General features: G+C 49.6%; 1 protein-coding gene across 1 annotated transcript; it reads right to left on the reverse strand.

Moving 5' to 3' along the window:
* Positions 1-17,442: 17,442 nt before the first annotated feature.
* Positions 17,443-59,272, reverse strand: EPHA2 (EPH receptor A2). Its single transcript, XM_036744881.1, has 17 exons — positions 59,111-59,272; positions 50,875-50,942; positions 47,769-48,438; positions 36,275-36,430; positions 35,466-35,798; positions 35,027-35,142; positions 34,146-34,299; positions 33,622-33,721; positions 32,681-32,736; positions 32,276-32,401; positions 30,830-31,015; positions 29,602-29,663; positions 29,259-29,468; positions 28,365-28,514; positions 26,791-26,984; positions 25,708-25,863; positions 17,443-18,727 (listed from the first exon to the last, which is right to left on the reverse strand). The coding sequence occupies exons 1-17, from the start codon at positions 59,193-59,195 to the stop codon at positions 18,622-18,624; spliced, it is 2,928 nt and encodes a 975-aa protein (XP_036600776.1). The 5' UTR covers positions 59,196-59,272; the 3' UTR covers positions 17,443-18,621.
* Positions 59,273-70,898: the final 11,626 nt, after the last annotated feature.

Genomic DNA, 70,898 nt, shown 5'->3' on the forward strand with positions numbered 1-70,898 from the left:
CCTGAGGTGGCTGTCCAGGGAGCTTTGGCCGGCAGCCCATGGCCACAAAGGGCAGGGCGAACCCCAGAGGTCAAGACCAGGTCAGTCAGGCTGGGCCTGCAGCCTGCAGCCTGAGCCTAAAGCCCTGGAGGTCTCTTGTTCTTGCTACCACCCCAGCCCTGGGGAGTCCCAGGTCAGAGCTCCCTTTCATACAATGAAGAATCATTGGACCACATATCTAGAGCTGCAAGGAATCTAAGAGGTCATCTGTTTCAACCTGAGCATTGGGTATAGAGTCAGAAGACCCAGGTTCAAATCCCGGCTGTGCCATATAACACTTGGGGAAATTCCTCTCCCTCCCTGGGTCTTGGTTTCTTCATCTGTAAAACTAACATCTAAAGTCCCTCCCAGGCCTAAAATCTTATACCCTCATGAAGCCCCACCTGAGCCAGGAATGTCTTCTATAATCTAGCCCTCAATTAAAAACCTTCGGTGCCGAGAACTCCCTGGCTGCTCTCGCAGACCAAACCGCACTTAGCGAGGCTTGATTAGAGCATCCTGACAAGGCCCCTCCAGCCCTCTTTGCCAAAGCAGCTGAATCACACAGCCAGGTTCTAGGCTTTCCAGCCATCCCTTACCCCGAATAAACACACTCCTGTGCACAGAGAGCTCAGAGACTCCAGACCCATCCGAGTATCCCCTCTCTCACTCCTCCTACCCCAAGTTAAAGATTGTAGGCCATTCCAAGGATGCCTCCTCATCAGGATCTTGGTTCTATTTCATTATCTCCTCCCCAGAGATGGAAGTTTCCATCATTCCATCATTGAACCCATCCCCACTGCTCCTGAGATGGAAGATTCCAAGGCCATCACCCCTACTACACCATACCTCCTTGCAGAGATGGGCGATTCCAGTCCTTCCTCTCAGTTCCCCCCCCCCACCATGGGAGATTCTAGACTTCGATTAAATGCCTGTTTTCCAAGGGGCCTTCACCCCATATAGTTAATTTAATTCTTGGGTTTCCTAACCATGGTTCCTCTCTCTAGCTGACCTCCACCTCTCTCCTCCCAACATTAGTGTATTCTAAACCATGTCACCCATACCTTTCTGTCCCTACTGGGGTCCCCAGCATTAGGAGAAGCTAACAGAAGATAAGGGCATTTACCAAATTCAGGGCCTGGCCTGGGGGGTGCAGGCTCCATTGTTTGGGGTATGTCTTCACCTGGGATGTCTTGCCATTTTCCTCCTTGACAGGCCTGGAATGGAGGCATGCCTCTTAGGGCATATTTGGCAAGATTGGGAGTCACAGCATGAAGGTTTCTAAATCTCATGGTAGAAGGGATCTTGGGGAGCATCTAGTCCAGCCTTTCCATTTTATAGATGGGAATATCCCATGACCAAGAGTGACCGGAGAAGGCAAGGGGTGCTGGGAGCTGGCCAGGCCCTTTTCTCCCCCTCCCTAGCATCCTCTCCTGGCTCCCCACACCTGGGATTGGGGTGAGGGACATCAAGAGGGAGATTGGAGCCAGAGGAAGCGGGGATCAATCTAGCTCCTGATCCCCTCCTTTTCCCCATCTCTGCCTGCCAAGTGCCACTGGCCTTCCTCCCCCCAAAAGGCAGGGCTTTGGTATGAATTTCACTTTCCCTGGCAGGGTGCCTGGCCCCATTGGGGGAGTCTGGGCAGGAGAGGCAGGGGGCTGCTCAATTACAGATATAACAAAGCTTCTTTTCTCCCACACCCTGGAATGCAGGGCACCCTCCTCCTGCCCACTCCTCAACCTACCCCCAACCAATCTGATCCTATCTGCTCCCCTGGGGGCACAGGGACCTATTATTAACCCACTGTGGCCCAGGCTAGGTTCAGTCTGGTGCCGTAAAGGTCTGGTACCCCAGTAATACTAATTTTTAAAGAGTTAACTGTGCCCTCCCTGCCCCCAGCCTTACAACCTTATACCTGCTTCTTGGCAGCTCTTGGCCCCCCACTAATTACTTATCCACCCCCCCACACACGCATAAACACACACCCCTCAAAACCCCTTATTATAGTCACCACCAGCCAGCTCAGCATCCTCCCTGCTGGGGGAGAATTTTGAAGTTCAAGAAAGCTGAGACATCCTTCATTTTACCAGTCAGAAAACTTGGTCCTAGAGAGGGAGTTACTTCCCCAAGTAGCACAGCATATTAGCAGGTTCATAGGCTCTGGAAAGGCCTTCAAAGGCCATCTAGTACAACCCCCTCATTTTATAGATGAGGAAACTGAGACCTGGAGGGGAGGAAGGGACTTGCCCAAGGTCACACAGGTAGTGAGCATCAAAGGCAGGATTTGAATCTGCTTCCTCTGACTTTATAATTTATCACACGGCCAGCCATTCATGGAGCCCTGAGTAGAACCTCTGTCTCTGAGGGCAGCTAGGTGGTTCAGTGAACAGAGAACCAGGCCTGGACCTGAGTTCAAATATGACCTCTGACACTTACTAGCTGTATGACCCTGTACAAGTCACTTAACCCTGATTGCCCAAAAGAAATAAAAGTCTCTTTTCTGATGGAGGTCTTAACTCTTATATACCATGGCAAAGACCAGGGAAGTGAAGGCTAGGGCAGAAATCAGAACAAGTCATAATCATAGGTGGGAATAGGGGAGCTGGGATTGCGTTTGACCCACCATAGGGCAGAGAAACATTTCAAGCAAGAGTTTTGTCCCCAAGAAAGAGAGGGAGAGGATTTAGATTGTTGTGTCAGAGGGGTGACAATGAGTCTATTCAATCTGATGTTTATCTCCCACAAAACACCAAGAATTCCCCCCAAATGCCACCATCCCATACCCAGGTATCTGAACCCAGGATCTCAGATCCCAACCCTGTCCCAACGATCAGTCAGCACACATTTACCAAATGCCCGCTATGTGCTAAGGGAACAAACCAAGAAACATTCCTGGTGGCGTGGAAGGAGCCGTTTCTTGGAAACCAAGCCTCCTGCCTCATTTCTACCATTAACCGGCCATTAAAGCAGCTCCCTCCCCTTCTCTGTCTCCCCTCCTGTAGAAGTAGGGGGTTGAACCGACGCTTTACATTCTAAGGTCCCTTTCAGCTCTAACCTGATTTCCTGCCTCCTCAGGTGACACCCCCTTCCATCCCCCACCCCTCTATCTTGGCTCTTTAAAGCCAAGCACTTCCTCCACCCTAATTCAGGCCTTGAGGGTCTCAGGCTTCTGCACTAGAGTCCCTGGCCAGTAATAGGCCCTATTCCCAAGGCCCCAGCCACAGATCTTCCTTGCCTGTGTCTTGGCTCCAAACCCGGAGGAGGAGGGAGGAAGGGAAGGAACGGGGGAAAGAGAGCGTGTCAAGGGAACATCCTGTGCCTCTGGTGTTTAGATAGGGAGCTGAGTATTTGGGCTGGGAGATGCTCCTTGTTGTCATAACTCCCCAGGGAGCGGACAGGAATCTGAGAGCCCCAGGAGATGGGCGAAGGAGACACTGGGGAAGGTTGTTATCTTCTCATCAAGAGGGGGAAGGGCCAGAGAATTCCAGAAGGGACACAGTGGTCAGCCAGCAATGTGGACAGAGGCACGGGATGGAAGGAGAAGGGGCAGCCCATATGTCCCCAGAGGACCAAGTCCAGTGGGGGAAGACTGGGCAGAGTACCTCAGGGGAGCCGCTACTAGGCAGCTCCCATTCCATCTGTGGAAGAAGACTCAGTGAATGGTTAGAACTCCCAGTGTGATGAAGAAGATACAAACCCAGCTCTTGGAGCACCTGGCCTGAGAGTGATCTAGGAGACACAGACCCTGCCCTCAGAAAAGCTCCGAGTCCTAAGCCTGGAGGAGCATAGGGCATAGAAATATCCACAGTATTTTAGAGATGATTTATCCTAAAGCCCTCATTGGGAGTTTATAAGAGGTGAGGCCCAAGGAAGTGGATGAGACAGTGTCTATTCTCTGGAGATAATCTGACAACCTCTGCCACCTTAGACCATAACAGTTAGTCTGTTCTAAGCCAGTCCACGGGGTAGCAAAGAGCAGTGGGGGGAGATAAGGACAGAGAAAAGGCACTTATCAAGCCTCTCCTATGGGCCAAATAGACAAATATGCTTTTATTTGATTCTTACAACAACTCTAGGAGTGGGTGCTGCTATCAGTTTGATTTTACATTTGGGGAAACTAAGGCAGGCCCAGGGTAAGTGACTTGCCCAGATCACAGCTAGGAAGTGCCTGAGGCTGAATTTGAACTCAGATCTTTCTGACTCCAAGCCCAGTACTCCTCGATGCCTAAGGCTAATGGAATCATTTTAAACGGCCTTGCTGAATCCACAATGCATTAAAAGGGGGATGCTTCTAGTCATGAATCCTGGGTTCTAATTCTAGTTCTACTGGTAACCTTGAGTAAGTCAGGCCATCTCTCCAGGCCTCAGTTTCCCCATCTACAAAATGGAGGGAATTGGATTAGATCTCAAAGGCCCCTCCCATCTCTGACATTTTGGGTTCTAAGATCCTCCCAGCTCTGACATTCTAGGTTCTAAGATCCTCTCAGCCCTGACATTCTGAGTTCTAAGATCCTCCCAGTCCTGACATTCTGGGTTCGAAGGCTTTCCCAGTTCTGACATTCTCTTTTCTAAAGGCCCTCCCAGCTCTGATATCCTGTATTCTAAGGTTCCTTCCAGTTTTGACTTCTCTATTCTAAGGGTCCTGCCAACTCTGACATTCTATGAGTCCATGAGGTTTCCCTTTCTCTGGAACCCAGATATTATCTAGCCCACCATTCCTGCCCAGGAAATGCAAGGGGGAAAAATGAACAGGACTTGAAGTTCTTCAGAAATAATGTAGCTGTACAGTCCAAAAAGAGAGAGAGACAGAGACAGAGACAGAGACCAAGAGACAGAGAGACAGAGACCGAGCCTGTTGGCTCCAAAGAAATCTCCAGGTCTTCTGTTGCCCCTAGTTCACCTCATCCTCTGCTAGAAAGGTCTGAGCCCCAGAAATGCCCCAACTCTGTGTCCCCTCCCCAACCTCCTACCCCTGCCCCTTCCAATTACAATAGCCCAGTCTGGCACCCTCCCTCAGGGGGCTTTTGCTCAGGCCCACCTTGCTTGGATAGCAGCCCTGTTTCTTGGGAAAAAAGGCAGGTGTCCTGGGGACCCAGTCAGGCTGCTGGGTCTGCTTATCCCAGAAGACACTGCAGCCAGCTCTGGGGCAGCGGAGACCAGGGGGAGGGCAGGGGCCCCTCATTGTGCCTTTCTCCAGCCTGACTTGGCTGTTTATGACATCACAGCAGGGGGCATTGTGACGTCATGGGGGTTGCCCATTGTGGCTGCCCAGGGGGAGGCAGGAGGCCCAGCTGCCCCTCAGCCCCCAGCCAGAGGCCTTCTACCCCACCCCCACCCCAATCCTATTAACAGCCCGCCTCAGGGACAAAGGGACCCAAGGGCTGAGGACAAAGGGGAAGGAGGTTTATGTTTTAACAGTGTCTGCCCTGACTCACTGGCTGCTTAGAGTAGCAGAGAGGAGGGGCCGTGGGCCATAGGGGAGAGGCCGAGGGACAGCTCCGAGGTCCTGCATTCCTGAGCCCCAGTCACTCGGCAGAGCCTTTTTATGAGCAAGCCATCAGGGGCTCAGCAACATGGCTAAGCCAGGAGGAATGGGGGTGGGGAGCAGGGAAGGAGCTTGGGACAGGAAAGCTGAGCTCCCATCCCTGCTTCCCACCTACAGGCCCCCATAAGTGAGAGTTTACATTGGATTACCTAGAGCAGACTCACTGTTATTAGCAGCTCACAGAATCATAGAATGTCAGAACTTGGGAATCATTAGAACATAAACTGTCAGAGCTAGGAGGGCCTTAGAACACAGGATGTCAGAGCTAGGAGGGCCCGTAGAATACAGGATGCCAGAGTTAGGAGAGCCTTTAGAACACAGAAGGTCAGAGCTGAAAGGGGCCTTAGAATACAGAATGTCAGAGCTGGGAGGGCCCCTAGAACACAGGATGTCAGAGCTGGGAGGACCCATAAAACACACGATGTCAGAGCCAGGAGGATCCTTAGAACACAAAATCTCAGAGCTAGGAGATCCCTTAGAATACAGGATGTCAGAGCTGGGAGGGACCGTTAGAACACAGGATGTCAGGTTGGAGAGGACCTTAGAAACCAACCAACACTTTCATTTCACAGATGAGCAAAGTGAAGTCCAGAGAGGGGCAGAGATGTGTCACAAACCAAAGCAGAGAAGGAACTAAAAGCCTTGGGTTCTGACTTCCCACCAATTAAGAACATTCTTTCCACTGCATGGATCTGTGCTAGGAGCCCTCTGCTTGGACATCCCACCTCCCTTTGCAGCCCCACCCTCTTCCACCCAGTCACTTGATCTCCTGAATCCCCAAAGAGCCTGCTCCCATAAATATAAACAAGTGAGCCCTGACCCATCAACCTTGGGAGCCCTCACCCTCGACCTCCAAGCCTACTGATTCTTTCTGACAGCTTGCCCCCACCGCTCCTCCCCCAGGACCCCTCCCCACTTGCAATCAGCCATTCCAAGGAGCCAGATCAATTTCCTTGTCTGCCTGCATTCAAGGCCCCCCCCCCCCCAACTCCCCTCTCCCACATCCCTGACCCACTCCCAGGGCTGGAGATAAGGGCTGGATTTTTGGTGCAGCATCAGACGAGCCCAGGCCTCCCTGAAAAGTGATGAGGGTGGGGAAACCTGAGAGCAGAATAACAACTCCTCTCAGGCAGGTCGAGCCCCGACGGGTTCCCAGAAAATTCACGCTGACTTCTGCTGACAGTGATTAGCTCAGATGGTTTGGCTGCAGAAAGCTAGAGAAGGGAGGAGAGGCAGGCTGCTAAAGTTTTGGTAGGATGTCTCCACTACAGAGCCAGGGAGAGGCTGCCCAACTTTGGCCCTGTAGGACTTAAGGTGGAATGGATTCCCACCTGCAACTTAAGGTGGAATTCACCGACTCATGCATAGAATGCTGGAGCTAGAAGGCACCTCACAACTTAGAACATTAGAACTGGAAGGGATTGCAGAGCTTAGGCTATCAGAGCTGGGAGGACCCTTAGAATAAAGTGTTAGAAGTAGAAGGGACCTTAGAACACAGAACGGTAAAGTTGGAAGGGATACTACAGTGTGGAATACCAGTATTAGAAATAACTTTAGAACATATGATAGCAGAGCTGGGTGGAAGGTTTGAAGGAACTGTTTGGTCTCAGGACTTCTTTACACTCTTAAAAATTGTTGAGGGCCATCCCAAGGACTTTTGTTTGTGTGATACCTAGTGATATTTACCATATTGTAAATTAAAATTGTAGTAGTAATCATAGAGGTGGTGGTGGTGGTGGTTGGTGGTAGTAGTGGTGGTGATAGTAGTAGTGGTAGTGGTGGTGGTGGTGGTGGTAGTGGTAGTAGTGGTGGTGATAGTAGTAGTGGTAGTGGTGGTGGTGGTGGTGGTGGTGGTGGTTGGTAGTAATGGTGGTGATAGTAGTAGTGGTAGTGGTGGTGCTGGTGGTGCTGGTGGTGGTGGTGGTGGTTGGTGGTAGTAGTGATGGTGATAGTAGCATGGTAGTGGTGGTGGTGGGTGGTGGTAGTAGTAGTGGTGATTGTAGTAGTGGTAGTAGTGGTGGTGGTGGTGGTGGTGGTGGTTGGTGGTAGTAGTGGTGGTGATAGTAATAGTGGTAGTAGTAGTGGTGGTAGTGGTGGTGGTGGTGGTGGTGGTGATTGTTGTTCTTCATACTCAAAGAGAACCAATCACAACACAATGTTGGAGTCAAGGCACAGTGTGTTCAATGTGGCTGATCAGTCCAGCTCAGAAGGCTCTACCATGGGCTGTACAGAAATAGTCTATTTGAACACCTGGGGCAGAGATATCTCTAAATTTGAGCATCTCACATTTCCTTTGTGCTAGTAGTAGTAATATTCTGAGAGCTAAATAAGATGGTATTTGTAAAGCACTTAGCTCAATGCTTGGAACATAGTAGGGCACTTAATACATGTTCCTTTCCTTCCTTCCTCCTGTTCTTCCTTCCTTCCTTCTTCCCTCCTTCTCTCCCTCATCCCTTCCTCCACTCCCCTCCCTCCCTTCCTTCCTTTCTTCTTTCCTTCTTTCCTTCCTTCCTTCCTCCCTTCCTTCTTTCCTTTCTGTGAAAAAAATTTTGACCTTATAGACCCACTTAAAGGCTTTTAGGAACCACCAGTAAGTCAGTCAGTTAATAAACATTTATTAAGGACCTACTATGTGCCAGGCCCTATACTAAGTGCAAGGGATAAATACAAAGAGAGGAAAAAGATGGAGTTTACAGTCTGTCTAATGGGAGGAGACAACATATAAACAAGCTATTTTCCAGGATAAATTGGAGGTATCTGTAGAAGAAAGGTAACAGTATTAAGAGGAATCAGGAAAGGCTTCCTATACAAGATGGGATTTTAGCTGGGATGTGAAGGAAGCCAGGAATTCCAGGAGGTGGGGGTGGAGGAAATTCTAAGCAGGGACCTTAGGTATCACTTAAGCAGGACAACCAGTGAAAATGCCCAGAGAAGTAAGAAGACTGCAAAGGTTGATGGGAGACAGGTTATGAGGGACTCTGAATGTCAGCCAGAAGATTTTGTATTTGATCTTGGAGGTGAAGGGATGCCATTGGAGTTCATTGAGTAGGGGATGGGAGTAGGTGACACGGTCAGACTTGTGCTTTGGGAAGCTCAATTTGATCAGCTGGATAGGGAAGCAGACTTCAGGCAGCAAGACCAAGACTGACCAGAAGGCACAGGGTGATGAGGGCCTGCAACCAGGGTGGTGGCAGAGTGAGAAGAGAGAAGAGATGTTGCAAAGGTAAAATTGACAGGCCTTGGCAACAGCTTGGGTAGGAGGGGTAAGAGAGAAGGAGGAGTCCAGGGTGACTCTAGGTTTTGAGCCTGAGGGACTGGGAGGGTGGCAGTACCCTCCATGGTAATAGGGAAATTAGGTAGAGAAGAGGGCTTGGGAGAAAAGATAATGAATTCAGTTGTTGGATTTAAGTTGTCCAGTTGAAATGTCCAATAGGCAGTTGGAGATGAGAGAGATTAGGGCTGGATGAGTCGATCTGAGAATCCTCAGCATAGAAAATAATTGAACCTATGGGAGCCAATGAGATCACCAAGTGAAACAGCATAGATGAGAAAAGAAGGGAGGAAAAGAGTGGAGAAGAGAAATGGAGAGGAGAGAAGAGAAGAGAAGAGAAGAGAAGAGAAGAGAAGAGAAGAGAAGAGAAGAGAAGAGAAGAGAAGAGAAGAAAGGAGAAGAGAAGAGAGGAGAGGAGAAGAGATGAGAAGAGGAGGGGAGGGGAGGGGAGGGGAGGGGAAGGGTGAGGAAAGAGGAGGAGAGGGCCCAGCCCCTTGAGATACCCACAGTTAGTGAGCATGACCTGGAAAAAAAATCCAGCAAAGGAAGGATTTGTCTGAGAAGCAGGAGAAGAACCAGGAGAGAGCAGTGTCATGAAAACCTAGAGAAAAGAGAGTATTAAGGAGGAGAAGGTGATTGGCAGTGTCAAAGGCTGCAGAGAGGTCAAGAAAGATGTAGACTGAGAAAAGGCCATTGGAATTGGCAACTAAGAGATCGATGGTAACTTTGGGGAGATCAGGTTGGGTTGAGCCATGAGATTGGAGGCCAAGCTGCAGAGAGTTAAGAAGAGAGTGAAAGGGAAGAAGGAGGAAGCGCCCATTGTGACAGCCTTCTCAAGGAGTTAAGCCACAAAAGGGTGGAAATCTTTGGGAAGATCGCTAATGAGGATGAATGGATGGAGTGTGTTTTTGGAGGATGGAGAGCCATGGCTGAGCATGTTGGCGATAGGGAAGCAGCCAGTAGATGGGGAGAGACTGAAGTCAAGTGATAGAGGGGCAATGTCAGAGGGGCAGTCTGCTGGAGGAAATGGGATGGAATGTGATCATTTGTTCACATAGAAGGGTTCACCTTGTGATGTAGAATGCCAGAGCTGGAAGGGAATGAGCACATAAAATGTGACTAGAGGAAGTCTTAGAGTATCAAATATCAAAACTTCCTATGAGCTTAGAGCAGGAAAAAACCTGGGACATCATCCCATTTGACAGATGAGGAAGCTGAGGCACAGAGCTTTTACAAGGTTACATAGTCAATTAGTGGCAAAAACCCAGATCCCTGCACTCTTTTCAGTGTACCACACTGTACAAAGGCAACCCTTTTGCTCATGTCAAGGCCTAGACTTCTGGGTTGGAGAATCCAGGGCCCACACTCCTATGAGCCCTCGGCCCAGAGATACCTTTGGGCGCCCTGGTCCCAATTCCAGACTAATGCAGGGTGTGGATCCTATATTCACTTAAGGTATCACTTAACTTCTCTCCAGCCCCCACTCCCTCCATTGATTCAGATTCACCAATTAATTAAAAAAAGAATAATAACACAGTGCCTAATGGAATTGTATTTTAATTGCCAGATCAGGTCCAGAACCGCTGGAGGAGGGAGGGAAAAAGGGAGGGAGGCTGGTAGGAGAACCAAGTTAATTAGCACCTTGGTCTATAGCAGAAACTTTCATCTGAGGCCATCAAAGACCCATTGTAGCCCTGAAGCAGAGAGAGGTAGGCAAAGGGTGGGAAGGGGGAGGGAAGGCTACACCCCATTTCTCAGATGAAGAAACCAAGTTTAATATGAAGAATTTCGCACAGCCTGGGCCCCCACACCTGTATCTCTCACAGGAGCCTTCCTTCCCTGTTTCATTTCCATAGCATGGGTTCTCATCCTGCCTAGGGGGAGGAGAGGTGGGCGGGGAGACCTCCTGCTCTGCCCCCAGACCCGTTCCAGTTGTCTTTGATCCAATGTACATGAATCTCTCTGTTGCCCTCTGTTCTTGGGGAGCTCAGCACTCCCGTGTCCATGATCCAGTGGGACAAGCTCTAGATTTGGAGGCAAAGGCCTGGGTTTGAATGCCAACTCTGTGACCTTGGGCAGGCCTCCCTAACTTTCCTTCTCTGTAAAAGGAAGTAGTTGGAGTAAGTGGTCTTAAGGTCCTTTCCCTGTTAAATCTGTTCCTCTTGGAGTCCAATTCTGAAATCATAGATTTAGAGCTAAAAGGGACCAGTCACCGAGCATTTATTAATCCCTTTTTATATACCAGGCACTGTGCTAACTGTTGGGGATGTAAAGAAAAAGCAAAAACAGATCCCACCCTCAAGGAGCATACACTCTAGTGGAAAGATGTAACATGTACATTAATAAATAGTATGTCTACAAGATACATCCTGAGTAGAGGGGAAACTACTAGAAGCTAGTCATATATCCAGACCAGCTCCCTCAACTTACAACTGATGAGACTAAGGTAGAGTGACTTACCCAACGTCACACAGGCAATAGCTAACCTAGCAGAGCTGGGTTCAAACTCAAGTCCAGGGAGTTGGGACACTTGGGTTTGGATTAGAACTCTGCTCCCTCATTACTTTATAGGACATTGGGTAAGTCTTTTTCTCTTTTGGGGCTCAGTCCCCCCCACCCTGAAAAAGAAGGTGTCCAGCCAGATGGTCACTAAGATCCCTCTGTGCTTTGAAGACTGTGACCTGAAGAGTGTGGGGCCGCATCACTGAGTGGCTCCTCCAGTTCTCCACATAAAACCTTGACCCCAGGGCCCCTGGTTGCAGTTTGTCTCTGGGGCCAGTCATGTCATCAGCAGCCACTACAGGGACAGGATCTGGTCCTGGCCTCCTGGTGCCCTCTTGGCCCAGATTCCTGTGGGAAGCCGGGCTGGTTGTACGAGTGGTCTGGGTTAATCCCTAGGCCCGGGTGGACCAGCCGCTGATAGGAGGCACATGCTGTCAACCCGGAAAGCCTCCCAGAGCCCAGCTTAGCAAACAGGGCATGCCCTCCCACTAACGGGAGACGGATGACTCCCAGGGCCAGCAGAGCAGGTTTGGAAGCCGTGCCCAGGCTCCCAGCTCCACCCAACCTTACCTCGAGTACACTTAGTTTGACGCCTAATTGGGCTGCTGGCCAAAGCCTGGTTCTTCCAGGCCTGCATGGTCACACCCTACCTCTCCAGTCCTGCTACAGTGACAGGCAAGCTGAGGAAAGAGCCCAGGTCTGGGAATCAGACTGTCTCTAGCAGGCCACTCCAGTTACTTGGCTATGTGGCAATAATCAAGTTACTCTGTGCCTCAGTTTACCCAAGTAAAATGAAGAGTTTTGGCAAAGGTGCACTATATACCTTAAAGCACAATGGACATTTGAGCCGTCATTACCTTTTACAACCTAAACCTTGATGCTATGAAAATGGAGGAGGGCAGGGGGGTTGGCGCAGAGAATAGCTCAGGTTCCTTCCAACTCCTGGCATCCTGAGACTCATAAGACCATAGATATAGAGCTGGAAAATGCCCTCCAGTGGGATTCTGACTCCAATCTCCTCATCAGACAAATGGGGAAACTGAGGCAATTTAACTTTTTTGGTTTTGTTAATGGCCAAGAAACCTTGTCCTAAGTAAGACCCCTTCTCCCTCCCTTCCACTCAGAAAGTGCAGCTTGCCATGTGTTACTCATTCCCTATCACCTCCCCACCACCATCACACCTCCTGGCCTTGGGATCAGAGGCCAACATGGGAAAAGAGATCATTCCAACTTCCTTGGATAATAGAATTAATGTCTCCAAACTGGGCCATGCTGGGTCTTGGAAACCCAGACCCCAGGACAGTTGAGTATTCAGGGTCTCGGACTGCTGCTGTTCCTTCACCCCTAGAAAGAGGCCAACAAGGCACATTGGGACAGTATGTGATGCAGAAAGGAAGAACATTGCCCTGGCAGGAACCCTACGTCCTAGTCCTGGTCCCTTTTCTGGACCTCAGTTTCCTCATCTGTCGGATGAAGGGACAGCCTCTAAGTCCCCTTCCACCTCTGACAATACCTGTTCACAGGGTAACCCTGCTTTTGAACAGGCCTAACATGGAAACCACTGTGTCTCCTACCTTGCAGTAGCAGCGGGCTCCATTTTAGCTAAACTAGCCCTGCTCAAAAGCCAGGTTCCAACAGTTTCTCAGCACCTTGGTCTAGCAGGACAGAAGGCTGGATGTGGGGTTAGAGCGCCTGGGTTCAAATCCTTACTTACTATCTGTGTTCAGTCATTTTTCAGTTGTGTCCAACTCTTCGTGACCCCATTTGGGGTTTTCTTGGCATAGACATTCCCCTCTCCAGTTCACCTTACAGATGAGGAAACTGAGGCAAACAGGGTGAAGTGACTTGCCCAGGGTCACACAGCTTGTAGGTGTCTGAAGTTGGATTTGAACTCAGAAAGAAGAGTATTTTTGACTCCAAGCCCAATTCTCTCTTCTAGCTACCCTCACTACCTGAGTGGTCTTGGATGAATCATTCAGCTTCTCAGCTTCTAGGTGATGGAGTTGGAATCCCAAATCCCTTGATGCTCAAAGTCTTCAGTCCTATGATGAGGATGAGAAAGGATATCAGAGGCCGTCCCACCCAACTGCCTCTTTCTACAACACACCAGAAGAGTGTTTGGCCATTGAGCCTTGGTTTGTGGACCTCCAGTAAAAGGGAACCCACTATGTCCCAGAAAAGCTTTCTCCACTCCCAAGCTCTTATTGTTAGAAAGATTTTATTCTCTAAGTTGGAGCCTTTGCTGCGTCTATTCTATTTATCTTTGCTATCTGTCTATCTATCTATCTATCTATCTATCTATCTATCTATCTGTCTGTCTGTCTATCCCATTTATCTATCTATCTATCTATCTATCTATCTATCTATGCTCTCTATTCTATCTATCTTTGCTATCTGTTCTATCTATGCTCTCTATTCTTTCTATCTCTATCTTTGCTATCTATTCTATCTTTGCTATCTAGTCTATCTATCTTTGCTATCTATTCTATCTATCTATCTTTGCTCTCTATTCTATCTACCTATCTCTCATCTATCTATCTCTCATCTATCTATCTCTCATCTATCTATCTATCTATCTATCTATCTATCTATCTATCTATCTATCTATCTGTCTGTCTGTCTGTCTATCTATGTTCTATTCTATCTTTGCTGCTCCTGGTTCTGTCCTGGTTCTGGATCAGGCAGAGCAGATGTAATCCCTCCCCACAGAACAGCCCTTCAGATACTCGATCCTCCCCCCACCCCAGCCCCCTTAGTCTTCTCAACATCCTTGGCTGCTTGAAGGAATCCTTCTGTGGCACCATAGGGGCGCCTGCTTCCTGCTCTGACTTACGATGGTATCATCCTCCATTCTCCACCCAGTCCCTAGAATCAGGAACCAGGAACTGCAGTTATAGGGTGGAGGCATTGGATTGCATTGGGATTCTTGTCTCTGTGTCCACAATACAGCGCAGTGACTTTCAAATGATATTGGTCAGCCAGTCAATAAACATTTATAAAATACCTACTATGTGCCAGGCACCGTACTAAGCACAGGGGATACAAAGAATGGTAAAAGGTTTGGGGCAGCTAGGTGGCACGGTGAATAGAGCACTGGCCTTGGAATCAGAAGGGCCCAAGTTCAAATCTAGCCTCAGACACTTGACATACTAGCTGTGTGACCTTGGGCAAGTCACTTAACCCCAATTGCCCTGCCTTCCCTCTCCAAAAAAAAAGAAAAGAAAGAAAGGTAAAAGGTTCCCTGATTCTCAAGGTGCTCCCAGGAGAATAGGGAGACAACCTGCAAAGAATTATGTTTAAGAAAAGGTCTAGACAGGATAAGTTGGAAATAGTCCACAGAAAGAAGCACTAGGGTTAATGAGGAGGGGGAAGACTTTGTGGAAAAGGTGGGATTTTAGCTGGAAGTTGAAGGAAGCACAGATGAGAAAATGCAAATAAAAGCTTTTGTAAGAAGAAATCCTACAGACAGGCCTACCAGAGCTGGAGGCCCAACTCTACGTGGTTGTGTCAAGTCAACATTTATGAAGAGTCTACACTGGGCTAGGCAAGGGGAAGGGAGCCCAGTTGCATCCCTGAGTAGCCCACCCCACCCCCAAATACCCAGCTATCAGAGACCATGGAACAAGGCCAAAAACAAGAGGCTGGCCTGGCCGGCCCTCAGCTGCCCACTCCCACCGCTGCCCTACAACCAGGTCACGGTCAAGCCTGGGAGCTGGACAAGATCATCCCTTTAGGATAAAGTGCAAACAATTCTGGCATGGAAAGACCTTCACCACCTGATGCTCCTTAAACTCTCTATGTTCTGTTCAAATCAGTTCCCTATGCAAGAACGCCATCTCCCCTCTCCTTACTTTTGCCCAGGCTATGTACCCTATTCTTAGAATGCCCTCCATCCTCACCTCCAGGACTCCTTGAGCCCTCAAAGCCTCCTCGTACAGGAGAATAGTGGTTAGGACCCCGTTCCTGGACCTTCCTCCCCTTCCCTCCCCAACACACACACCAAAAATGACTTTATTTTGTGTTTACTTGTGGGCGTGTTGTCTCTTCCCATAGAATGTAAGCCCCTTGAGGACAGGGTCTAGTTTTTGGTTTTGCTATAAAACACTTTCCTTACAACACCCTAATGAGGAAGGTAGTACTAAGCATTCATTTTTTCCCTCTATTTTCTTTTTTTTAATTTTGTTTTTTTCCAATTACACGTAAAGACAATTTTTAACATTCATTTAAAAAATCTGAGTTCCAAATTTTCTCCCTCTTTCCGTTCCTTCCTTCCCCCATCCCTGAGACAGTAAGCAATTTGATATACTAAGCATTCATTTTTTACGGAGGAGAAAACCGAGTCTCAGAGAATGTCGAGGTATCGGATGCTTCATGCGGTGCCCCTGTGTGGGTGGTGATGGGAACCCAGGGAGAGGGGATCAAACACAGCCTGTAAAGAAACAACTCCAGGCAGAAAGAGAAGGATCCCTGTGTCTTGTATTAAGAAGGTTATGAAAAATCCCACACGGGATGGGTTGGGGAGTAGGCACCCTGCCTGGGGCTCTCTCCTTTACTTGTGCTGGCAGCAGTGAGATCATAGCAACACCCATTTCTAGAACCCATTCTGGTATTTACAAAACACCCTCCTCACAACCATCCAGTGGGGGGGGGGGAGCAGTGAGCAAGAGTTATTGGCTCATTTTATATTGAGGGGAAACTGAGGCCCAGAGAGGGAAGCAAAGGCAGGCAGTGCTTATTATGTGCCAGGACACCAAGCAAATAGTGCTTTGGAAAGAAAAGAAAACATGGGATTTGGAAATGAAAAAGATGGGCTCCTATGACTATAGGATCATAGAGTTAGGGGTGGCAGGGACCTTGGAAACCCTCTGGTTTGCCCCTCTCCTTTGTCTTACAGAGGAAGACACCAAGGCCCAATGGGAGGAAGTGAGTTGTCCAAAGTCCCATGAGTAGTTAAGGGCAAAGTTGGTACTTATACCTAGGACGTCTCTAACCCGATTGAATTGAATTCACTTGAACTGAGTGGATTGATTGGAGGATTTCCACACCGTCTAAATTCCTTGAGCTGAAAGGAGGAAATGGAAACTGGGAGCTTGTCCTGGTTCCTCCTGGCTCCCCAAAGGGCTGCCCGTGGCTTCCTCTCTCCTGCCCTCCCTCCACCAAAAGCACAGTTAATAAACATCAGAGGCTGAACTTGAACTCAGATACTCCTGACTTCAGCCCTGCTGCTCTATCCACTGCACCACCTAGCCATCTCTAGCACTAGCCTTAATTAGAATTCCTGCCTCCAGGCTCTCCTTCCTACCACCCACTCTCCACACAGCTGCCAAATCAATAGCCTAAAGCATTGGGCTGCTTCGGTCACTCTTGGGCTGAGGAAAACTCCAATGGGTCCCTCCCACCTGTAGGATAAAATACAAACTCCTCCACCTGGCCTTCAAAGCCTCTGACAGTCTGGCTCCCATCTACATTTCCAGGCTCGATGCACCCTACTCTCCTGTATGTACTCTATTACCTGGTAACCTGGCTTACTTGTTTCTGCACACATTTCCCACCTCCATGCCTTAGCCTAGGCTGTCTCCCACTCTTGGAATGCACTCTCTCCTCCCTGCCACCTCTTAAGAGCACGACCTTCCTTTCAAGATTAGCTCGTGTTTGCTCTTACAGGAAGCCTTTCTGTCTCCCAAATTGCTAGTATCTTCCACCAGGAAATTACTTGGTAGATATGTTTGTATTTAATTTCTCTGTCTCCCGTCCCCCTTCTCCTGTCACATACAATGTTAGCTTCTTCAGGACAGGGATCGTTCTGTTTCTGTCTTAGTATTTCTAACACCTAGCTGACCTAGGAAAAGTAGGTACTTGATAAACTCTTATCAAATGAATGAATGGATGAATTTAGCCCAACACCCTCATTTTACAGATAGGGAAACTGAGACCCAGAGGGGTACAATTTGCTCATTTAGGTAACAAAGGGCAGACCAGGGATTTGAACCCAGACCATTCGACTCTAAATCCATTGCTCCTTCCCCCAAATCCTGCTGCCTTCCTTGTCTCAGGAGACCCATTTCCAAGATATTAATTCTCAATGAACAAACACACACCACGGGCATATTTGGAAACCAATCGCAACTTTAATCTGATGTAGAAATAATTAATTTCTAACAATAAATATAAAAAATAATAAATTAATATCACAAAAAATAGCCCACAAAACACTAATCTTTGCAAGATTAACACTGACAGACTAGTGACCATTATGGAGGGGAGTGATGCAGGAGGCCAGAATAAACGGAGAGAGGAAAAAGAAGACCATCCCTGGAAGTTCAGGACATATGACTGTGCAGGCTGGCCAGCCTGTTTCCTCCCAGACTCAAGAATGTCAAATACAGGACCCCTCCCATCCCCCCACTGTCTCACCCCCAGCAGGGTCCCACACGAACACACTCTCTACAAAGTACAAAATATATAAAATAAAAATAAAACCCAGTGAAACCCTTACAGGCCACAGGGAAACAGTACTTTGGGTTGGAGGATGGGGAGAAAGTAGGAAGGGAGGGTCCAAATTACAGAAAATGGTGCAGAAAGAGGAAGTGGGCAGCCCAGGCCCTTAGGTTGGTTTGTCCATCTGTCTGTGGTCTGGTCTCCACGGTGTTGTTCAGGTTTTTAATTTTTCAGTCCAGTTGAGGCTCTTTTCTCTTATAAAGAGTGAGTAGGGATGGGATACCCTTTTCCCATGGGGATGGTCTAGGCCTGGACCACCCCTCCCCACTGCCTTGTGGGTAAAAGAAGCCCATGGAAATGCCACAAGAATGAAGGGATTTGCTTTCCCCAGAAAGTACAGTTAAGTGCTTGATGCCCAGCATGGTCACGGTCCTTTCTCAGAGAAGCAGAAGAAGGCTGAAGAGAGGCCTGTTTGAGGCTATTTCTCTTTTACCACCCCAGTAGTGATCTGGCCTGGGGTAGGGGCATCAGATACCCCCAAGCAAGGGGCCAGGAAGTCCTTGTACACAGATGCCTCCCAGGCAGCATCATCGAGGGACTTCAAACGTCCAGGGAAGAGAGCACCTGGGGGAAGGGAGGAATGACACAGGGCCAGTGGGGTGGCTATGGCCTCTCCTTGCTTAGCAGCCAATTTTCCTCCAGGAGGGAGGAGGCCATGGTTTGTTTAAATTCTGAGTTTCTTCAAGTATTTTCCATTTGTCCCATCGGCTGTGGAGGAGGACGGAAGGGTGCGGGACCGTCTTTCCTCCCTGGGCCCATCCGCCCGTCCCACCGTGGGTGGCTCTGCTCAGATGGGGATCCCCACAGCATTCACTTGCTCCTTAAGACCCAGGAGGCTGTAGGCAATTCGCTTCTGGTGGCCAGGCAGGCGGACCCCAATCCTCTTGATGTCGCTGTGCAGGAGGGAGGGAGAGAGGGAGAGTTAGGGACTGGAGGGAGGGAAGAAGGGAAGGAAGGTTTGGAAGAGAAGGAGAAGTGGGAACTGGAGGGCAAGATGAGGATTTAGGGAGCTGTGGGAGGGAGGTAGAGGTCGGGAGAAAGGACCTGTGGGAGGGAGAGAGGGAGTGTTATGGCACCACAGAGAACCATAGACCCTTAGAACCAGAAAAGACTTTAGAACCCATAATGTCCGAACTGGAAGAAATCTTAGAATAGAGAGTCAAAGTTGGAAAGAATCTTAAAATAAAGAATATTTAGAGGTGAAAGGGAACTTAGAACATAGGATGTCAGAGCCAGGAGGGACCTGAGATGATAGAATAGCAGACCATGGGGTGGGAGGAGGGCTACCTCAAAAGAGAGAGTATCAAAGCTTAGAGAAACCTTACAACTTAGAATGTTAAATATGGAAGGAACCTTAGAACATCGAAAGTCAAGTCTTGGAGAGACCTTAGAACATAGGACGTTGGAACTGGGTGGGGATTTTGAAACATGAAATATCAGAGTTTAGAGGGACCTTAGAATTTAGAATGTCACAGCTGTAAGGAACCTTAGAACACAGTAAGCCAGAGCTTGAAGAGATGTTAGAAGATTGAATGTTGGAGCTGGGTGGGACCTTAGAATATAACATGTCAGCACCTGGAGGGTCTGCACTTCTATTAGAAAATAGAACTTCAGAGCTAGAAGGGACCAGGGAACACAGAATATTAGAGATGGAAGGGGCCTTAGAATACGAAATGTCAGAACTGAAAGGAAGCTTGCAGAACATCTGTTATTCTGTGCGTTAGGGAACTGAGTCCCAGAGACGGGAGATGTCATTTGGGCTCCTTCAGGGACCATGAACACTGATTTCTGATGGTTATTTCTCTTGGATAACAAACCCAGGGAAACTTGGGGGTGGCAGGGGTGGGGGAGAGTTATCTGAATGTCTCCTTGTGTGGCTGGAATGACTGGTGGCCCAAAGTAGGGGATGCCCATGACAGGGAACTCCAAGGGAGTTGCCCAAGCCCCTCCACCTGTAGATGTCACGGCTCTGGGTGTGGTTCCCCAGAATGAGTCTTGATGTCTCCCCAACTTGCCCTCACTCTATCCACTAATCTCAGAGCACCTAACAGGAACAACCAACCTTCCCAGTTTCTCCCTGGGGCACTTCCTTCTACCCACTTTACAGGGAGATATAGAAAAAAGATTCTCTTCACTGGTCACAAAAGATATCCCGAGCTCCCAGAGATACTCAGTTCTTGGTCCGGAAAACCCTATCCATGAATGATCAGCTATAACTCTTCCTCTTTCTGAAAGGGTCTTGGCCTTCTCCCAGCGCCACCCCCCCTTCCCTATTCCTGTTTCCCCCTGGCCCCTGTGTAACAAATCTGCCCATGCGCCCCCAGAGGCCCAGAGAGAATTTTTTATTATGGTCTTTGTTACTCTCCCCTGCCGCCATCATCACCCACCAGACCCAAACAGATGAAAACACCCAAGTTTTTATGGGTCCAGTCTCTGGATCGTTAAAAGAGCTAATTATATGCTATTTGCTTCTATTTGCATCTCTTAAGACATGATTTTCCCACAGGCTTTGGGAGCCACCAGAAAGGTGTGCTGAGCAGGGAAAGGCAGCCCCAGACCTCAGGACAGAATGGTCTAAGGATCAGGCCATTCTGTCATGGGGAACTCAGTTTCTGGCACATCCCAGGACGACCATTGTCCTCCTAGAGGCCCCACAACACATGCCACTGCTTTCCTACATGCAACTATAGCCATTAGAAAGAAATCTAGACAGTGTTCTTCACAGAACCCAGATCTGGAGGGGACCCAACAGATGAAGAAGCTGAAGTGAAGGAACTTCCCCAAGGTCACACAGGTAGTAAGCATCAGAGGTGGGATTTGAACCCAGGGCCTCTGCCTCCAGAGTCAAGACATTTGGGAGGGGATCCTGCTTTACCTAGATATAATGTATCTCCCAGTACCTAGAACATGGTGGGGATTAATAAATACTTGTTTAATTGAATTGGACTTCCTGTTGATGAAATTATAGGATCATAGACCGGAAGTGACTGAAAGGTCCTCTGGTCCAACACCCATAGTGATGGCCAGGAGAAAGTCTGTGTGGCTTTGGTCACATGATTCCTCCCCACTAGGCCTCCTCTTCTGTACAGTGAAGGAGCTGGATACAATGTACTCTAGACTTTCTCCATGCTCTGACGTTCTGTGCTCTAAGGCCCTCCCAGCTCTGACATTCTGTGTTCTAAGGGCTCTCCCAGCTCTGACATTCTGTGTTCTAAGGGCCCTCCCAGCTCTGACATTCTGTGTTCTAAGGGCCCTCCCAGCTCTAACATCTCATGTTCTAAGGCCCCTCCCAGCTCCTACATCCTGTGTTCTAAGGCCCCTCCCAGCTCTAACATCTCATGTTCTAAGGCCCTCCCAGCTCTGACATTCTGTGTTCTAAGGGCCCTCCCTTCCCTGACATCCTGTGTTCTAAGGCCCCTCCCAGCTCCTACATCCTGTGTTCTAAGGCCCCTCCCAGCTCTAACATCTCATGTTCTAAGGCCCTCCCAGCTCTGACATTCTGTGTTCTAAGGGCCCTCCCAGCTCTGACATCCTGTGTTCTAAGGGCCCTCCCAGCTCTAACATCTCATGTTCTAAGGCCCCTCCCAGCTCTTACATCCTGTGTTCTAAGGCCCCTCCCAGCTCTAACATCTCATGTTCTAAGGCCCTCCCAGCTCTGACATCCTGTGTTCTAAGGGCCCTCCCTTCCCTGATATCCTGTGTTCTAAGGCCCCTCTCAGCTCTGCCATCCTGTGCTCTAAGGCCCTCCCAGCTCTGACATTCTGTGCTCTAAGGCCCTCCCTTCCCTGACATCCTGTGTTCTAAGGGCCCTCCCAGCTCTGACGTCCTGTGTTCTAAGGACGCCCCCGCCCCCAGCTCTGACATCCTGTGTTCTAAGGGCCCTCCCAGCTCTAACATCTCATGTTCTAAGGCCCCTCCCAGCTCCTACATCCTGTGTTCTAAGGCCCCTCCCAGCTCTAACATCTCATGTTCTAAGGCCCTCCCAGCTCTGACATTCTGTGTTCTAAGGGCCCTCCCTTCCCTGACATCCTGTGTTCTAAGGCCCCTCCCAGCTCCTACATCCTGTGTTCTAAGGCCCCTCCCAGCTCTAACATCTCATGTTCTAAGGCCCTCCCAGCTCTGACATTCTGTGTTCTAAGGGCCCTCCCAGCTCTGACATCCTGTGTTCTAAGGGCCCTCCCAGTTCTAACATCTCATGTTCTAAGGCCCCTCCCAGCTCTTACATCCTGTGTTCTAAGGCCCCTCCCAGCTCTAACATCTCATGTTCTAAGGCCCCTCCCAGCTCTTACATCCTGTGTTCTAAGGCCCCTCCCAGCTCTAACATCTCATGTTCTAAGGCCCTCCCAGCTCTGACATTCTGTGTTCTAAGGGCCCTCCCTTCCCTGACATCCTGTGTTCTAAGGCCCCTCCCAGCTCTGACATCCTGTGTTCTAAGGGCCCTCCCTTCCCTGATATCCTGTGTTCTAAGGCCCCTCTCAGCTCTGCCATCCTGTGTTCTAAGGCCCCTCCCAGCTCTGACATCCTGTGTTCTAAGGACCCTCCCAGCTCTAACATCTCATGTTCTAAGGGCCCTCCCAGCTCTGACATCCTGGGTTCTGAGGCCCTCCCAGCTCTGACATCCTGGGTTCTAAGGGCCCTCCCAGCTCTGACATTCTGTGTTCTAAGGGCCTTCCCAGCTCTGACATTCTGTGTTCTAAGGCCCCTCCCAGCTCTGACATTCTGTGTTCTGAGGCCCCTCCCAGCTCTGACATCCTGTGTCCTTAGGTAATTTTTTAGGGGATCGTGTGGTAGAGACTAGTAACTAGATCCAGGCCCTCCTTCCTGAGTCCTCCTGCTTCCTCACCTTCACTAACCTAAGCACCTCAATCCCATCTCGTGATATGAAAGTTACACCTGACTCTTGACATCTTCTTCCAGGGACAAAGGTGCGATCTCATGGTTAGGCCTCCAAACCAACACAGCTTCAGTTCTAGGAGTCTATCCATCCCTAGGCCCTGTCAGGTACTTCCTAGAGAATTGGTGTCCAACCTAAGTCTACTCCTGCCTCAGTTTCCCTATCTAGAATCTAGATAAGTTTCGGGGGGGGGGCCCTGCCCCCCTTGGCTTGTTAATAAAGTACCCTGGGATCTAAAGGAAGGAGTCAGAGGAGAATGAGTCTTGAAGCTCAGGGCTTACTCGGTGCCCGGCACAAACAGGAGTAGGGGGAAGAGAGTTTGGAATAATTTCTTGAATTTAATCTAATACTTTAATTTTAAATGATCCCAAACTCCTCAAACCAAGAAATGACTGCTCATGGGAAATCAATCAGCACAGGGAACCCAGAGCTATTTCGGGATTCTTCCTGGAGGGTACATTTCCTGTAAACCTTTTTCTGCTGACCTCTTTGGACAGGAATTGTCTTTTTTTTTTCCTGGGGAAGTGGGGCTTAGGGCAGTTTCTCCCCCTCTCATAAACAGGATTTGGAGCAGAGATAAAGAAGGACCCTGGTGAACATCAGGAGGAAGATGTGTAAAGAAGGTTAGATCTCAGAGAAACCTTAGAATATAAAATGTCAGAGCTGGGAGGGGTCTTAAAGTATAGAATGTTGGGGCTGGGGGTCTTAGATGTCATCTAGGCTGAACCTCTTGTTTTATAAAGACAGGAGCTGAGACGCAGAGAGAGAGGAGATGTCTTGTCCATGGACAAACAGCCCCCAGCACCTCTCTGCAGAAACAAACAAAAATAATTCCCAGCTCTACCTCTTCCAGAGTTCCCTCTTCTCCTCGCCTTAATCTAATTCATTCTCTGCAATCTCCCAAGCCTGGCTCCACCCCTCCCCCTCGATGCACACCCCCATCCCAAGCTATTTCCCACCACGGGCAATCCCTTGGGGAGGGAGAGATGAGACCCGAGTAGGATCCACTTCCTGCTGCCTGGCCAAGAAGATGTCTTAAGTGGCTTTCCTGGGTGTCCCCCAGGGAAACACTTGGACCAGCCCAGATCTAGGATCCAAGATTTTAGCTCTCCCCTCTGACCTCATCAACTGGTTCCCAAATCCCTCTTGGGGCCTGTTTTCCAGGCAAGGGGCCTATTCTCACGGAGACCTCTGACCTCTCAGAAATCGGGCTGCTTAAATAGTCATTTATTTTTAGAGGCACAAAAGGCCTCGAAGGGTGATCTTCCCCCCTTCTGGGGTGGGTTGGTAGAATTCTCCCCTTACCAGGTCCCACCCTACAAAGGAAGCTGGCCCCAGGGGGAAGGAGTCTATGCATGGCCCTGTTCCCAAGTGCCTGGCCATGCCATGCCGGGAAAGGTCCCCAATCGCAAAACCAGAGAGAAGGATGCAGCTCTTCCAAGATGTCCTGTCATGCATCCAAACCCTGAAGCTGTCAGGAACCTGGCCAGGGGTTAGGAAGCTTAGAGGGAGAGGGATCAGAGAATTTAATTTAGAAATGGGAATGGGGAGGAAGAATAAAAGAGATACACAGAAACAGAAAGAGACGGACAGAGACAGAGACTGAGAGGCAAAATGGGGGGAGGGGAGAGAGAGACAGAGACAGAGGCAGACAGAGAGACAGAGAGAGAGAGACAGAGACTGAGAGGCAAAATGGGGGGAGGGGAGAGAGAGACAGAGACAGAGGCAGACAGAGAGACAGAGAGAGAGACAGACAGAGACAGAGAGACAGAGAGAAAAGACAGACACAGAGAGAGAGAGACAGACAGACAGAGACTGAGAGGCAAAACGAGGGGAGGGGAGAGAGAGAGAGAGAAACAGAGAGACAGAGAAAGAGACAGAGAGAGAGACAGAGAGAAAAGAGAGACAGAGAGAGACAGAGACAGAAAGACAAAGAGAGAGACTCATCTTCATTTTCTAAGAACGGGCCATGGGCTGTTTTAGCTCCCAATTAGAGGAACAAAATGTAAGACTTATAGTTCAGAGATTTTAGGATTCATCTAATCCAATCTGTCCCCATTTTACAGATGAGGAAATCGAGGTCCAGATAGAGCAAGTCATTTGCCCAAGGGCACGCAGGTAATAAGTATCAGGGCTGGATTTGAATCCAGGCCTTATGACTCCACATCATCACGACGCCAGCCAGGGTGCCCAGCAAATCTGGCCTCTCTCCTCCTCCCTGGTCCCTCTGAGACAGCAGAAACCAGGGACAGAAATGGGGGAGAAGGGAGGCTTTGTTTCACTGGCTGGCTCGGAGGGGGCAGGAAGGCAGGGAGGGGCCCAGGGATGGGGAGCAGGCATTAAGCCCAGCCTCAAACAACTCAGAAACCAGATAAAGCCGGTTTCTCCAGTCACTGCCTCTGCTCATGGCCCTGCTCCAAGGCTCCTTTCCCTGAACCACTTCCCCTGTGGGCTTGGGCAGCCTGAGGTGGAGACAGAAGAAGCAGAGTAGATGGAAAGAAGCTGGACTTGGAACACGGCATCTGCGTCTCAGTTCCACGAGGGAGCCTCGTGACTTTGGGCAAATCATTTCCGTCCTCGGCCCCTCAGTTTTGTCTTCTGTAAATTACTAGGAGAGTTCTAAAATTCCTTCACAGCTAACACTGAATGTTCTAAGAGCCCTCCCAGCTCTGACATCCTGTGTTCTAAGGGCCCTACCAGCTCTGACATTCTGTGTTCTAAGGGCCCTCCCAGCTCTGACATTCTGTGTTCTAAGGGCCCTCCCAGCTCTGACATTCTGTGTTCCAAGGTTCCTTCCAACTCTGACATCCTGTGTTCTAAGGGCCTGCCCAGCTCTCACATTATATGAGCCTAGAGCCTTATCTTCTAGGGCCAAGTAATTGGGACCCAAATCACACTGCTCCCTCCCTTGACCTCCCACCCTTCAGACTCCCTGGCAGTGGGAGCCTGTGCTGAGGTCCCAGCACGCAGGACACTCACTCATTGGTCATCTGCACCACCTTCTCAATGGCATTGTAGCCTGACGACATGAAGTGCTCCGTGTACTGGTGCATCTTGATGGACTCTAGCCACTCGGACACAGTGCGGAAGGGAATGCCCTCAGAGCCGCTTGTGCTGGGCAATCGGATGGACACCCTGGAACAAAACACCCATCTGAGGCCCATGGGGGTGAGGGCTGGGCCCTGGGTTAGGGAGTGGAGGAGCCCAGTGGCTGTGGAAGGGGCACTCGGCCTAGGAAACAACCCCACTGGCCACCCCTGGGCTGATCTCTTTGTGGTCACCACCGGCCTCTGGGCAATGTCCTCCATTAGAATGTACGCTCCTAGACCACAGAACTATCTCACTTTGGGCTCTGGATCTCCAGCTTGGCACACAGTAGGTGCTTAATAGATGTTTATCAATTGATTGGCTGGGAGTCAGAAGATGTTTCTAGTTTAAGCTCCAATATTAACCTGCTGAGTGAATTTGCCTAAGTCCATTCTTCTTTCCGGGCCTAGGTTTCCTTGTATCAGAAAAGAGGAGCCTGGCCTAGCCCTAGGTGATCTGTATGGTACCTCCCAGCCTCGATGATTGCATCCCCCGCCCAGTTTCTTTCCTTTGGCTGGCACGGGCCTGCTCCAGCATGAGCTCCAGTGGGAATCCTCATACCCAGTGAAGGAAGCCTGCTTCAGCAGCCAGTGCCAAGAGGGATGCCTGCCTTGGGTCCTGCCATGCAGGCGGCTCCCTGACACTGCCCTCTCCCCTGGGGAGCTGCTACCCTCCTTGGCATAAGCTGCTCTTGGCACAGCCTCCAATAGCACTCTTACACTGCTTCTTCCTGCCTCCCTAGAAGCTAAGGAGCAGGAGGGTACCCTAGCTCCTTCCTCAGAACAGGGGACCCGTGTGCCCAGCCCCCAAGGCTGGCTCCTGCCACCTGCTGAGTATGGGCGTGAGCTGCTTCTGGCAGCTTCTGCGTCTTCTCAGGCAGTTGGCCAGTTGTGCCCAGGGGTTTTTAGGGGCCATGAGCCATGGGATTAGGGCACTGCCACTCTGTGATTCCTCAGGATCACCCCAGAGGCTTACCTGGGGTCAAAGTCTGCCAGGGTCTTGAGAGACTCAGGGGCCCGGATGAGTTTGTCCAGGATGCTGACAATGTCAGGAAACTTGGGTCTCCGTGCCCGCTCCTGCAGCCAACACTGCATCATTAGCTGGTAGATGGCCGAAGGGCAGTCCATTGGAGCTGGCAGCCGGAATCCCTCATTAATGGCTTTCATCACCTATGGGGGGTAGGGAGGGACGGAAAGAGAGGAGACAGTTTTAGAGCTTTGTGGGAAATGAGCAAGACCAAATGGGGGAATCCAATCCCAGGACCTGGGTGCAAATCCTGTCTCTGTGACTTTGGGCAAGACATTTAACCTCTCTAAGCCTCCGCTTCTTCGGCTGAAAAATGAGGGTTGGTCAGGACGACCTCTAAGATCCCTTCTAGTAGTATAAGATAGGTATTGTATGAGCTTAAAACTGCATGAAGACTTCTGGGTCACCCTGTGTATGTAAGCATTTATTAAACACCTATTTCATGGAAGTCTCTACTCAGCCTGAGGTTCCATTCCTCAGCACTGGGAATATGGGTAAAAAAGTGACCCAGTTCTTCCCCTTAAGGAGCTTACAATCTAAAAGGAAGGATAAGACCTACGTTTTCTATTTCCACAAGCATTTATTAAGTGCCTGTTGCATACAAAGCTCCATCTCTTAGCACTAGGGTTACAACAGTGATGAGCAGATATGAGAAGGTCATGTGCTATAGGCATGGAGGCCTACACAAGGTAGGAAAAGGCAGCATGAGGTAAGGAAATAGCTCAGAGTCCATTTGGACCAGAACAGAGAGAGGGTGGGCCTTTCCCACTCTGGAAGGCCCCTCCACTGCTACAGCCCAAACCTCCATTTTGAGGAAGGGCCCAGGCCAACCATCCTTTGCTCCTCTCCTGGCGCAGCTTCTGACCCTCTGGGCTCCCCCTACCCCCAGTCTGGCTCTTATCTCCTTTTGGGGAACTGTCTCTCTTTTTGCCTGTATCTGTATCCCCAGCTCTTAACACCTGCCTGAAACGTGGTAAACACTTAATAAATGTCTGTTGGTTTAATTTGCCTTGACTCGAAGGAGGGTAGAATGGGGTAGAAAGAAGGTAGAAATAAGGCTGAAAAGAAAGGTTGGAGCCCAGATTAAGGAGGGCCAAGCTGAGGAGTTTTTATTTTATCTTCTAGGCAATAAGAAGCTACTGAAGATGCTTGTCGACCTCTTACAGAGGGAGGGAAAAGGTCACTCTGGATGCAGACCCAGCCCGGCACCCCCATGAGCTCAGCGGAGATTGGGTGGCTAAGCCATCCAGGCATCTTTAAGGGGCTGAAGGGGAAGGAGGGATCGTGGTGCTATTGCCTTAGAAGACTTGGGTTTGAATCTGGTTCTGCTATTTCCCACCTGTGACACTTTGGACAAAGAAGCTTCCTTTCTCTAGGCCTGTTTCCTCACATGGAAAATGAGGAGGCTGAACCATACAGGCTGCAGTATCTCTCAGCTCTGCATAAATTCGATTAACTTCACACAGACCCTTGGTGGGTTAGACCCAGGATGCTCTTGGAGCGCCAGGTGCCCAGACACCTACCTCATGGTTGGAAAGCTCCCAGTAGGGCCGCTCTCCATAGCTCATCACCTCCCACATCACGATGCCGTAGCTCCACACGTCGCTGGCTGACGTGAACTTTCGGTAGGAGATAGCCTCAGGGGCTGTCCATCGGATGGGGATCTTCCCACCCTGCAGAAGACAGATACAAGGGCTCCGTTACAGATAGATGTGGGATGCCTCAAGCAGAGGAGGCAGGCAAGGGGGCCTAGGAGGAAGGGAGTTAAATCTCCTTTGGATTTATTTTTCAACATTCTTTGCTTGGCCTATTTCTACTTCTCTGGGCACATCCCTGAATGTGGATGAGGGAGGTTTTAACCACTCTGCTGCCAAAAGCCGTGTCTCATTAAATACCTCAATTCAACTTTCTGTTCCTCTAGGTTCCACCTATGAAATAAATGGCTTGGATTTGGTGTCTCTAAGGTTTCTGTTCCAGCTCTGCCATTCTGTGTTCTAAGGGCCCTGCCAGCTCTGACCTTCTGTGTTCTAAGGGTTCTCCCAGCTCTGACATCCCATCATACAAGTTCCATTTTATTCTTAACATCTTATGGCTGTACAGTCAGGATGCAGGAGATCTGGATCCTAATCCTTGACATTTTATATAATCTGAACATTATTTAACATGACCTCCATGCCTCAGTTTCTCCACCTGGCACACCTCCCTCCCAGGGATGGCGTAAGCATTAATAGATGTGGAAGTTCTTTGAAAACCCACGTTTTATAAAAATCAGTTGCACTGTGGTCTGGCAGGCAGACAGTTTTCTCAGCTTTCTGTAACTAGGTAGGTCCATTAGCCCACCAGGAGATCAGAACATTGACTCTGCACAGACCTGGCTCCTTCCCACACAGTGCCCGGGTACTCCCAAGCTCACTTACACTGGTCGTATAGGTGGCCTCAGGGTCATCCTCCAGGACCCGGGAGAGCCCAAAGTCGGACACCTTGCACACCAGCTGGCTGTTGACAAGGATGTTGCGAGCGGCCAGGTCCCGGTGCACATAGTTCATGCTAGCTAGGTACTTCATGCCTGATGCGATGCCCCGTAGCATGCCCACCAGCTGGATCACACAGAACTCACCATCCTTCTCCTAGAGGCAACAGAGATGGTGGGTTAGTGTGTGAGAAGGCAAACAGACCACCCCAAGCCTACCCTTGCCTCTGGACTGTGGTATGCTGGTGTCCAGTCCTCCCCTGACCATGGCATAGACCCCAAGGACTCACCCGCAGGAATTTGTCCAGGGCACCATTTTCCATGTATTCTGTTATGATCATCATGGGTTTATCTGTGGGCAAAGAAGGAGAGCTATTGTGGGAAAAACTCTCATCTAAGTAGCAAAGTGGATAGAGCTATTGGGCCTGGAGTCAGAAAGATCTGAGTTCAAATCCAGCCTCAGACACTTATTGGCTTATTAGTGTGACCCTGGGCAAGTCACTCAACCCCTACATGCCTCAGCTTCCTCGATTGTATTATAGGGATCCCCACCCTATATCCCCAACCAAACGGGCTAATTGCCATCCCTTCGATACAAGCAACCACTTCCCTTCTCTGTTCACTCTATTTCCTACACCCAGAATATACTATTCTGCTGTCTCCATTCTTAACCTGTCAAATTTCTATCTATCCTTCAAGGTCCATTTCACTCATTCATTTAGGAAGCTGAAAAATATTTGCTAAGTGCTTATTGGCTATGCAGAGCACCGTGCTAAGGGTTAGGGGGACATAAGATAAGTCCCTGCCATCATGGAGCTAATAAACGGAAGTGTCACCTTCCCGTGGAGCCTAGATGGTGCAATGGATAGAGTGCTAGCCCTGGCATCAGGAAGACCAAAGTTCTAATCCTGCCTTAGACATATACTACCTTGTGACCCTGGGTAAATCACTTCTCCTCTCTATGACTCAGTTTCTTCATCTGTAAAATGAATGGGTTTGGTCTTTTGGCCTCTTAGCTCACAACTGATGATCTCAGGAAGTTATCTTTTCTTTGGCCCTCATGCAGTATTCTCATCATTTATTCACTGTCCATCATAGAGTCTTCTGTTTTATCATAATTTTTAACTAGCACCACATTCGTGATGTGCACATGTATATATGTGTCCACCATATGCCTTCTGCTAGGTGCTATGCTCATGGGGGCTCCAGGAGTGCTACGTTTATCTTTTTTACTTTCTTGCAGAAATGTTAGTGAATGAAAAGCAGTTTGGTGTATCAGGAAAAAAAAATCCACTGCATTTAGAGTCAGAGGAGCCAGGTGTAAATTCCTTCCTGGTTAATTACTCCCTGTACAACCTCAAGCCAGCCCTTCATCCACCCCGGGCCTCCATTTTTGCCTATTTTGTACCAAGAGGTCCCTAAGGTCTCACTCTAGGTCCTCAACACTCCTGAAAGTGAGTGAATCCAGGCTCCTTCCTCAGCATCCCTGACCCCCAAACAATATAGGGGGGTACTTACATTTGGAGACCACTCCCTCCAGGTGGATAATGTTGTGATGGTTAAACTGGCCCATGATGCTGGCCTCACTCAGGAAGTCCACCCGCTGCTTCTCCGTGTAGCCCGCCTTGAGGGTCTTGATGGCCACGGGGACCTCCTTCTTCCCTGATGCCTTCAGCGACCCCTTAAAAACCTCCCCAAACTCACCTGTTGGGAGAAAAAAAGGAGGAGAGGAGGCTGAGCAACTGCAGCCTTACCCTGGGCTCTGTCCGGGACAGAGGCTGTAGGGAGGCAGCTGGGACTCTGGGACCTAGTTATCATCACCCACCGTGTTCTCTCTCTCACTATCATTGTTCGGCTAGATAGAGAAGTGGTTGGAGTGCTGGACCTGGGGTCAGGAAGAGCTGAGCTCAGATCCCGCTTCAGGCATTTACAAGTCAGTTAGAAGCTTTCTGCCCTGAGTTTCCCCATCTGTAAAACGGGGTTAATAATAGCAACCAACTCCTGGGGTTGTTGTGAGAAAGCGCTTAGCACGGTGCCTGGTACGCAGCAAGTGCTACATAAATGTAAGCCATTATTAGCTATATTACTTTACTTAGCATCTTTCTGCCTTGGTTTCCTGTACGTAAAATGGAGATAAAACACATCTATCTCACAGGGTTATAGCTATGGTTGTTGTCTTTGTTTTTATTACCCGCCCCCCTCACTGGAGGAATGGATGACAGAGCAGAAAAAACACTGACCAAGAGTCAAAAGCCCTGGGTTCGAGTGCCGTCTCTAGTTGTGTGACTTCTCTGAGGCTCAGTTTCCTTATCTATAGGATGGGAAGGAGGTGGCCTAGGCGATTTCCAAGGTCCCTTCTAACTCTAAATGCTATAGTTATGACAAAAAACATGGTACAGAGGAAAGAACATGGTGTCTGGAGTCAGAGGAGCTAGGTTCAGTCCCCAGCTTTACCATCTGTGAGTTGTGTGACCTTGAGCAAGTTACATGACCTCTGGGGTCATATGTTGAATAAAAAGGTTGATTTAGGTGACCTCCAAGGTTCTTTCCACCTCTAGATTTATGATCCTATGAATTTATGGAAATCCTTGCCCATCGCTATGTCTTCCAGGCTCTGACATTCTGTGTTCTAAGTTCCCTCCCAGCTCTAATATTCTCTATTCTAAGGTCCCTCCCAGCTCTGACATTCTGTGTTCTAAGGGCCCTCCCAGCTCTAATATTCTTTATTCTAAGGTCCCTCCCAGCTCTGACATCCTGTGTTCTAAGGGCCCTCCCAGCTCTGACATTCTCTGTTCTCAGGTCCCTCCCAGCTCTGACATCCTGTGTTCTAAGGGCCTTCCCAGCTCTAACATTCTCTGTGCTAAGGGCTCTCCCAGCTTTGACATTCTGCACTCTAGCCACAGGTTCTCTGATTCTAGGCTAGAAGAGAAGAGAGAATGTGCAATAGGGGGGAGCATCCTTCACCTGCACCAATCACTTTCTGCCGAGTGACACAGGAGGGGTGGATCTCTGTGGTGAATTTCAGCACAGCCTGGTTGGGGTCCTCATAGGTGTGGGGATCCACGTAGGTTTTCAGGGGCTTCAGTTGCTCTGGGGAGGGGAGAAGAGGTATGAGTGACATTATGCTTGGGAGCTTGAGCAAGACTGGGGGAAGAAAGAATAGACACAAGATTTCTCTGACTTGATTCAGTGTCTCTTCCACACTGAGGGTCAATCTTATTGGCTAGAATGGGGGTGGGGGCGGGATGAGGGGGATGGGGGAGGGGGAAGTTGGTCAGAGGAGACTGAGAGGCCTGACCAGAGCTGGAATCAGAGCAGGTTTTGGAAAGAAGAGTAGAGCTAGATTACTGAAAGGAAGCTCGTACTTACCTGATTTGGAGAAGTATACATCCTCGGATGACTGCCGAGCTCTCATGGTCTTCCTCCTAAAATTGCAACATTGACCAAGGTCGGGGCAGGATGTGGCCTGGCCCAGGGGCCCTGGCTCAGTGTCCCACACCCTCTCCACCCCCGTCTCTTGGGAGGAGGAGGAGGATGGGGAAATTCTCAAGAGCAAACTGCCATGTGCCCATTTGTATCCTCAGCACCTTCACTCCTTATGACCCTTTCTTCCCCACTAAGTGGTCATAATTAGACCTGGGATCGTTAGTCCTAATTAGCCTTTCCGGCCCCGGGTGAAATGTCCATACACAGACACTCCAGAAATGATGATGACAAGTTTAATTAACAAGTAGGACTAGCCCTGGTCATGGCCTCCCTCGCTCCAGGCCAGAGCCTAGGCTGGGAAGGCCCCTGTGGCCATTACTCTGGGCACCTCAGGCTTGCTGAGTCAGACGGGGGCCCTGGGCATGGGAGGAAAGGAAGCAGGCGCCCAAGATTAGCCAGAGGAGCAGAGGGAGGTGAGAAAGAAGGGGTCGTGTCCGATTTCTGCCCTCAGAGGACCAGAGAAGAGGGACCTGAGAGGTCGCTAGTACAATCTTTCATTTTACAGAGGGGGAAACAGAGGCATGGAGGGGTTAAGAGATTTCCCCAAGAGTCACATAGCCTGGAGTGGGATCTGAATCTAGGTCTTGCTGACTCTAAACTCAGTCTTCTATCCATTATACCGTATTCCCTCACTCCTGAACTGTGTGACCCTGGAAAAACCATTTTATGGCTCTAAACCTTCATTTCTTCTTCTCTCAAATAGATACGCTAACCCCTGACTACCCCCACAGAAGTGTTGGGAGGAAAGGTCTTTGTAGGCCTGAAAACACTGTAGAAATGTGAGCCAGGATTATCTATCCATTTATCATTGTTGGTATCATTACCTCCGGTGGATGAAAAGTCCGGCCAGGGCCAAGGCCAGGAGCAGGATTAAGCCACTCAATATCCCGCCAATCACTGCCATGTTGCTTGAACTTTCAGTAGCTAGAGAACAAGGAGGGAAGAAAACAATCCAGAGTGAGGAGGGAAGGAAGGGGGTTTCCAGGAATCCCAATGACCCTCCTCACTACCCTGCAGAGCCCTAAAGGCTAGCCAGGCCCCTACTCCAAGTAAGCCTCAAGCTGCAGAAAGACCTCAAAGCATTCTGGGCTCACACAAGTGGGCCCTGCTGCCCATCTGCATTCCTTGCAGGGGCTTCTAAGTTCCCAAAATCTACTGAGATCCCACGGCCAGTCAATGTTAGGTTTCCAGGGTCTCAGTTTATTCAATATAAGAGGAAGTCATCATCTCTTAAGTGCTTTGAGATCCTTCCAAGTGTCAAGGTCAGAGCTATACACTTTGAGGGGAGTCTCTATGCTGATGTCCAGAAACCTCCTCCCACAATCACTCTTCAGGGCTCCCAACTCACAGAGGGTCTGAAACTCATGTACTCTGCTGCCCGCACCCTGGCCCTCCTGCGTTAGGGCCTGGACCTGGACCAGGTAGGTGGTGTCTGGCATCAGGTCATCCAGGGTTATAGAGAAGTCCTCAGTCCGGCGAACATTGTAGCTGTTGGTGTCTTTCTACAGGGGGGAAGAGAAAGGTGGCAAGTATTTAGCTAAGCATCTGGAAGTCAGAGGGCTGAGCCCTGGTCACATCTGCTGCTAGGAGGCTGATGACTAGGACTTTGGTTCCAGTGCCTCTTGGAGTCTGATCTCCAGAAAGGCAGTGTGGGGATGAGGGAAGAAGAGTGGGTTTGGGCTCAGTCTGGGTTTAAATCCCTGTTAGACTATTTACAGTAACTTGTGGGGCCTTCTCTCTCTGGACATCACATTTGTCCTTGGAAAAGTTAGAGCTTTGGACTAGATAATAGCAAAGGCTACTCTAGCTCTGACATTTTAAATTCTACAAGACCTTCCAGCTAGGATGCTCCATGTTCTAATGCCCCTCCTAGCTCTGCTATCCTGTGTTCTAAGGGCCCTCCTAGCTATGACATTCTGTATTCTAATGCCCCTCCTAGCTCTGCTATCCTGTGTTCTAAGGGCTCTCCTGCCTCTGACATTCTGTGTTCTAAGGATCCTACTAGCTCTGCCATCCTGTGTTCTAAGGGCCCTCCCAGCTCTGACATTCTCTGTTCTAAGGGCCCTCCCAGCTCTGACATTCTGTGTTCTAAGGATCTTCTGGGACTCATAAAGGGTAGTATGTTTAGCATTATGAGTGGGCCTTAGCTCACACCAGGAGACTCAGGTGGCTCTGCTCTCCCATTCTCCTGCGGAAGCCCCAAGGCAGATGGCCCCAAGGTGCAATTACCTTCTTGTGGTAGGTGACCTCATATTTCCAGACCCGGCTTTGCTGCCTCAGGGGTATAGTCCAGGATACAGTCAGGGAGGTCGTGCTGCGGCTGTCCAGCTTCACTTTGGGGGGCTCTGTGTGATACATGAGTGATAGAGTCTGGAAACTCAGCCTTGGGTGATGAAGGTGGGGGGATGGGCAGGGCAAGCCCAAACAGTGAACCCCCATGATGATGACTCCACATTCAGGCTTCTCCATTAGAGCCCTGTCCTCCCCTCCACTTCTCTCTCCCTGCTCCATATCACAGGCTCCCCCCGGGTCCATGCCTATCTTCCATTTGGCCACCATGCTCTCCTGTCCATACTAAATCCAACAGCAATGTAAGTTCCACTCCTGGGTATAAGTTATACCCTTTGCCAATCCCTGTACAGGAGCCACACACCACCAGGGGTCTTACCAGTCTGGTTGATGCTGACGCTAGCTGTCCGGAAGCTTCGACTGGTCACAAGGCCTGAGACACCATTCCGGGCCTCCACAGCAAAGGTGTAATTAATGTGGGGCTCCAGGTCACTGACAATCAGGCTGTTGCCAGACAGCCCGTGGGGGGGCTGGGAGTAGCGCACAGTGCTCTCGCAGGGCTGGCACTCCCCAGTCTCAGGCCAGCACTGCTCACATGTGACAGTGTAGGTGATATCTTCCCGACCCCCTGTGTCCTGGGGGGGCTTCCAACGAAGTTCAACCTTGGCTCCCAAGCCAATGACAGTGAGGTGGTGGGGGGCAGATGGAGGACCTGGGCACAAATAAAGGCCAATCTTTGACTGAGTTCCAGACAAGAAGGCTGAGGACTCTGCATCCCAGAGAAACAGATGTGGAGTTTTGCTGCTGAACTGGGATGGGGCACCTTGGGTTCTAGCATTGGCACAATCTCCCTCTCTTTCACAAGACTGTACGTGCCTGGTACTCACACAGTTCACATTAGTGTCTTGGAAAGGTCGCTAGACAACTGGGTTAGAATCCTGATTCATTCTACTACTACCAGTGTGACCTTGGGCAAGTACATGGAATGTCAGAGCTAGGGGGGCCCTTAGAACTCAGAATGTCAGGGCTGGGGTGGGGCCTTAGAACACAGAATAGCAGAAATGGAAGGGCCTTAGAACAGAAAATGTTGGAGCTGGGAGGGCCCTTAGATGGCATCAGACCATCTTCCCCACCCCTATAGTTCAGACTCCCCTGCCCTTCCTCACCCCAAAGATACTGGCAACTTACGGGTACAGGGCATGGATGAAGGGTCCTCTGCAGCCCGGAAAAAGCCCTCTTCACATTCACATACTGTGGCCCCCTCGGAGGAAGGCAGGGTATGCAGGGGGCATTGGCTGCAGGCACCGTCTGAGGCATCGGACTTGAAGGAGCCGGGAGAGCAGGCTGTGGGAGAAAGCCAGAGGCCAGGTTAGAGCTCTGGGGCTCTCAGGCCTCCAAACCTCACAAATCAGCTGCTAGGTCCCATGTGTCCTTCGTCCACTCTTCCTGGACCTAAGGCAGCGTGGTGAAGTAGACTGAGTGCCAGACTTAGAGACGTCCAGGAACCAAGGAAGATCTGTGGTCAAATCCACACTTCCTTGCCCAGTGTGACCCTCAACCTCAGTCTGCCTCAGTTTACCCAACTCTAAAACGGAGATAATGATAGCACCTCCCTCCCAGGGCTGTTGTGAGGATGAAATGATTTGTAAAAAATTCTCAACATTGGGGCTGGTATACAGTAGGCACTCTATAAATGCTTAATCCTCCTTCCCTATGACCACCTTGTACCAGGACGGTTAGAACCATCTCCCAACTGGCTCCCCAGGCTCCAACCTCTCTACCCACAATGTCCCACACAGGATGCTAAAATAACCCAAATACACAACTCTTTGCAGGCATCTGAACAGGGACTCGGAAGTCTTCAGTTACTACAAGATAAAGTCCAAACCCTTTGACCTGTCATTCAAGCCCCTTCCCAGTCTGGCCCCAGCCCATCTGCAGAACCTCGTCTCACATGGCTTCTGTGAGTGGTCTTCTTACTGTCCCCCTTCCCCCAGCCCAGATCCCAGAATGTTAGCATTGCTAGGAGCTTTGGGCAGGCACATTCTTCCATGGAAAAGAAAGGCCGGCCAAGACAGATTGAAATGTCTTATTCAAAGTCACACGAGAGGCAGAGTCAAGTACTCAGACATCCTATTTCAGGTTGAATGTTTTTCAATTGTTTGACATAGCCCCAGAGAGCTGGAGCTAAGCAGTTGGCTGCTCGCCAAGGCCCATCTACCAACCCCAGGCTGGTATGGGCCCTCTTACCTTTGCTCTGACCCCTGTGGGACCTTCCTCCCCAACCCACTTTAGGAGGAACACTGGATTTGGAGTCAGGGCCCCCAGGCTCAAACCCAGGTTCTATTCTTAAATATGTGGGTGACTTGAAACGACCACTCTGGTCCTCAGTTTCCCTCTCAGTAAATGTGTTACAGTAGATGATCTCTCAGGTGTCTTCTAGCTTTGAGTGCTAGCTTTTGAGTCACAGGGCTGGCCTGCCAGTCTGGGGGCCCACCAGCTGTTTCCCTGTAGAGGAAACAGGACCAATCATATCCCTAAAGTTTTTTCCCTGAGGAATCCGCTTCTCCGGGGCACGAGGGGATTTCCTTTGCTAACCAGGGCAAGGAAGTGGTTCTTCCTTCCCTCCTCATGGAAGGTCCTTTCCTGGAATTTGGAGCAGTCTGGTTTTCTGCACCTGTTTTTTTTGTCTCCCATCTTATCCCACTTAGAACACCACCTACCACCCCATCCAGCCCCTTTCCAAACACAGCATCCTTTAATCTCAAAAGTAGAAAGCTGCCTAAACACACCACCCAGCTGAACTTCTGCCCTGGCAGGGTTGGGGGGGCGGCATGCCTTTTCCTCTCCCTAGGACTCAGTTTCCTCGTCTATCAAACAGGGGAGAAGAGTTTGCATTAGATGGGTCTTAGGTAGCTTCCAACTCTCAGCCTTATAATCCCATAATTCCTTCTGACAAGGCCACTTTCCCCCAGGTATTTCCCCAAAACTTGCTCCCTCATACCAACCCATTAAGTTCCACTGTTCCCTTAAAACCATGGGACAATCTGGGAAATACACTCCCTTCTACGACCCGTGTGTCTCTAGTGGGTCTCAAATATCCACAGAAAGGCACTTGTGACCAAAGCCAAACTGATGGTTCATGGCAGAGTTGAGACCAGAATCTTCTCTCTCTCTCTCTCTCTCTCTCTCTCTCTCTCTCTCCTCCCCCTTCAAATACCATCCAGTCCTCCTCATCTACAGATGAAGAAACTGAGGCCCAGAGAGTAGGTAGACGTGACAAACCTAGAGGCCACACAGGTAGTCAGTGACATAAGCAGGATTAGAACCCAAATCCTCCAACCACAGACCCCACACTCCTCCCCTCCCCTTGCCAGACTTCTTTTCATTCCTCTATTCAACAAACAGATATTAAACAGAGGAAGGCACTGGGGCTAGAGGCTTATGCCAGACTGGTGCCTGCCCTTGAGGAGTTTGCAATCTGGCCCATCTAGTCTTAACCTTTTTTTGTGTCATGTTTCTAGACGCATAAAATAAAATCCACAGGATTACAAAGGAAACCAATTATACCAGAGTACAATTGTCAAAATATGAAAAAAAAAACCCCAAGTTCACAGAGCCTAGGGTAAGGACTCCTGACCTTGTCTAAGAGGGAGATAACTCCAGATAACCATCCTATACAATATGGCTTGGTTGATACCTACAATGCACAACATTATACCCATTGGAAAGGTGCCATGGGGAAGCTTCTGTGAGATCTGGGGTGGGGTGGGAAAGGAGGATTCAGATGAGGAGGCTTCAGAGATCCACGATGAAGTGTTCTGGGGGGACAATGGAGCCCGTGGCTTTGACTCTAGGGCTCAAGGCTATCCAAGATTGAGTCCTGAAAGGAACTTCTCCAGGGGAATGAGTATCAGGCTGACATCCAGCCAGAGACAGGGCCCATTTCCTTTCTTCCAACCTGTGTTTTTCTCTTCCTGCCCAAGGATAGTCTCATGCCTACTCACCCACTCTACTCCCCAGTCAGAAGCCTTGGAGGGAGACCCAAAGGGAGGAGGTCAAAGGTCTGGGTATGAGGGAGCCCACAGTGTCCTGGGGCTAGGGAATCTACATTCAGCTATCTGAGATAACTCCCTGATTGCTCAGGTCAGAGACAAGGCCAAGAAGAGGCTGGCAGCCCTTTGGGGCATGTAAAGGCAGAGTGCTGTCCAAGCCCCAGCTGCTTCTCCATCCAAACTGCTTTCTCATGGACTGTGGTCATCAGCCCCTCCCACCCCCATCTCCTCAGAGGGAAGGATTATCAGTGATTTGGGTTCAGAATGGCTCATTGTTGCATGCCCCACCCAGGAAGGAAGGAAGGAAGGGAGAAGGAAAGAGAGAAGGAAGGAAAGAAGGAAGGAAGAAAGAAAAAAGAAAGAAAAAGAGAGAAAGAGAGAAGGAAGGAAAGAAAGGAAGAAAGGAAGAAAGGAAGGAAGGAAGGAAGAAAGAAAGAAAGAGAAAGAAAAAGAAAAAGAGAGAGAAGGAAGGAAGGAAGAAAGAAAGAATGAAAGAAAGGAAGGAAGGAAGGAAGAAAAAGAAAGAAAGAAACAAGAAGATGAGAGATAAAGCTCAACTTTGGGCTTGAGGGAAATCAGACCTCAGGCTGGCTAATGTCCTAAGGAGGACAGACAACCACAGATCTAAGTTCAGATAAACTCCCCTTTCCCCTCCATGCACTCAATAACCAGGAAAATGTCCCAATTTCTTGTGTCCAGTGGAGGGGAGGGCGGAACAGGAGGGGTAATGAGCCTGAGAGAGCAGACTTAGGACAGCTGAGCTTTTCATGGTCTCAACTTTCCTGACTTCTAGCTCTCTGGTTGGCAAAGAGGGGAAGCAAATATCCCACAGCAGGCTGGATGGCTTCCTGCTGAAAATATTTGCAAAGTTTGAAAAAATACCAGAGTTGAGATCCAACTCCCTTCCTCCCCAGCCAGCCTCCTCTTTTCCATAGCCCTGATCCCCTCTCTTCACCAGCCCAGATCCTCTCTCCTCCCCAGCCCTGATCCCCTCTCCTCCCCTGCCCCATTCCCTCTCCTCCCCAGTCCCATCCCCTCTCCTCCCCAGCCCCATCCCCTCTCCTCCCCAGCCCCAATCCCCTCTCTTCGCCAGCCCAGACCCCCTGTCCTCCCCAGCCCCTATCCTCTCTCATCCCCAGCCCCGATCCCCTCTCCTCCCCAGCCCTGATCCCCTCTCCTCCCTAGCCCCCATTCTCTCTCATCCCCAGCCCCAATCCCCTCTCCTCCTCAGCTGTGATCCTCTCTCCTCCCCAGCCCCAATCTCCTCTCCTCCTCAGCTGTGATCCTCTCTCCTCCCCAGCCCCGGTCCCCTCTCCTCTCCAGCCCCAATCTCTGCAGAAATGGAAAGGGGGTATCAAGAACAAAGAGTCCCCAATTCCCTGAGAATTGGCCTGCAGTGGGGAAAGAAAGAATTTGGAGAGATTTCCGCTGAGGATGTGCTGCTAAATATTGAAAAGGGAAGGTAAACAGGGCGTGTGTTCACCTAGCAAGAACACACAGGATCTGGCCCCTTGTATTACTCTCATGCTCCCTCCCTCACTATTCAGGAACCCTCCTTAGGTAAGGAGCTGAGACTGGGACATAAGGGACTGAGGGGAAGCTCCAAGCCTTGGGACAGTGGGTGCCTCTTCCCACGTGGCCATTGTTCTCCAGGCACCCAACACTGCCCCCAAGGACTGAGATCTCAAAGTCCCTTGAGAACTTCCTCACTGTCCAGTGTGAGACAAGCCAGCCAGTGAACTGATGCCGGCCCTCTACCGTTTCCAGCTCAGCCTCCTATTACTACCAACATCTTTGTTGTTTTTGTTCAGTCATTTCAGTCACGTCTGACTCTTCATGGCCCCATTTGGGGTTTTCTTGGCAGAGATCCTGGAATGGTTTGCCATTTCCTTCACCAGCTCATTTGACATATGGGGAAACTGAGGCAAACAAGGTTAAGTGACTTGCCCAGGGTCACATACCAAGCAAGTGTCTGAGGCCAAGTTTGAACTCAGGAAGCTGAGTCTTCCTGATTCCAAGGCTGGCACTCTATCCACTGCACCACCTAGCTGCCCTCCCTACCTCACACATCTATGATCTCACTAAACTGGACAAATTCTCTGTCCCTATGGAACCTACAGCTCAGGACCTCATCTTTCTAATGTACTTATCATGCAATTTGTTGTTCAGTCGTGCCCAACTCTTCATGACCTCATGGTTTAATTATCACGTAATACCACTGTGCATTAATACTAAGAGGCATCTGGCTATCGATGGCCATCCTTGGAGTCAGGAAGAGCTGGGTTAAATCCTACTCTGACATACACTAGCTCTGTGACCCTGGGGTGGTTACCTCCACTTCTCAGGGTCCCAGCAACTCTCTAAAACTAGAAGGTGCAGAATGCATTGCGGTTGATATTCATCTTTGAAGGGAATTTCCATACAGGGAGCTGACCAGCTATGAAATCACCCGTAGAGTTCAGCCAGCGCCTGCCCCTCTTCCCTCAGAACTGTGCATTAGAGTTCTTTTTGTTGGTGTCTTACACCCCCTATTAGACTGTGAGCCCCATGAGAGCAGGGGCTGTCTTACTAAAAGGAAAGAAGCATTTATTAAGCACCTGCTATATGCCAGGCACTACAGGTATTTGATCCTCACAACAATTCTGAGAGTTAGGGGTCATTATTATCCCCTTCTTACAAATGAGAAAACTGGGGCAGATGGAGGCTAAGTGACTTGTCCAGGGTCATACAGCTAGTTAAGTGTCTGAGGCCAGATTTTAACTCAGGTCTTCCTGACTCTATCTTTGGACACTGTGAATGTAGGCATTTATTTGGCTTGACTTTCTCTATTTGTTACAGGGTGGGGGAAAGTCTGCATCTTCCATAGCACTAAGCACAAGGCTCTGTACGCAGTAAGCAATGAATGAATGAATGCATGGATGGATGGATGGATGGATGAACCAACAGGACATTGGGGTATAGTGACAGGATCTGAATCTGGAAGCAGATGGCCCAGGTTCAAATGCTGACTCTGCTCTTCGCCTTTGTGAGCTTAGACAAATCACTTTCTCTCTCTGGGTCTTGGTTTCCCCTTCTGTAAAACGAGAGGGTTGGGCCAAATGATTCTAAGGTGCTTTCCAGCTCTAACATCTTATGGTCCTAGAAATGAATGAATTAAATGGAGCCTTCAAGGCCCCCCCAAGGGAGGGTCTGGCCTTGAACAGCCTACAAGGGATGGATTCTCAATCCTTCCCCAGGAGGGTCGGTGATGGTCCCTCACCCACTTGGGCAAGACAGTGAGGTTTTAGCACATTGATAGAGATGGCACCCCTGGGCCAGGCTGGGGAGGAAAAGTAGGGCACAGCTGCACCTGGCCTTGCACCCTGGTTTTTCCAGTTTGTCAGATGCCCGCCCCCAAGGTGGCACCGCTGGGTGACTCAGGGGCAGACACCCTCTGGACTGATGCAAGGCTCAGGGACCCCTCCCATCCTGAGGCCACCTCCCAGCCCAGTGGGGGAGTTGTTGAGGTCACAGGGTCAAAGGTTAGAGTAGCAGTTCACCTCCCAATGCCCTCTTCCGAGGAAGCACTGGACCGTCAGATGGGGCTGTCCTTGCCATGCCAGGCCTGGCTCCTAGCCGAGGAAGAGGGACGCCAGGTACTGGACTTTGTCCTGCCTGTAGATGGGCAACAAGCTAGTGACCTTAGAGCCACTGACCTGACAAATAAGGGACAGGTGGATAAGTGGAGCTGCGCAATGCCAAAGAATCCTCCCTGCCTCTATTTTTCCCTGCTCTAGGCTTAACCTTCGAAGCTTCTCACTCCATTGGCATTTTGGGGGGAGTGTCCCCTGATAGGGGTTCCTACCATAGATCTGGAGTTTAAACTTGTGGCCCCCTGGCAGGAGGGCATGAGAAGAGCCTTGTCTACACACCCCAGGAATTCTCTGTCTCTGTGCATTCTTTGACCAACTAAGGGGAGATAAGGAGGCTGCCCTCTGCCTCCGCCTCCGCTTCCATTTTGCTTTCCCTGGCTGGTTTTATCTCCTGTTTGCTTTCTCTTTTCTCCTTCCTTCTGCTGGGCTCTGAGGACTCACTCATCTCTGGGTCATGAAGGGAGACGTGGGACAGGCACTGAAGCCCAGACAGGGCCACCAATGGCATGAGCTCCTCGACTGGCCTTGCAACCTGGCCAAATACCACAGTTATCCCCGTAATGGAGAAGCCCCAAGTCAGCACCCAGGAGGGATGGGGAGGGGCCCTGGGACTCCTCTTCAGCCAGGCCCTTATTAAGCTATGTGAAAGGCACCAGGAAAGATGATGGGGGGACAAATACTCCCCAAAGTTACTTCAAGGAACTTAAAATATCACAGAATAAGATTGCATATTTAGAGCTGGCAAGGATCAGGGTTGGGGGCTTGGGACCTTCCAGTGACCTTGAGAGAGTCTGATTATTTCTAGTAAAAAACTGACATCTCCCCCAGCCTTGGGAAAACAGCCACCAACTCCACCAAGTCAAGACAGAGCCTTTCCCACACAAGGCCATGAGCCTTGCTCTCATTTTGGGGGTAGATGGGAGGGGTGAAGTGACTTGCCCAGGGTCACACAGTTAGTAAATGTCTGAGGCTGGATTTGAACTCAGGTCCTCCTGACTCTATCCACTGGGCCACCTAGTTGCCCTCAGCTAAGAACTCGAGATGCTAAATTGGCTTGTTCAAAATCAAGAGTTCAAAAGTAGCTACACTGAGATTGGAACCCAAGTGCCCTGGCTCCCAGGGGCTATAAGATCTGGATATATCCTGACTATTAAATACACTTTCTGAGGTGGCTGTGGCAGGACTTCCTTAGGCCAAATCCCTTTACATTACTAGGGCTCTGGTCCTTCACTTGTGAAATGTGTTCTGAGGGCTCTGACATTCTCTGTTCTAAGGCCCCTCCCAGCTCTGACATTCTGTGTTCTAAGGCAGTTCTGACTTTCTCTGTTCTAAGGGTCCTTCCAGCTCTGATATTCTCTGTTCTAGGGGTCCTCCCAGCTCTGACATTCTGTGTTCTAAGGCAGTTCTGACTTTCTCTGTTCTAAGGGTCCTCCCAGCTTTGACATTCTCTGTTCTAAGGGTCCTCCCAGCTCTGACATTCTGTGTTCTAAGGCAGTTCTGACTTTCTCTGTTCTAAGGGTCCTCCCAGCTTTGACATTCTCTGTTCTAAGGGTCCTCCCAGCTCTGACATTCTGTGTTCTAAGGCAGTTCTGACTTTCTCTGTTCTAAGGGTCCTCCCAGCTTTGACATTCTCTGTTCTAAGGGTCCTCCCAGCTCTGACATTCTGTGTTCTAAGGCAGTTCTGACTTTCTATGTTCTAAGGGTCCTCCCAGTTCTGATATTCTATGTTCTAAGGTCCCTCCCAGCTCTGATATTGTCTGTTCTAAGGGCCCTCCCAGCTCTGACATTCTACATTCTAAGGGTCCTCCCAGCTTTGACATTCTCTGTTCTAAGGGTCCTCCCAGCTCTGACAGTCTATGACTGTAAAAACAAAAATATCTATTTCCCTGCCAAGGCTGGTAAAGACAGTCCTGGTTTAACTGAAATGTTCACTTGCATATCTTTCTAACCTAGATAAAAGGAGGGGCTCTAATGTCCCCCAAGGGGAGAGGCTAAGGTGGCCCTGTAACTCTGGGACCCTTGAGGAGCTTTTGAGAGCATCCCAGGTCCAAGCCCCAGCCCCCTTTCCCATTAGGCCTGAGTCTGGTCCAACAGCTGCCAGGCTCTGCCCTCTGAGGACAGTGCTGCCTGCCACCTGTTCACCTGGGCCAGCCTGCTCCCACCCCCCAGAATGGCGCCATCATGGCCCCCAGCCGGCCAAGCCGTGCTGATGCCAGCACAGGAAGCAGAGACAGACAGAGTAGCCCCCAAGGGAGAAATAAAGAAGCCAGGTAGAGTTTCTCCAGTATCTCCCTTCATTCCAGCTCCCCCATCCATCAAACAAAGCCATCGGATTGAAGACAGGGAGTGGGAGTGGTTGGGGGGGGGGGTAGGCTGTCATTCCTAACATAGCTGGGAGTTCTCCAGGGAAGCCTGCCTGCCCACTGCCCCCCAGAGCACCTGGGGAGGGGCACAGTGAGCGCTGAGCTCCCTGGCTACCCCTCCCCATTAACCGTTTCTTGACACCCCAGGTTTCTAAGAAATCCCAGGCAATCTTATTTTCAGAGTGTTCATCCCTAAGTACAGTGCGGATGGAGTGAGTGGATCAGACACCTGCTGTGCCAGTGAAATGCCTAAATGAGGTCAGGCTCCCCCTTTCCCTTCAGCTGAACCTAGGATTTAGAAGTGGAAAGGGCATTGGAGACCATCTGGTCGATCGAGTCACTTTATGAAGAAGGAATGAATAATACAATAACATGACAAAGGGGACGTGATTTGCCCAAGGATGCAGAGATGAGATCCAAGGCTCTCTCCACTATACCAGACAGCTCTTGGGTCTCAATCAATAGTGAGATCATAGATTTAGACAGGGAAGCAACCTTAGAGACTGCCTGGTCTAACCTCTCCCATTCCACAGATGAAGAAACTGAGGCCCCATTAGCCCAAGGCTTGGAAGTAAAGCACTTTCCTCACCTAAGCGAGGTCCCATAGTTGGGGAAGGGGCTGGGGTGGGGAGGGAGAGGCAAAGAGTGGAAGGGAATTGGCAGCAAAGTAGAAGTATAGCTGGACAGGAAAGGAAAGAGGGCTGGCTCCCATTCACAGCTTCCTCTGCTACTTCCTCAAGGAGGGAGGGAGTTTTCCCTGGCCTCAGCCAGCCAGTCCATCAGCTCAAAGCTCCCAGCCCCCTTCCCTCAGCCAGTCTTTTACCGCTCCCCCACTGGTCTCCCCCTTTCACCCATTCCTGGCTTTCCTGGACCTGCCCTCCACGGGCCAGTCACAGGAACCAGGGCCCTTCTGGAAAGGAGGAAGTTTCTGGGGGGAGACTTAGGGCAGTGGAAAGAACGCTGGGGTGGGAGCCAGGAAACACCTGGGGTCCAATCCTGGCTCTGCCCACTCATTACCTGTATGACCTCGAGCAAATCCCTTCCCCTGTGGCCCTTGGAATAAATGATCTCCAAGGCCACTTATTGTAAGAGGGGAGAAGAGCCCCAGACTAGGGCAGGAGGCAGGACCCAGCCCCAGAGGGCCCTCCAAGGCAAGTGCTGGGGTGCAATAGGCTGATTGGGAAAGTCAAAGTCCTTCCCAATTCCCTCCAGCCTCTTCCCACTCCGAGTACACACACACACACACACACACACACACACACACACACACGCTGAAAGCACAATCTCGACTTGGAAACCCTGCCAGCATCCTTGACCTTCTAGGGCCCTCTCTCCAGAGAGAGAGGAGGGGAGCCTTTCCAGTGTGAGCCTGTGACCCCCTACAGCCCTTCTGAGGACCCCAGAGCTTATCTCAAATGCCTGAATCACCAGCCTGTGGAAAGTTTTCACCCCCACCCCTCCCTCACATTCCTCTCCGAGGATGTCATGTGGGGAGCGGCCAGCTTGCCTGGCCCCACTCCCCACCACCCCCTTCCCTCCCTCCCATCCTGGGCAGCCATTGTCTCAGGCCAGAGGGTGTCCATGGGCTGGCCTCTGGGATAGGGGATTGTATGTGTGTGTGTGTGTGTGTGTGTTGGAGGGAGGAAGACACCCCACTCATATTGGACAGGCCAACTCCTAAAGAGGTGCCAGTCAACTAAGAGAAATGGGGAAGGGGGTCAGAGGAAGAGCTGAAGCAATGAAAAGGGCTGGGGTCAGAGATCACAAAGTGTTAGAGCTGGGAGGGCTCTTAGGACACAGAACGTCAGAGCTGGGAAGGAGCTTAGAATACAGAATGTCAGAATTGGTGAGGGACCCTAAATCACAAAACATTGGAACTTGGAATATTAAAACAGGGAGAAACCTCTAGAGATCACATTTTCATAGACTTTAGAAGTGGTAGGGCCTTGAGGCAGTTAGGTGGCTCAATACACAGAATGCTGGGCCTGGAGTCAGGACAGATCTGAGTTCAAATGTGGCCTCAGACACTTACTAGCTGTGTGACCCTGGACAAGTCACTTAACCTCTGTTTCCCTTAATCCACTGGTGAAAGAAATAGCAAACCACTCCAGTGTCTTTGCCAAGAAAACCCCCAGGACAGCATTGGCATGCTATGGATCACAAAAAGTCAGACATGACTGAACAAACAGCAAAGCTTTTGGGCTCCTCCAATCCCTTTGTTTTACCAGCGAGGAAAGAGAGACCCTTGGATATGCCTGCGGTCACATAACTAGCACTCATTAAATGTTCACCATTTGCCAAGTAAGGAGGATGTGGGGAGTGCTGAGGGTGCTACCAGCCTATCCCTGGCTGCTCTGACTCACTTCTCTTCTGTTTTGCCTAGAGAGACCCAGGAGAGTGATGGCAAACACCCTGAACCAGGGAGTCAGGAGGACCTTTGGTCTTGGCTCCGTTACTTACTTCCCTGGGTAGGCCTCAGTTTTCTTATCTGTAAAGTGGGAAGAAAAATCCCACTTTCATGACAGGTATGGAGCCCCAGTGACATAAGGCAATAGTGAAGGATTGCCAATACTGAGGGAAAATCATTATCCAGAGAATCTGCGAAGGGGCAGGGATAGGGGTTGGCACTTACCCTGGCAGGATTCTTCCACCTTCTCATAGCCCGCCTCGCACATGCACTGCCCAATGGGCACCAGCCACTCCCCATCGACGTTGCAGTGCATTGTGGGCTCCTCGCCACCCGGAGTGACAGACGCGTGCTCCACACAGGTACCAGCCACCTTGGCAAGGTTGGCCGAATCGGACCCGGCGATGGTCTCCGGGAATCGGGCCAGGCTCTGCAGCATCTCAGGGCATTTCTTATAGTAGATGCGCACGGAGAGGAGGGCCACGCAAGCCCCGATGTCCTGGAAGGCCAGATAGAAGCCCTTCTGCGTCAGCGGCCCCACCGAGCGCTCCTCCACGTTGAGCTTCACGTTGCGGGTCTCAAAGTCGCTGCTGACCGTGATCTCGTCGGGGGCGATGGTGTCAATCTTCTTGAACTGGCGTTTCTGGAAGTTGGTGCCGTAATCCACATCGGACTCAGCGTAGTACAGGTTGAAGGTCTCCTTGCAGGAGCTGGCCCCGCCAGGGAAGCTGTTACAGTCTCGAACAGTGAACTTGAGCTCAATGAAGACCTTTTCTGCTTCACTGCGGTATATCCAGTTGGTGCGAAGCCAGTTGTCCTGGTCACCCGACACCACATTGCACACAGAATACATGTAGATGGGCTGGTCATCCATAATATTCTGCATCAGGTCCCACTGTAAGCCAGTCCGAAAAGAGAGGATGTCAGAGCTGGGAGGAGCCTTGGAACATGGAATGATAGAGCTGAGAAGTCCCTTAGAACACAGAATGTCAGAGCTGAGAGGGCCTTAGAACACAGAATGTCAGAGCTGAGAGGGCCTTAGAACACAGAACGTCAGAGCTGAGAGGGCTCTTAGAACACAGAATGTCAAGGCTGGGAGGCCCCTTAGAACACAAAATGTCAGAGCTGGGAGGGTTGTTATAACACAGAATGTCAAGGCTGGGAGGCCCCTTAGAACACAAAATGTCAGAGCCGGGAGGGTTGTTATAACACAGAATGTCACACCTGAGAGGGACCTTAGAACACAGGATGTAAAGGGGCCTTAGAACATAGAATGTCAGAGATGGCAGGGGCCTAAGAATATAGAATGTCAGAGCTGGGAGGCCCTTAGAACAGAGAATGTCAGAGCTGGGAGACCCTTAAAACACAGAATGTCAGAGCTGGAAGGGCCCTTAGAACACAGGATGTCAGAGCTGGGAGGGCCCTTAGAACACAGGATGTCAGACCTACATTGTTACCCCCATTTTACAGCTAAGAAACTGAGGGTAAGCACCTTGCCCATGGCCACGTAGCTAATAAGTAGCAGAAGCTCGACCTTCACCTAGGTCTTCCAGACTCCAGGGCCAGCACATTAGATCACACTATCTCTTAAAGCAAAAAAGCTGCATGGACAGTGGAAAGAGCCCCAGCCTGGGATTCTCCACCTGGCTCTGCTCCTAAGTGGCTGTGTGGCCATGGGGCTTTTGCCTATCATCTCTGTGCCTGTTTCCTCTTCTATGCAGTGAGGGTTTAGATGGTATGGCTTCTATGGAGACTCCCAGCTCGGATCCTGTGATCCTCCAAGCCCAGATGCCCGTGTGCCCATGACGGATCAGTGTCTGGGGGAGAAGGTGGTAAGGCTGATGGGGGAGGATCCCATGGGGATACAGAATGAATGATATGCAAATGAAGAACAGAGTAACCGGAAAAGAAGTGACTGTCAGGCTGGAGACCCAGGTAGCTCTGCCCTTTTACTCCCAAGACTGCTCCAGCCCCACCCTCCCCCAGGCTGGGCAACCTGGATGTTCTACAGAGTACCATGAGAGATTTCCATTACAATGCCAGCTCTGACAGCGACCTTAGTGGCTTGCAGGCAGTCCTATGGCTAACCTCTTCTGAGACCGTTTCCCCATCTGTAAAATTAGATGAGCTCAGAAACCCTTTCTAGCTTGATCATTAACATCATAACAGGAAGGGATCACAAGCCTTGGAATTTGGAATTCCTCTGGGAGATGCTTTAGTCCAACCTCAGTGTTTTACAAGTGAAGGAACTACAGACCAGAAAAAACAAGGGACTTGGCCCCTCTAACTCACCCATACAGTGAATTAATGATCAACATGAGACTAGAATCCAGGTATCCTGACTGCAGCCAGGGCTGAATGAACAGATTTAAGGGGTGAAGGGGAAAAATGGATAGGGATAAGTCTTTACACAGCACATAAGCACTTTACAAATATTATCAAATTATCTCAGTTAATCTTCACAACAACCTTGGGAGGAAGATAGTGCTATTATCCCCATTTTGCAGTAGAGGAAACTGAGGTAGAAAGAGGTTAATGTGACTTGCCCAGGACCACATTGCTAGCAAGTGTCTGAGGCTGCCTTTGAACTCAGATCTTCCCAGCTCCAGACCCAGAGCTCCAGCTACTTTATCACCTTTAGAGTCAGAAGGGGCATCCAGTCCAGCCTGGAGGAGGTGGGAGTGGGTGGGGGGCCCAGGTCAAGGAATCAGCAATGATCTGAAGAGATGGTCAACCAACCCAAGCCTTCTGGTGCCCGGAGGGACAGGGGAAGCAACATGGAAATGAGGGACAAAGATAGAGAAGGGGCGCCAAGCAGAAGGAACTAGGCTTCCCTCTGCCCAACACACATGACTGCCCTGAGGAGGGATCAGAGAGATTAGGGATGCTGGGGTACAACTGCCTCACTTGCTGAGAGCCCTTTGGCTGACGGGAAAATCTTGTCTTCCAAGAGGCTGGTGGGAGGAGGATCAAAATCAAGCACCAGGCTTCGGCTTTTCATGAAGATAGCTCCACCTCCGAAGATGGCCCCGGAAAAAATCACTGATTTAGAGCTAGGAGAGACTTTAGAGGCCATCTAATCCAACAATCTTCATCTTCTATACAGGGAAACTGAGGCCCAGAGATGGGAAATGACTAGCTCAAGGTCACACAGGTTAAAAGTGACAGAGTTAAGATTTAAAACCAGCTCCTTTGACTTCAAATCCAGAGCTCTTACCACTACACCCAGCTCTGAGATGTCTTTCCTTTTCATGCACTAGGCCTAAGGGTCTCACCCAATCCTCACCCCTTGACCCCCACCCTCCCTTCCCTTCCAGGCCTGGAAACTTACACCTTTGTTGTAGGGGTGCGTCAGCCAACCTAATTCTCCTTTAGCAGCAGCAAAATCCAATAGTACCACTGAAAGAGAGGGCAGAGAAGAAGCAGAGTGAGCTCTGAGGACCCCCACCGAGCCCAACCCCTCACCACCCGCCACCCTTCCCTGCCCCCACCCATCCCATAGGTTGTGCCTATGGGATTCCCAGCACCAGCCTTTGGATCTAGCAATTTCATCAACATCCCTGGAAGGGTCTCCCATCACAAATGGGTCCTAAGACCATCGATGTAGAGCTCAGAGGGGCATAAGAGCTCACTCACCTAGAGGACTTTTATTGTATCATGGATCTCTTTGGTAGTGTGGACAACTTTTCAAATGCATAAAATAAAATACCCGGGATTACAAAAGAAACCAGTAAAAATGAAATAAAGATGTAGTATTTTTTTCCCATCCAAGTTCACCAAACCTCAGCAATCTATCCACCAACCTCAGGTTAAGCACTCCTGATCTAGAGAAACCGAGGGAGCTTGGATCATAGATTCTGAGCCTGAATGGGACTTGAGAGGCTGTCTAGAACAACCCTCTCACTTTCCAGATGAAGAAACTGAGGCCAAGAGAGCTCAAGTGCTTAGCCCAAGGTCACACAGTCAATTACCTTTAGAGTCAAGTTTCAAACCCAGGTTCTTTTGATCTGCAATTTAGTACTCTTCCCCCTTCCCCACAGGATTGGGATGTGGGTGGGGAAGAAGGGGGTAGGGTAGGAGTAGAGCTTCCTCGAAAAGGAAGGAGACTGGGCTTTGGGACCATAAAGCCCTCCCCTTCCCCCAGCAGCCCTGGGTTTCTAAGCCAACCTGAAGTCAAATCCAGGCCCAGCAGGAGAGCCGCAGCTGGATGGAGTGGGGGGGGGGGTGGGGGGGATGGGCATGTTAAGTGATACCACAGACCTCCCCAGCAGGAGTCCCCAAACTGGGCCCCTCAACCTAGTCACAAACACACATGGACATCCCGGGTTTATATCCAGTTGTCCAAGGCACCCACCTGAAGCATTAAACACCCCAGCCCTCAACACCCGCACACACCCAGGGACAGGGACATGTTCTCCCAGTTTGGAATACATGTGTGTGCCGTCAACCCCATGAGCACACGAACCCTAGGGGTGGGGGCAGACAGCCTGGGGCACCCAGGAGCAGAGAGCTCTTAACAGGTGGGAACAATTCCAAGACTAGGAGGGCTGTGGCTGGGGGTGGGGTACAAGAAGGAGAGAGTCTTAGAAACTGATCCTCTCACCACAGAGAAACCACAAAGCCCACAGAGCAGGAGAGATCAAGCCAAAAGCACGGATGCTCCCCCTCCCCAGTTACTTCCACCCTACAAGAGACACAACCCCCATCCCCCAAACAGACCCAGCTGGCTGGGGCCCCTTCACCAATGCTGGGCAGGCAGAGCAGCCTGTGCCAGGTCAGGGTGAAGGCTTTAAACAGCCCCCTCCCCAACTCCTGCTGCCCCCTCCAATTTGTGCTGACCCTTGTGACTGGAAGGGACCAGGACTCAGAGGGCGGAGAGGGAGGTATGTTCCTTGTAACGACACTCCTCTGCTCACAGATCTTCAAGCCCCTTTACAATCCATCACCAAGCCCCCTTCCAGCTTTATCTCCTATCTTTCCCTTTCAATCACTTTAGACTCAAGAGAATTGGGCTTCTCACCTTGTCCCCTCCACAAAACCCCCTGCATCTCCCTGCCTCAATTTCTCTGCCAGCTCTGTGCCTCACACTTATCACCTGTTGAATTCCCCAAGAATTCCTGAAAGCTTGATCCAAAGCCTGCCACCTCCTCCGGGTGGCAGGTCTCCTGAGCCTTGGTTGGCAAGGCCCTTCCTCTAAAGAAGTCACCTAGCTCACTCAGTGTTTCTTCCCTCTCCAATCTGATCTATCCATCTACTGAGCCGTATGCACCACGCAGAGCAAGACCAAGAGACCTCATCTCATTTAAACTTGATTTTTTTCCTCTAGTGGATAGAGTGCTGGGCCCAAAGTCAGGAAGACCTGAGTTCAAATCCAGCTGCAGACACCAGCTGTGTGACCCTGGGCAAGTCACATAACCTCTGTTTGCCATAGTCACCTAGAGAAGGAAAGGGCAAACCCTTCCAGGATCTTTGCCAAGAAAACCCCATGGATAGTATTGGTGTGATATAGTTCATGGGGTCGTCAAGATTCAGATACAAATAACATGTTTTTTCCCAGAGAGGCAGCCAGCCCAGGTGTAGAGGAAAAAAGAGCTCTAAATCAGGGAAGTCTGGGTCTTAGGCTCACCTAAGGTACCTATGGGCTGTGGAACCCGGAGCAAATCCCTTTGCTTCTCACTGCCTCGGGCAACTCTGTAAAACTATCAGAGACAGAGAAGATACAGGTTTGTAAGAGGGAGAGAGGGAGGAAGGAAGAAAGGAAGGAAGGAAGGAGGGAGGGAGGAAAGGAGGGGAGGAAGGAAGGAAGTCAACAAGTCAGGCACTGTGCTAAGAGAAGGAAGCTTACCAGAGGAAAGAAGGGAGGAAGGGAGGAAAAGAGGGAGTAAGGACTCTTACTATGTGCAAGTCAGCAGTAAAGGCAATTCTTCCACTGAGAATTCCTAATACTAATAAAATAACAAGTGCATCTTTTAAATCTTCTCCCAAAGCCGAAACCAGTACTAGGAAAGTATGTTGTGTACACAGTAGGTGTTTAATGCATTTTTATTGAATAGAATTAGACTAAATTATCTTTGGGTGACCCAGGCTGCCCTGGGAAGTGACTAAGCCCTGGGGCTATGATGATACAAAGTTGGGTGGGGGCAGGGGTGGGGTGGGGGGAAGGACTGGAGGAAGGGAGAGTCTAAAGGCTATGACTGGGGGGTTGGGGAAAAAGAGAGGTTAGGCTCTGCTCCGGAAGGAAGCAACAGCCAAGAGGGGGGCAGTGGCCTCAAGGGTCATCTTGGAGGCCTAGGACTAGCCAAGCCTGACCATCTCTCCCCATCCTGCCCCAGAGCTCTTCTGGCTCTCTGCCCAACCAAGATGCCACACCCACACTCCCAGTACCCAGTTCACCCCAGCCCCCACCACACACACATACCTATTACCCAGCAAAGCCCCAAGAAATTACAGCCCCAGGGGCCCCATCAGATGACAAGGAGTTTGGGTGGGAGGGATGGGGGAGCAGGGAAGGGGAGGAGGTGATTACCATCCCCAAAGGAAGCAAAGCTTTGGGATTAAATGGGGAGGTTTCGAGAGAGGCCCTGAAAACGTCCAAGTTGGCCCCATACAGTTAAGCCAGGGGAGGGCCACGATCAAGGATTTCCCTCTAGGCTTAGGGAGCAGAGAAGGTCCAGGTGCAGAGGGGGTAGGGCCCTCCCAACCCTTAGGCCCTGGGGGCCCAGAATGGGAAATGAAAATCACTGTAACAGACACTGAGAGCAGTTTACAAAGTGTTCTCCAGACCTTATCTCATTTAATCCTCAACATCCCCAAGAGATTCAGGTGGTATTAATCCCCCTGTTTTACAGATGAAGAAACAAAGGCAGAGAGAGATAGGGTCTAGAATTGGGAAGGAGCTCAGAAAGCATATAAACCAGTTCCTTCATTTTAAAGATGAGGGAAATGAGGCATAACTGACCAAGGTCACCCGGCTAGTAAGTAGGGGACAGGATTTGGAGCCAAAAGCTGTGATTCCAAAAGCCTGAGTTCTGGCCATCACCGACCAAGGCACTTAGCCCTCCCAGTGGGGCAAGCGGGAGAGTGGAAGCAAGAGCCAATCAATGGGCATTTAATAATAACTAACATTTACATCTCCCGCTAGGGTTTGAGAAGCATTTTACCTCTGTCATCTCATTGGAGCCTCAAAATCCTCAGGAGTGGGTACTATTTTTACAGGTAAGAAAACTGAGGCTGGGTCACAGCACTACAAAGCATCCAATGTAGGATTTGAACTCAGGTCTTCCTAGCTGCAGGTCCAGGGTGCTGTCTACTGAGCCACCCAGCATCCCCCATGACACACAATCGTGGTCCAAAGAAAAGGTGAGAAGGGTCTCATGGATCAACTCTGTTATTCGGAACTAGCCATGGGAGCAGTTCGAGTCTCTCGATGTCTGTCACTTTCCTCTTGAGGGCTATCTCAAGGTTCCTTACAGCTCTAAATCCTATGATTTTATCATCTCCACTGGGGTAGGGATGAAACCCTCTCCTGCCCTGGTCATCAGAATCCTGATGAGGGGAAGGAGCAAGGTGGGGAACACCGGGGGGCAGGGACAGTATCCTGGCTCTTCTTGGCACATTGGCCAGCCAGAGGAAGGATGCAGGTTGCTTAGATCTGAAAGAGGAAATCCGACGTGGCTCAGGCCCCAGGTCAGAGGCTGCAATGTCCGGCCTGCCAGCAGAGGGAGAGAGATAGGGGAGCTGGGGAAGTGTATGGGGGAGGGAGGGCCCGACCTGGGAGAATGGTGAGCGGATTTGTTCTGACATGCTCAGGCCTGGAAAATCACAGACCACCGCCCCCCCCCCCCCCCGCTTGGAAAAAGAATGTTCTGGTCCAAGAGGAAGGAATTCAGCATTTCTACCCCCCTCCCCTAGAGAGATGAGATCGGAAAAATAAGGGATCTCCCCCTACAACCCCCCCACCCCCATCTTCTGGCTGGAAGTTAGGAGTGGAATGGTGTTTCCAATCCCTCCTCGTCCCATGGAGTGGGGAGGGGAAGAGAGTTTAAAAGCTGGTAAGTGTTGCCAGGGACCCAGGGGACAAAGTTAATGACTTGGTGTAGGGGAAAGAACACTGGCTTTAGAAGTCAGGTTCAGATTTCTCATCCTGCTGTTTGCTACATGTATGACCTTGGCCACATCATTTCTCTGGACCTGTTCTCTCCATTGCAAAACAGAGGTGGGGAACCTCTGGCTGGATAACTTCTAAGGTCCTTCCCAAATCTCATAAGTTTGAGGAAGGTGGAGCAAAGTTCTGGGGTTAATGGCTTCCCCTCAAAGCGAACCTTCCAATGGTCCAGCCTCTAGAAACAGTTTCTCTCCTGAGTAACACAGGCCCCATCAAGGCCAGATGCCAGAGTTCTCAGGGCCCCAATTTAAATGGTTATCTCCTCAAACAACCTGGGGGGGGGGCACTTCCGTTTGCTGGAAATTCCCTGGAACTTGGAAAAGCCTTCAAAGTCCCGCCTCAGCCTATCCCTCCCCAGAACTTAGAGGCAGGCTTGGTGACCTGTTTTTCACAGGCTCATCCCTAGCTATGCCTGTTCCAATGAAAGGGGTTCCTTTGAGTGAGGACTCCCAGGAACTGGTCTCACAAATAGAAGGATCATCAATATAGACCTGGAACCTTCCAGGCTGTTCCTTCTTGTTTCACAGAGGAAGAAAAAGAGCTTGGATTTGGACCCAGGTCCTCTCAGGGCTTTCTCTTTCTTTTAAAAACACTGCTTTACTGATGACCTTTCCTTTTATCCCATGCTTTTGGAATGTTGATGAAATAAAAATGATGAAGTCTAGTCTATTCTAGCTCTGCCACATGCTTTCTCTGTGACGTTCCTCTCTCTTGGTCTCAGTTTCCCCCTCTGTAAAAATGGGTCACCTCTCTCTGAGATCTCCTTCTAATTGTCACACTCTACTGTAAGGAGACTGGAATACCAGAGAGAAGATGGGAGAGAGATAACCTAGCAATCACCAAGCGGTCATTAATCAGTTACTGTGCACCAAGCAGTTTGATAACATAAACCAAAGAAAGGGAAACCAGGATGTCAGGCTGTGGTTTTAGCGGCATTCACATCGGGGGAGGGGGAGCCCTTAGAGGAAGAGAGTGGGTACTGGAATTTGGAAACCTACATCTGCAGGTGGTCAGAAGGTGCAGAAGACTGTACCCAAAGGGGCTCTCCAGGCAAAAACTAAACAATAACTCAGAACCCCTCCCTGTCCCCAGCCTAGCATTGTGTGAATGCTAACCAGCTTTGGAATACTGAAGGCTTAGATGAGAAGAAGCCCATTCCCACCCCTGCCCACTCTCTCACTCCCCCAGCCTATCCCTGAAAGACTGAAATCTGGAGAGTGGTTGAGTTCAGCCCTGAGATTGAGGGGAGCCCCTGTTGAATCATCAGTGCATCTGTCCCAGCCCCCCACCAAGTTGGGTCAGCAGGAAAGGGGGGGGAGGCCAAGGAGATTTTCCAGCTGTCTTTCCTCTCCAACCACAGACTATGGGGAAGGGCATACTTGAATCAACTTAGTCACAGGGAGGGGAAGCATGGGGGGGAGTGCAGTCTGAGTGGCTCATCCTCCGTTCACCCACTTCTGGGGAGGCCCCCAATTCATTCACACATACCCTCTTCTAAAGAATTCCTTGGTCCAAGGAATTCCAGGGATAGGAGAAGGGATATCACCCCATAAGGCCAATGTTTCCTCACCACTTCTAGAACTGCTTCCCTTCTGGGAGAGCTTTTCTTCCCAACTGGGGACTTTAAAACCTCAGCCCCACTAATGAGGAGGATGGAAATCAGTCAACCACTCAACAAACATTTATTAAGCACTTGCTCTATTTGAGGCACAGGCTAGCCTGGATGGAAGTGAAAGCAGAAGGGAGACGGGGCTCTCCTCTGTCACCTTCGTCACCTTCAGTGGAGCTGTGAGCCCCATTTTCTCAGCCCTGAGACAAGCTACTTTGCTACTTATCTATTTTTCCCTATCGCTTAGCGCAGTACCCAACACATAATAAGCACTTAATAAATGCTTATTGACTGATTCTCTAGAACCCCTACCCTTCTCCTCCCTTCTCCCTCATTCAGTTACCAGAAAAAAAAATCCTCTGAACCTCTCAATCATTCACTGCCGGTGGAAACGGAGCCAGAGTGGGAAGGGGTGTAGCCCCAGTTCGGGGGGTAGGAGAAATGGGGGAGAAAACCACTCTGAATTTGACCTGGAGGGACAGGTCCCTATCTTAGTCCCAGGGAGAGATCCTGTGGGACTGCCCTCCAGGGAGCAAACCATTTGTCTCCCAGCTCAAGCAACCTCACTATGGAGATATTTGGACCCTCATTAAAAGCTGTGTTAAATGTGGTTTTGAGGTGCTTTTCTCTCCTGTGAGTTAAAGAGTACTTGCATCTTCTCCATTTTACAGATGAGGAAGGTAAGGCTCAGAACTGCTAAGCATATGTCCCGGGTCAGGTAACTAGTATGAAGGAGCAGAGACAGCTCAGAAATCTAAAGGACAAGTGGGCTCCCGGATTCCTTCTCTCTCTCCCTTCAGCCCCAGCCGTTCCAAATGGATCTGTGGGAAAGCTGACGGGTAGGGGTAGAGACTGAATCCCCATCCCCATGTGTCCAGGGCTCCCCCCTAAAGGCGTGCTAGGCACACCACCGTGCGGGGAGACCGCACCCCCACCGACTGCATTTCAGCGTTCTGAGTCACCTCCTTTCACAGAACCTGAGGCACAGAGACTTCCTGTCCGGCCTCTCACTTCCACACCCCACCTTCAAAAGTTCCAAGGTGATGTGGGTCCTGCAGTTTGTTGGGGCGGGGGTGGGGGGAGTGTGGGAGGAAGAGGGCATCTTGCAGACATAGGAATTGGGAATAAAGTATGGGGAGGAGGGCAGAACCCCGGGAAATGTAGCTCTCCTACAGCAAGCGCTCGGTGGCTGTCAAACACCCCCTCTCCCTCACCCCCCAAAAGGAAAGACCACCCCCGAAAATAATGCTACACGTCCCCTAAAATGAGAAGGGCCGGTTTAGTGTACAGTGAGAAAATGACCAGACTGTCTCCTCACCCGCATCTCCAAATGATCCCCAAACCCGCCCGTAAGGATAGCTACTCCCCTGCCTCAGTATCCCTGGCTCAGGCTGTGTCCCGGGGCTGCTCGGCATCACAACCTCGTGGCCTCCAGTCCGGCGGCCGCCTCGCCCTCTCCCCCTTCCCGTCGCCTGCCCCCATCTCACCGCACCTCACCCCACCCTACCCCGCCTCCGAGCCCGGAGCATATGCGCCCCCACCCTGGGACCAAGGCATCCGGGGCGGGGGGGGGGGGGGGGGGGCTTCCCTCGAGCTGGTCCCAGTTCAGCCCCCGCCCTCCTTCCAAAGACCGGGGCCGGAGACCCGCCGGCGCCAGGTCAATATTCCAACTGGTAGCGACTGGGGCAGGTCGGGGTCCCTCTCGGGGACTGGCGCCCCAGGGACTGCCCCTACTCTCCGCCGCCCCAAGCCCGTCTGCCCAACTGCCCGCCTGCCCACCGCCGGCCGGCTCACCTTCTTTGCCCTGCGCGGCAGCCAGCGCGTAGCCCAGGAAGAGGGAGAGAACAACCAGGGGCGCCCGGGGTCCCCGCAGCTCCATGGCTCGTAGCCTCGTCGTCCCGCAAACTGGGGTTGTCTTCAGCCTTACCCGGCTCCTGCCCCTGCTTCGGACCGATCGCTGCCCTCCCCTTCCCGGTCCCGGTCCCGGCCCCGGCCCCGGCCCCGGCTCCCGGCTCCCGTTCGGGCTGCTGCCACCTCCGACTACTCCCTCCTGCCCACGAGTCCTTAATGGAAGTTTGGTGAGAACTGGGCTCCTGTTCATTCATGCCTCGCGCTGATGTCACCAAAGCCACTCCCTCAGGAATGTCTTTAAAGGGGCAGGACTGCGGGGAGGGCGGGGGGAAGGGGAAGCGGGGCCCGGGGGAGGGGGAGAGAACCCAAGGCCAGCCAGAGACAAGGGGAAGCCCCGAGAGTTCCTGGATGGGGGCATCCTCAGTCGGGCGCCGGTTCAGCCTAGCCTGGGTCTCAGGAAACTTGCCCGACCCACCTTCCCCGGGACGTAGGATTTTAAATTGGGGCAGGGGTTTGGGGCCTTTTGGTGTAGTCTCCTACTTCCAGATTCACTTCAGAGCCCACCTTCTGCAGGACGCCTTTGCCGGTTTCCCCACCCATCCCCGGACCCTCTACTCCTTTCCTCTGAGTTCACAGATCTTCCCTCGATCCTGAGTGGATCTTCTATGTACATTGCTATCTGCTCCGTTAGACTGTGAGCCCCTGTTTATGCCCGTTTTTGTTTCCCCCAGAGCTTAGCACTGAGCCTAGCAAATAGTTAGCGCTTAATAAATGCTTGTTAACTTGACTTGAACTTTGGCCTCTCACGGGATAATAGCTTTGCGGCCGGAAGTGACTTTAGCGATCATAGTCCAACTCCCTCATTTTGCAGATGGGGAAAATGAAGCCCAGAGAGGTTAATTGATTTGTCAAAGGTCACACAGGTAGCAAGGAGCATTTGGGAAGCAGGACACCACTCCGCGGGAAGTTGGTGCTTGGTCAGTGAGTGGAAGGACTCCTCGATTCAGCAGTGGCTCTGCCGCTAACTGGTCAAGTCACCTGTCAAGTCAACATCCCCTATGCAGACCTCAGTTCCCCCTTGCATATAGTGTGTGTACCCCGCCTCCCATAAACCCTATTGCTCTTCCAGCTCTAGGATACACCCCCCTCAGTTTTCTTATCTGTAAAAGAAAGAGTTACACTCCTCTTCTGGTCCGATTCCATCTCTAAATCTTATGTTCTAATATTTGCAATTTTGAGTTCATAGAATTAAAGGCTTCCCAATTGTCCAAGTCTCTCAACCTCTAATGACTCAATTAAATAGTCTGCTAAGATTTGCAGAGTTCTTTTCTCTCAATAACACTGGGAGGTGCAAGTATCATTTCTCCCAATTTTGCACTGAAGCTCAAAGCTTAGGCAACCTGCTCACAATAGCATTGCCTACATTAGAACCTAGATCTCATGACCCTAGGTGTCAAAATCGGTGAAGCACTGTTCCTGGAGTCAGGAAGACCTGAGTTCAAATCCAACCTCAGACACTTATTAGCTAGGTCAGGGCTGTCCAACCTTAGGTTTTTATTGAAACATTAGACAATATATTTTGATTTGCTGTCTGAGTGAGAGCTCCGTGGTAGCTCGGCTTAGTTTACTAAAGAATTTATGTAAATTTCTATGCTTGTAGGCAGGAGCATGCAGGCCACATTTTGGACAGCCCTGAGCTAGGTTACCCTGAGCAAGTCACTTAATCCTGTTTGCCTCAGTTTCCTCATCTGTAAAATGAGCTGGAGAAGGATCATCATCAAGTCCCATGGATTTAATTATCATCTCCATGCTGATAATTCTCAAATCTATTTATCTAGGAGAAGGAAATGGCAAACCACTCCAGTATCTTTGTCAAGAAAACCCCAAGCAGGGTCATGAAGCGTCAGACCCAATTGTAACGACTAAACACAAAACAAAAACTCCGGACTCTAAGTCCAGTAGTCTAAGTGCTACATGATGCTGCCTTTAGCAGTCTGTTTTCTAAGGACTACTCTTACATTCTATGTTCTAAGCATCTTTCCAACTCATAAAGTCATAGGCTCAGAGATCTAGACTTGGAAAATACCTCTGAGAAAACTGAGGCCCAGGGAAGTTCATTGGCTTAACCAAACTCTGATCTAAGACGTTCCCAAGCCCAAATCCTATGATCTATGAGTTGGTTCCACAAAAAGTGGGAGGCTTCCCCTTTCTCTTGCCCTTCCTCTCCCCCAGCTGGCCCCTCTGAGTGGCCTCTCCCCAAAGGTGTATCAGACATGATCTCATCCCCCTTCCCAACTGAACCTGCTGGTGTTAAGGGAGAAAAAGCTGGAACTGTCCTTTCACCCACTTCTCTCTCCCTCCTGGCCACCCAAGAGTCCTCTTGCCCAATTCCCATTTGGCCTCAGCCAGGAATTCTCAGCCAACAACAGCTTTCATCGACCCTCAGCCTCACAAGGCCGTTTCCTCTCCCCAGGGGCCAAAGGGGCCTGGTCTAAAGGCAGAGCTGGGCAGTGCTGGCCTTAACTACTTAAAAGGGAGGGTGTGTGGAAGAGGTGGGAGGGTATTGAAGGTGATATGGTAGACTTTGCCCCCTTTGGGCTTTCTTTCAGCCTCAGTTTCTCCATCTGGAAATTGGATGGAGAGGTTTCCCCTAGAGGTGGGAGGTGAGTTAATGAGCATTGTGTAGGCAGTGGGATTAAAGCTTTTGCTCAAGATAATTGGAAGGGATCCTGGGTTCCCGTGTTAGCCTTCTGGGTGTGTGGGAGTTGGACAGAATGGGGAGCAAGGATGGGCTTGTGGGTAGAGGGGGGGATGGGGAAGGAAGAGAGAATTGCATTAGTGAGTGTATATAGGATCACAGGATTTAAAGCTATAGAGGACTAACAGTATCATGCAGCCCAGCTCCCTTATTTTTCAGAAGCAGAAAATGAGGTACCGAGAGAGAAAATGATAGAAGAGCAGGAATTAAAACTCAGGTCTTTTGACTACAAAACAAGTGTTGTTGGGGTTTTTTCCCCATATAAGGCCTTGTGTGCTGTCCATGGTGTGGGAGGATTCTGTATACATTATATGTTACATGGAAGCCTCTGAATGAATGTGAGGCTCTGTGGGCATTCAGTGTAGGTTTTGTGGAGGAATCTGAGCAAGTTTATAGGGTTCTGTGTGTGAGAGAGTGATTTCTCATGAGTGTGGAAATGTGTTGGTGTGGGTGAAAGAACTGAGTTCTCTGTGGATTCTGCATGTGAGACTCAGTATGTGCGTAGCCTAATGTTTGGCTTCGTACACGTGTTGTAGTCTAGCCTCTAGGTACATTTATGTTTTATATATGGCAAGTGAAAATGTCAGAACATGAGAAAATCTAGAGCTTGAAGAGCACCTAGTCCAAATGCCTCATTTTTATAGATGGAGAAACTGAGGCTCAAAGTGGGGAAGGGACTTACACTTAATAGCAATGTCGTTGTGACTTAAACTTTGAGCTTTGAGGGAAGGGACTTACTCCCTTATATGGGCAATAAGCAAAAGAGCCTGGTCCCACAGCTGTAGCTTTTATAATGGTGTTCCCTATTTGTAATTGTGTTCCATATATATAATTGTGTTCTCTATGTTTTGTGTTCAATTAAATGTAGTGTTATGGAGGGAAGGTTGTATATGTTTTCTATTTTACATACTAACTGGCAACCTTGGGCAAGTTACTACCTCTCTCTGGGCCTCAGTTTCCTTATCTGTAAAATGATGCGGTTTGGCTAGATGATCTTATAGATTCTAGTTCTAAATATTATGAGCCTTTCACTTACAATGTACAGGATGTCCCAGAAGCCTTAGTGCCATTTTAAGCTATTAAAATTTAATGTTAGAAAATGCTGGTAAAGCTTAAAATTGTGCTAAGATTTCTGGGACACTGGATAAAATACCAATACACATAGAGGCTTAAATATGACACATGTATGTGCAAAGCCACACATATGGTTTGTCCTAGATGAACTCTAAGATTCTTTTATAGCTTTGACATTCTATGTTCTAAGGCCCCCTCTTAGCTCTGATATTCCATATTCTAACAGTCTGTGTTCTAAGACCTTTCCCAGCTTTGACATTTTTTGTTCCAAGATCCCTTCCTAGCTCTGACATTCTATGTTATAAGGGCTCTCTCTGCCGTAACATTCTTTGTTCCAAGGTCCCTTCTGGCTCCGGCATTCTTTTTTCTAATATCCTGTATTCTAAGGTTTCTCTCAGCTGTGACTTTCTATACTCTAATAAACATTCTAAGGTCCTTCCCAGCTTTGACATTCTATGTTCTAAGGTCCCCTCTCAGCTCTAACATTCCATGTTCTAAGCTCCCTTCCAGTTTTGATATTCTATGTTCTAAATCCCCTACCAACACATTCTATATTCTAATAATCTATGTTCTAACGTCTTCCCCAACTTTTACACTCTTTGTTCTAAGGTGCCTTCCTAGCTCTGACATTCTATAAGATCCCTCTCTGCCCTGATGTTCTTTGTTCCAAGGTCTCTTTCAGCTCTGTAGTTCTATTTTCTAACATTCTATATCGTTCCTCCCCACCCTCACCCCCACCCCCACCCCCCAAGCTAATATCTTATATTGAGGTTTCTTCCCATCTCTGACGTTCTATGCTCTAAGGTGTCTCCCTGCTCTAAATCCTATAAGCTCTGTGTGTCTTTGAGTGGGGCTAGCTGACTAAGATACTACAAGGGGTACAGGGGTGTACTCAGGGCTCGGGGTAATTCTAGGTTCCCTTGACCTCTACCCACAAAGCTGAGCACACCCAGACACGCTAGCCTCTGCCTAGCCCAGATCCCTTACGCAGCCAGTGCTCAGGTGACTTGCTTCTAAGAAGGAGAGTTCTGTCGATTGCTCTTTATAAACCACCACCGAAAGGTGGTATTTATAGAGACATAATAAGCCCTAATGAAGATGGAATTACCCTATAAAGGCCTGGAAAGGGCCCTCGGGTCCTGAATACCATGGAAGCCATGGAAACTGAGGGAGACGGGTAGAAAGCCCCAGTCTCATGTTTATTTATTGTTTCTAGTAGCCAATGTGATGGCAATGGTAGTTCTGGAAAGGAGAAATTATGGTCTCATTGGATAATGCTCACCTTCACTGGCCTCTTCCCTAGAGGCACTGAAGGGATGCAGGTGGCTCTGACCCGGAGGAGTAGGGTCAGAAGACAAAAAGGGACTGCTGGTAATAATTATAACTCACATTTCTTTTTTTGTTATTGTTAAATAAGTGTTTATTGACATCATTTGTTTGAATATCACTCTCCCACTGGATCCTTCTCTGATCCTCTCCTAGAGAGCCATTCCTTATAATAAACAACATTTAAAAGGAGGAATAAGAAAAAAATCCAGAAAAATAACCAATACGTCAAAAATAGGCTGACATTATATGCAGCACTCTATACCCACGGTCCCTTACCTCTAGGGAAAGGGTAAAGGGAGGTATGGTTCACATTTCTCTACCTGTCAGTCAATAAGCATTTTTTTAAGCACCTGCTCTGTGTTGAGGAGGCTCAGTGGATAGAGCATTGGGCCTGGAATCAGAAAAACCTGCTTTCAAATCCAGCCTCAGACATTTACTAGTTGTGTGACCCTAGGTAAGTCATTTAACCTCTGTTTAACCTAAAATCCATTGGAAAAGGAAATGGCAAGTCACTCCAGCATCTTTGTCAAGAAAACCCCAAAGATAATCTCGTGGGTTCAAAAAGAGTAGTACAAGACTAAATAACAATAACTTTGTGTCAAACCGAGTTTGACACAGGGACAAAAGATGGTCCCTGCCCTCAAGGAGCAGACGATCTGATGGGGGAGAAAACAAGCAAACAAGCACGCACAAGCAAGCTCTAACTAGGATAAATAGGAAATAGCCAACAGAGGTTTTAAGGGGGATTAGAAAAGGTTTCCTGTAGAAAATGGAATTTTAGTTGGTTCTTGAAGGAAGCCAGAAGGCAGAGATGAGGAGGGAAAGCAGTCCAGGCATAAAGGACAGTCAGAGAAAATGTCTGTGGCAGTGGGAAGGAGGCCAGGGTCACTGGATCAAAGAAAAAATGGGGGGGGAGGGGTAGAAGGTTAAAAAGACTGGAAAGTTGGGGGGAGGGGAGGGATCTAGGTCATGAAGAACTTTGAACGCCAGAGGATTTTGTATGTGATCTTGGATGTGATAGGGAGCCACTGGAAGACATTGAGTTGGGGAGGGCAGGAGGTTTCCAAAATGCTTTTAAAAACCTTATGTCATCTGATCCTCACAACAAATAACCCTATGAGATAGGGATTGCAAGCATCATCATCATCATTTTACAGAGGAGGAAATTGAGGTTAAGTGACTAGTTCTGCCTAGTGAGTGGTAAACTAGTTCTCACTTGCTCAATTAGTGAGTGACAAAAACAGAATTTCAATCCCAGTCTTCCTATTTCATTCAAATAGAGCAGAAAGAATACTGGATTTTGGAGTTGGACGGCTTGGGTTGCAATCTCAGTTCTGCCATTTACTACCTGTTCAAGGTCCCAGAGTGGATAAAGCACCAGACCTGGACTTAGAAAGACTCATCTTCCTGAGTTCAAATCTGGCCTAGCTGTGTGACCCTGGGCAAATCACTAAACGTTGTTTGCCTCGGCTTCCTCGGTGGTAAAATGAGCTGGAGAGGGAGATGGCAAACCACTCCAGTGTCTTTACCAAAGAACGAAAACAAATTTAAAAAACCCAGATGGGGTGACAGAGAGTCAGACACAAGTGAACAACAAAACAGCGATCTATTTAAACTTGAGCTCTCTGGGCATAGTCTCCCCCTCCCTTCCCCACCACACACACACACACACACACACACACACACACACACAGTTTCCTCACCTTTAAAATAAGGAATATTAATTGACAACAGCAATGTAGCCTTGGAATCGAAAGAGTGAAATCCAAATATTGGCTCTGTCATTCATAATTTATGCAACTGTGGGCTTATCACTTCACCCTTTGGGGCCTCTGATAGAACATAAGCTCCCTGTGGGCAAGCCTGTCTCCTCCTTGTTCTTGTATCTCCAGGGTTAAGCGCAGCGGCTGGGTCACAGATTTAGAGGGGGAAGGAACCTTAGAGGCCATCTAGACCAACTGCATTTAGAGTAGGAGCTTATGGAATCCTTGCTGATTGGCTGGTTAAGTGACGAACAGGAAAATCATCATGGTGGAGGGCAGAGGGCCAGCTTAGAATGAGAAAGACCTAGGTTCAAGTACTACTGCCTTTGATACATAGTAGCTGTGTGACCATGGCCAGATCACCTAATGCTTCATTCCTTAGGATGATAATTATAGACAAGTTGAATACCCACATTGGTGGAGGGAGTTTCCATACTGAGAGGGCCCCACATCACTAGAATCACAGGTTGGTGTCAGGGAAGATGACTGCATTGGACTAGGTGACCTTTAAGGTCATGTGAAATCCTTGAAGCAACATGGCATAGTCATGAAGAGCTCCTAAGAGTCAGGACCTAGGTTTGAAAATTTGCTCAGACATATACTAGCTGTGTGACCCCTTCACTCCTCTGGGCCTCAGTTTCGTTATCTACATAATGGGGCAGTTGGACTGGATTGTCTCTAATATCCCCTCTAATCTCACATCTGGAAGCCCACGAAATGTCCAGGGGCCCCAAGCAGACCTGGAGACTGAAACCCACCCTTCTCTTTCCTAAATTTTTCTTTCTTGTTACTCCTGAATGGAAGTCCCCAGTCAAGATTCCCCTGCTTTCCTTTCTATCTCTAAACTTCACCCACCCCCAAGTATGTTGCTGTTGTTGTTCAGTTTCTTCAGTCATGTTTGACTCTTTGTGACCCCATTTAGCGTTGGGGTTTTTTTTTGGCAGAGATCCTGGAGTGGTTTGCGATTTCCTTCTCCAGCTCATTTTACAGATGAGGAAACTGAGGCAAATAAGGCCAAATGTCTCAGCCAGGGTCTCGCAGCTAGAAAGTATCTGAGGCTGGATTTGAACTCAGGTCTTCCTGATTCCAGGCCTGGTACTCTATATACTGCGGTACCTAGCTATCACCTACACCCAAGTATAGGTGTCCCTAATTATATAGAAATTACTTCAATATATCCACCATGGGTGCAGGTTAGAACTCCAGTACACCTTTGCAGAGAGCTTCACTAGTTGCTGAAGACAAAAATTAAATAAAGTCGTGCGCAGAAAGTGGCCATACAAAACAATTTGCAGGACTATGTGTGTGTGTGTATATACACACACACACACACACACACACACACATATATATATATATATATATATATATATATATACGTATACATATATGTATATGTATATGTGTTTGTGTGTGTGTGTGTATTAGTGCATACACAGGAAGGCCTGTGTTCAAATCTTGCCTTTGACACTGACTAGCAGTATGACCTAGGGTGGCTAGGTGGTTCAATGGATAGAGTGCCAGGCCTAGAGGAAGACTCCTCTTCCTGAGTTTGAACCCAGTCTTGGACACTTCCTAGCTGTGTGACCCTGAGCAAGTCACTTCATCCTGTTTGCCTCAGTTTCCTCATCTGTAAAATGAGCCGGAGAAGGAAATGGCAAACCCCTCCAGTGTCTCTGCCAAGAAAACCCCAAATGGGGTCACAGAGAGTCAGACACAACTGAGACAACTGAACAGTAACAACAGCAGGATGACCTCGGTCAAGTCCTTCGATGTCTCTGGACCTCAGCTTCCTCGTCCATAAAATGGGGAAGTTATTCTTGATCTCTAAGGTCCCTTCCAGCTCCAGATATAGGACGCCTTCATCAAAGAATTTTGGAGCTGGGACCTAGGGGCACATGTGATCCAAGTACACACCACGCTGCTAGCACCACTGTAACATCCCTGATAGGTGGTCATTCAGCACAAATACTTCCCCATCATTGGAGGGGCATTCATTGCCTCCTGGGGAAGCCCACTCCATTGATGAATAGCTCTAATTGTTAGAAAACTTCTCCTTCAATTAAATTCAATGAGCTTTTATTTTTTTAATTTTTCAAAAAAAATATTTATTAAATACCTCCTGTGTTCTGGGCAATGTGCCATAAGTGCTGAGGATACCAAGTTAAAGCATACCTTGCCCTAGGGAGTTTACATTATTACAATATTATATTACATTTATCACACAAAGGAATAAATGCAAAATATATGCCAAATCCATTCAAAGCCATTGGGAGGCACTAACCGAAGGCAAATGAGTGTAAACCTCTAGCTGGCACTTGAGTCAACCCTTGGAGGAAGCTAGCGATTCCAAGAGCAGAAATGAGAAGGAAGGAAATAGCAGTTAGGAAGCACCTACTATGTGCTAGGCACTATGTTCGGCACTTTACAAAGATAACCTCGTTTGATCCTCATGACAGCCCCAGGAATTAGGTGCTATTATTATGAACATTTTACAGTTGAGGAAACTGAGGTAGATGAAGATGAAGTGATTTGTCCAGGATCACACAGCTGCTAAGTGTCTGAGCTCATATTTGAACTCAAGTCTATCCCAGCTCCAGGTCTAGGGCTCCGTCCACTGAGCCATCAGCCACATGTAGGCAGCATTAGAAGAGAGCCTTCATTTCGGGCATGGGGACCAGTCTGTCCAGAGGAACATCTGAATCTGAAACCCACACCCTTGTAACTTGCACCCATCAGTCCTAATTGTGTCAACTGGAGTCACCCAGAACATGTCTTCTTCCCCACAGAAGTTCTTTGAGTGGTTGTAGACAATGATCATTTCTACTCTTCCAAATCTCCTCCCCAGCCACCAGACTCTAGTCAGTCAATAAATCATCATCAAACATTTATTAAGCATCTACTATGTGCCGGGCACTGTGCTAAGCACTGGGGATACAAAGAAAGGCCTCAAATGGCCCCTGTCCTCAAGGAGGATATTACCCTTACACTCCAATGGGGGAAGCCACATACAAAAAACTAGGTACATCCAAGATATGTAAGCAGGAGAACGGAAATTGTCTGGGAGGGGATATAGCTGCTGGGGAAAGCAGGTGAGGGAGCACAAAGGTCTCCTGAGACCTGAAGGAAGCCAGGGAAGCTAAGAGGGAGAAACTTGGTTAGGAGGGAAAGCTTTCCAGGCATCAGGACCAGCCCATGAAAAGCAGAGAGTAGATTAGAGAGTCAAGGATTAAAAATAGAAGTGAAATGCATTCGAGAGGTCTATGGTTGGGGAATATTGTAAATGCCATCAGACAAGTCATGTTGTAGGTTGGTTTTGCCTAACTGTTCTAGTCCCAACCCCATCACCTCCTAGTTAGTTATTTGACCATGGCCAAGTTATTTCCTTTCCTGGGACTCAGTTTCTTTGTCCATAAAATGGGAATAAAGATACTTGCCCCATCTATTTCCCAGTCTGTAGTGACTCAAGTAACATCAGAGTACTAGAGACATGGGGGCTATGATTATTTCAGGGGCAGGGTAGTAGGAAGAAGGAGGGGGATACACACAGGGAAGAGGGAGGAAGTCTGAAGAGATCTAATTAGGAGGGCCCTCCCTCCCCCATCCCCAGAGGGTGGCAGAAGGCTGAACTGCTTCCTTTCAGGCTCAAACTGACTTCCCCCAGCCCTTTGAAGTGGGTTCCACCCCAATCCTGCCTGTTGAGCTCCTGGGGGTGGGGGAAGGGGGACCTGAGGCTGGGGGCCAGGGAACCATGCCAGGTAGAGCCCAGGCAGAGACTAAGGCTGCCAGTTCACCTGCCATATCCCTATTCTTCCTTCTCACCCCCTTCTTCCCCCTTTAATGAACACCCAGAGCTCCAGCCCACAGACCTTCCTCACATCTTCCCATTAGGTTGGACAAATGCCTTTTCACTCCTTCCCTATGGCTTCCTGCCCCCTTCCGTCTGTCCTGGGTGGGCTTGGGTCACCTGGTACACACCCCTTTTTCTCACCAGTTAAAGTTTCTACACTGTCTTCCTGAGAGGGTATACAAGGATCATTCTGCCTCTTCTTTTGCATAGATCCCAAGCCTTTCCTTCCAGCAAATACAGAGGAATTATTACTTCCTTCAAGAGATCTGTCCTAACCACCCCACTCAAAGAACTCACTCATTCACATGAAGCCTTGAATTATCATTAAACAGTTCTATGTGGATCTGTCCTTTGTGTTTTTCTCTTTTATCTTTCAGAATACTTTGCACAGAGCTCAGAGGCTCATATTTGGTGCTCAACAAATATTTATTAACTAAAGAATCAGGGTTCATAAGAACCAGGTGGATATTTGAACATTAACCTTAGAACCAAGAATGTTAGAGCTATGAAAAACTTGAATTTAGAACATGGAATGTCTGAGCTAGAAGGGGCCTCAAAAGCCATCGAATTCGATCCCCTCATTTTACAGGTCAAGGGATAAGAATTAACTCATGTAGGGTGTATCAGAGCCAAAGTGCAAATCAAGTCACCTGGCTTTTCCCCTGACCCCAATTCTACCCAGTGCCCATTCCTACTACCCAACTCCACCCACTGCCCTGACCAGAATAATCAAGGTGCCAAAGGGAAGGAAGCCACTTTCCAGACTTGGAGAACCTTAGTAACAGCTGACCATCAGGTAGAGAAGAGCTTACCCTGGGGCAATGTCTCTGTGAAACCCCCAAACTTCACTCTCCCATTTGCCACCATTAACTTTGTCTCCACCGTCCACATGGTACACATGGCTATAACATTGGAGGAACAGGAGGCCTTGGCTCCAGACTCCAGGCCAGATTCAGT

This window comes from Trichosurus vulpecula, chromosome 2 (genome assembly GCF_011100635.1).
Source record: "Trichosurus vulpecula isolate mTriVul1 chromosome 2, mTriVul1.pri, whole genome shotgun sequence".
In the NCBI taxonomy this organism is placed as follows: Eukaryota; Metazoa; Chordata; class Mammalia; order Diprotodontia; family Phalangeridae; genus Trichosurus; species Trichosurus vulpecula.

Excerpts from the sequence above, each read along its gene's own strand:
- EPHA2 (XM_036744881.1), bottom strand. The coding sequence starts at position 59,195 with ATGGAGCTGCGGGGACCCCGGGCGCCCCTGGTTGTTCTCTCCCTCTTC. Across the intron at positions 35,143-35,465 it reads CGTCAGCATCAACCAGACTG|AGCCCCCCAAAGTGAAGCTG; the intron begins GTAAGACCCCTG and ends TGTATCACACAG. Across the intron at positions 34,300-35,026 it reads AGGTCACCTACCACAAGAAG|AAAGACACCAACAGCTACAA; the intron begins GTAATTGCACCT and ends TCCCCCCTGTAG.